The following is a 72089-nucleotide window of genomic DNA, read 5'->3' as shown; positions in this document are numbered from 1 at the left end:
TTAACAAAAGGAAGACAAACAATCTTATTTAAAAATGGCCAAAGGTTCTAAATAGACACTTCTCCAAAGAGGACATACAGATGGCCCAGAGAAAGACATATGAAAAATTGCTCAAATCATTAGAGACATGCAAGTTAAAACAATAATGAGGTATCACTTCACACCTGCCAGAATGGCTACCATCAACAAATCAACAAATGACAAGTGCTGGCTAGGATGTGGAGAAAAGGGAACCCTAGTACATTGCTGGTGGGAATGCAGACTGGTACAGCCACTATGGAAAATAATATGGAGTTTCCTCAAAAAATTAAAAATGGAACTGCCATTTGACCCAGTGATCCCACTTCTAGAAATATATCCTAAAAATCCTGAAACACCAATCAGATAGAATATATGCATTCCTATATTCATAGCAGTGTTATTTGCAATAGCTAAGATCTGGAAACAGCTCAAGAGCCCATCAGTAGATGAGTAGATAAGAATGATGTGGTACATTTATACAATGGAATACCCTCCAGCTTGAAGAAGGAGGAGGAGGAGGAGGAGGAGGAGGAGGAGGAGGAGGAGGAGGAGGAGGAGGAGGAGGAGGATCTTTTACCCTTTGAGACAGGATGGAGGGACCTGGAGAGTATTATGCTAAGTGAAATAACCTAGTCAGAGAAAGACAAGTATCACATAATCTCACTTACATGTGGAATCTAATGAACAAAATAAACTGACAAATAGATCAGAGACATGGAAGCATGCAACGGACTGACCAATCTCAGAGGGAAGAGAGGGAGGTTAGAAAGAAATTAACCAAAGAATTTATATGCATATATGCATAGCCCATAAACACAGACAATAGTGCAGTAGGCCTGAGGAGGGGGCAGGAGCAGGATGGAGAGGTTTAATGGGGGCAAAAGGGTACTTGCAGGTACCCAGGCTTAACAAACATGTTTTCTGTTTTGCTCTATTTCCCCTTTATTTCACCTACCCTTTCGTACCCACACAAGCTCCCATGTAGCAAAATTTGTCATCATTTCTGAGGCTCTTCTGAGTCACACGAGTGGAAGTTAATTTGTGAATTTCTAGGTGTGATGTACCTTGAGACATTGTGGCACTTTGGTGGAGTGTGAAATTTGTGAGTAGAAGATGCCAAAATCTACTCACTGGGTGGGGAATGAAGTGGAAGGAAACTGGTAAGAAGTGGAGATGACATTTTGAGAGGTTTAGACGAGGAGAAGGCAGTGATTAACAAAGTAATCCAAATGTCTGTCCTGCTTTAGTGTTCTGTGGCCAGTGATGGCAGAACCGAGAAGACCTTAAAGATTAATTCACCTTGGACACAGACAATAGGGTGGTGGAGGCCTGCAGTGGGGGGCAGGGACAGGCTATAAGGAGTCAGTGGGAGAAAAAAGGGGACATCTGTAATACTTTCAACAATAAAAAATTTTTTTAAAAAAGATTAACTCACCTCCTGAACCTCTATTTTCTTGTCTATAACAATAGGAATAACTGTACCCAGCAGTGTGCTGGTAAATATTAAACAATTAACTCTTTGAAGCAAAAGCCCTAATTTGTTAACATTTGCCAATTTCTGTGGTGTAAATAGACCTAAAACAGCCAATTTCAAGTTACCAATGTGACTTTATTGAATGCAGTGTTGAGAAGAGATGAGCCATAGAACAAAGTTATATAGCATTCCCACCATAACTAACAACATGGAAAGCATAGATAATCATAAAATGTGGTAAAAATAATTAGAAAGTAATGAGTGTGAATTTTCATTACCATTGTTTTTAATATAATTTATTTCAAGTTAAGTTTCTATAATTTAATTTTAATAATGTCTTTATTTTATAGCCTGCTTGCAAAATTTCTAAAAATGTAATAGTCAGCTCATTGTCGGATATGGACCAGCTCCAGCTCACCACTGATGATATTTACTTTAAAAGCTCTCTTATGAATTATTATGCCATATTTTTATTTAAATCTTAAAGAAACCATATTTAAAGCTATTACTTTATATCTTTCAAACTTAGCAATCCCAAATAGCCTTATCAGTAACTCTGAAAGTTGAAGAAATTGACACTACTCAGATGTTAACTGCATTGTTCCCATAGTTCAGTCTAGATGCCTGCTGTCTTACCCAAGGTAATAGTAGATGCTTTAACAACTGCAGCGCTGCCTAGAAACTGTGACAGTGATGGCATCAATAGTAGCAAGAGTACAGAGGAGGAATACATCACAATGGTCCACACTAAATTCCTTCTGCTGACATTCTGTCAGCCTTTGGTCCTCATGGGAAGCTAGAAAAGAAGGAGAATGAGCTGACAGTCCTGCTGATCAGACTGGTGAAAGAGAGCCATGAGATCCTCATGACTGATGTTTTTATATTTCGTCTAGAAAAGACTCCATAGTTCACTCTGGCAGGTGGGTTATTCAATGAAAAAGTAAAGTAAGAAATGGATCAGACAAATCTACACTAATAAAAGAAAAACATGCAAATTTAGCATACCTTTGCTATGCCTTAAGCCACGTCCACCAGCCAATCAGAGCTACTATATGCAAATTAACCCAACCAAGATGGCGGCCGGCAGCCACAGAGCTGGAGCAAGCAGGAGGCTTGGTTGCCCCAATGATGGAGGAAGCCAAGCTTCCCGGCTGGCTGCTGCCTCCTCTCAAGGCAACAAAGTTTCAATTATAGAAGGTAAATAAACCCCAGATACCTGCTTTCAGCTGGCCATGGCCACGGAGCTGGAGTGAGCAGGAGGTTTCCTTCCTGCCCACCCTGGCCAGCTCTGAGCTCCTCTCAAGGCTACAAAGTTTCAATTATAGAAAGTAAATAAGTCCCAGAATAAAAAAAAAAGGAAAAAAAGGAGAGGCTGGGAGCTTTCGTCACTGGGGGGCGTGACCAGCCTGAAAACAGCCATCAGCCCCTCACCCAGGCTGGCCAGGCACCCCAGTGGGGACCCCCACCCTGAAGAGGGTGTGACCAACTGCAAACAGCCATCAGCCCCTCACCCAGGCTGGACAGGCACCCAAGCGGGACCACTACCCTGAAGGGGGTGTGACCAGCCTGAAAACACCCCCTCACCCAGGCTGGCCAAGCACCCAAGCGGGACCTCCACCCTGATCTGGGACACCTTTCAGGGCAAACCAGCTGGCTCCCACCCATGCACCAGGCCTCTATCCTATACAATAAAAGGGTAATATGCAAACTGACCCTAACAGCAGAAAGACTGGGAATGACTGGTCACTATGACACACACTGACCACCATGGGGCAGATGCTAAATGCAGGAGCTTCCCTCTGGTGGTCAGTGTGCTCCCACAGGGAGAGCTCTGCTCAGCCACATGCCAGTACAGCAGTGGTGGTGGGAGCCTCTCCCGTCTCCTCAGCAGCTCTAAGGATGTCCCACTGCAGCTTAGGCCTGCTACCTGCTGGCAAGTGAACATCCCCCAAGGGCTGCTGGGCTGCCAGAGGGATATCTGACTGCCAGCTTGGGCCTGATCCCCCAGGGAGAGGGCCTAAGCCAGCAGGTGGACATCCTCCGAGGGGCCCCAGACTGCAAGAGGGCATAGGCCCGGCTGAGGGACCTCCCTGAGTGCACAAATTTTTGTGCACCGGGCCTCTAATAATTTGATAAGGAGGTAGGAGAGGGAGAGGGAGAGAGAGAGAGAGAGAGAGAGAGAGAGAGAGAGAGAGAGAGATCCATGCAGCTCCTATTCTGAGGCTAAAGTCTGGTAAAGTTTATTAAATGGAAGAGATTTTTCATAGAAATCATATTTTCAGGAAAATTCTTCACAGTTAAACTATATCCTACATAAGCAACATTTTTCTTACTAAATGAAAAAATAAACAATGAAGATCCAAAAATTGGAAACAGTGAAAGATCATTAGTAAATGTAAGAGATTCCTTTCATCCTACTATTAATACTAATAGAGATAGTCATTCCTTGGGCAAACAGAGCTAACATTTCAATATTTTTAAGAGATGGATTGAACTTCTTAAGACAAAAGTCAAAAGCTATGACAAATATTATAATCAAGTGTTTAACAAAGAGTATGTGTTGAGTGTTAATGTCAACTTACTTATTTTTATTACTATCCAGGCTTTCCCAAGTCTTAAAGAAAAAATCCCACAAGGTGATGGGGATTAAAATATCACCCAACTATGGTAACCTGGTAGGGCTATTTCATCCAGACAACTGGAAGGCAGATGGAGATGATTTTAAAGCTCAGTCACAGCACTCATGTTTTCCCAGAAGAAAATGTATACAATCAATTCTAACAGTCTAGACCAGCCGTGGGCAAACTACGGCCCGCGGGCCAGATCCGGCCCGTTTGAAATGAATAAAACTAAAAAAAAAAAAAAGACCATACCCTTTTATGTAATGATGTTTACTTTGAATTTATATTACTTCACACAAACATTTCATCCATGCTTTTGTTCCGGCCTTCCGGTCCAGTTTAAGAACCCATTGTGGCCCTCGAGTCAAAAAGTTTGCCCACCCCTGGTCTAGACACATCTGAAAGACAGGAAAGGATAGGAAAGAGTGAGAAATGGAAGGCCCACATGCCAAAGATGTAGAAATAGAAGGAAATTATGTTCTAGAATTAGGCCAAGGTGATTGCTCTTAATGGGTATGTGTGTGTGTGTGTGTGTGTGTGTGTGTGTGTGCCGACATGCACCCATTCCACACACTCAATATATAGTGGTTCAAGTCATCAATTAGGAGTGGACATTTTTTTTCTTTTAGGTAATAAAGACAGCAGGATTTCTTCATTTCTTTAAATAAAGAAAAGAGAAAACCTTTCAAGTTGCTCATGTGTCATTAGAATTTAAGTAGAATAACTCAACACAACTAATAAATATGGAAAAATGTGGTAGAAGTAGTTTGCTGTTATCATTAATTATTTCAAGATGTAGCTCTTAGAACATTCCTCTGCTTTTTAAAATCGGGTTTCTTTTGAAATATTAAAAAAATAAGTCATTCAATAACTAACCCTGTATACGTGCTGAGAATGATGGCAAGTCTATAACTACCAAAAGAATATGAGGGATAAAAGCATATGATAATGAAATAATGAAGAAATTATTCATTAAGCATGTTAAAGGTACAGTGTCTCCACCTACTGTAGAGCAGGAGTATGCAAACTTTCATTGTCTTGGTGTTTGTCTGTTTTCCCTGACCTTCATTTTCCTCCTTTCTCCAAGTTTATGCCTCAAAGGAAGGTGTACTTGTTTATGGTGCTGTGTGACCACTTGTTTTTCTTTCATTTGGGAACATATATCATCAATGAAGCAAGAGTCAGGTTATTTCCCTCCTCTCCCCACCTACACACACACACACACACACACACACACACACACACACACACACCAGCACCACCACCAGCAGCTAGTGTATTCCTAAAAAATCTTCCCCTCTCTTTCTTTTCCCCTTAAATTCTCCTGTTTTTGCTTTCTAGACACTTGTAATTTGGTCCCAGTTTTACTACTCTGGCAAATATCAGAACCTGGTGAAGATGAAGAATTCTTGATTTGCTGCCTGATTCTGGGTTTAACATATAATCTCTTCAAAGGGGAGATAGTAGAAGTGATGTGTTTCCTTTAGATTACAAGAAAACCAAACTTAGAAAATAATGTCTCCAAGTCTATTTGGTCAACTCTAAGTTGGACACACTAATTTCTGCCTCAGTTTGTTAATGCAAACAGTTAGATAAATGCTGCAGGGCAAGTCGTGTCTTCCAAAATAGGAGAGCTATTTATGCACTTACCAGAGTCTATATGACATTTTCTTTTAGCCCTGTCTTTTACTGAGCATACACAATGCATTAGCTGCTGTCCAGGCAAGAATGTAGTATGGTTCCAGCTTTGTGGGAATTTATTAGGGTCCCAAGGGTTAGCCTTACCAGACTTGAAACCTGAAAAGTACCTCAAAGGCAGATGCTCATCAAACTCTTCCTCCTGATTCTGACATGCCATCTTCCCTACAAAAACCCCACTCTCCAAAACTGCCATGCAAATAGTTTCAATATGCTAAGCAAATCTGACAGCTCCCATGAGCAAATCCCATTTGAGGCAGGGTGTTCTTTAACCATTCCTGTCTCAATGGGACACAATTTAGAGAAGAAGTCATTTCTAATAGCTTTCTGGATTGAGCTGGGGCATTGAGGGGATAAGTGAACTGAGAATAAATCAGAGTGATTTTGAAGAAGTGGGAGTTTTTAAAAGAACCAGGAGTGTGTAGTTGGCCAACCTTGGTTGGAACCACAATTCTGCCATTTGGATATTAACTCTATGACCTTGAGCAAATAACTTATTCTTTCCGAACCTCGGTTTTCTCTTACATAGAACAGGAATGGTGTTTCCTACCTCATAGTGTTATTTCAAGGGCTGAGATGAATGTGTGAAATAATTCATAATTTGCAAAGCATTTTCCACTCCCTTATTGCCATCAACAACATTTGAGGAAAAACTAGTATAGAATCCATGCCAAATTATTTCCTGATTTAAAGCAGTAAGGAGAACAACAAATTCCCAGATGACTGCAACATGTCTTTAAAAATACCTATCCTATCTAATAAAGAGGGAATATGCAAATTAACCATCACTCCACAACAAAGGTGGCAGCACCCACAGACAATAAGGAGGGAATATGCAAATTGATGCGACAAAGATGGCAGCAGCCAGGCCGGGATGCCTGCGTCTTCTCCATGGTGACAACACAGGCATTCCACCCTGTCCCGGCCACTCTGGGCCTTTGGGCAGTGTGCGCGCGCAGGTGCAGAGCTGCCGGGGCTGGGTGGGACACATGCTATGAAGGGAGGTGCCGGGGGTGAAGGGAGCTACAGGAGGGTGGGCCAGAGTGAAGGCAGAAGGCAGCTCCAGTGGAGCAAAGGCGGCGGCCAGAGCGAAGGCCCGGGTCCTGGGTGCTGGAGGGAAGCCGGTGCCAGCAGCTAGTGGAAGGAATTCCTATTCTTGCATGAATCTTCATGCATAGGGCCTCTAGTATACATATAAAAACCTAAGCAACCAGTCAACGAAATGACAGGTCAACCAGTCACTATAATGTGCACTGATCACCAGGGACAGATGCTCAATGCACAGGATTGGGCTCCCTCCTGTCTGCATTGGGCCTGTGGGGATCAGGCCCAAACTAGCTATCCAGCATCCCCTGAGGGGTCCCGGATTATGAGAGGGTGCAATCCAGGCTGAGGGACCCCACCAGTGCATGAATCCATGCACCAGGGCCCTAATATATATATAATCAGAATAGCCTGGGTAGTTTTCATGCCAGCAAAAAGAATAACTATTTTGCCTTCTTTATGCTTTACCTGATACCTGTGGTTTCACTATTACTTTTAGCAAAGATCAAATCCTTAGGCTAATGCTGTTATCCAAGAATGCTTATAGATTATTAATCATTTATACTTCAACTTGAGATGCTTTTAGCTCCTGTACCATAAGAAAGTGTGGCTGATAGAAGTGCAATTAGGTATTAAGGAGAAGAGCCCTACCTAAGGTGTAATAAGAAGAAAGTATCCACCAGACCCAAGGAAGTGTCTTTCTCAGACAGCCAAACTCTGGTCCCAGAGGATCACCTGAATAATGAAAACCTGCAGGACACAGGGGGTCTTGTTCATGGCCACCCACAAGTCCTACCAAAAAGAGATGGCCCTGCCACCTAGGACAGCTGAGAAAGCTCCTCTACAATGACCTTACTTTTTTGCCTTAATAGAATCAGGACATTCCTGACTGGCTAGTTGCTTTAACACACAGCCGGGCACTGTGCAGGTGTGAGGTAGAGTATGGAATGCTCAGTTAATTACAAGGTTGTCTCAGCAACAGGCTTAGTTCACACTACTGATCTTTTGAACCATGAGCTGTCTCCTCCAGTCTTGACACAGCTGCTGCATTATGCTGTCTTCTTCTTCCTCTAAAAGAAAGAGACATGGGGAGAGAAAGGTCTCCACCCACAGAACGGTATTGTCAGGGTCAGTGAAGAGCTAGTTATACTGAAACTGAAGGCAAAAGATAAAGCATTAACACTGAGCCTATCTTGGTTGAAAATTTTGATACTTGGTTCACCATGGATTTTCTTTTATATTAATTTTTATTTTTAAACTATAGCATTAAGATATTATTTGTCTTGATGACTGAATTTTTTGGCAGCCCCTTGTGAGTGCTTCATTCATCTCACCCTGGTCACAGCCCAGCCTCAGGGTCTCTGTCCTCAGAGGAGAAATTGGGTGATGAAATGCTGGCCTGGGTACCTGCCACAGCATCTCAGTCACTGTGTTGGTTCATTTCATGTGTCAACTTGACTGTGTCACAGCTGCCAGATAAAACATAATTTCTGGGCAGGATTAGCATTTGAATTGGTGGACTCAGTAAAGCAAGTCACCTTCCTCAATGTGGGCAAGCATCAGCCAACCCTATTGTTGGTCTGAGGAGAAAAAAAGCAGAAGAAGAAAGAATTCACACCTTTTTCTTCCTACCTGGATGCTCAAACTAGGGCATCCATCTTCTTCTGCCCTTGAACTGATGTTGACACCATTGCTGCCCTGGTTCTCAGGCCTTTGAGCTTGGACCGAAATTACAGCACTGGCTCTCCTGGGTCTCCAGGTTGCAGAGAGCAGAACATAGGACTTCTCAGCCCCCACAAATGCATAAGCCAATTCCTCATAATAAATCTCCATTTATATGTATTATATATAAAGTATGTACATATGTGTTATATATACTATTTTATTATTTATATATAAAATTATATATGTATATACACATGTATGTCTGTGTCTGAATACATGTGTGTGTACCTATTTTGTGTGTGTGTGTGTGTGTGTGTGTGTGTGTGTGTGAGTGTATCCTTCTGGTTCTGTTTCTCTGGAGAAGTCTGACAAATAGAATCACCTTCCAAGTGTGGGGGTGATGGGTCACCTCCCCAAAAGGCCAAGCCAGGTTAGTAGAGGTCTCCCTCTGGTAAGATGGTAAGAATGGTGCCATCTCTTGGGGGGTGGGGCGAGGATGACCGGTTAAACTCAGGCCAGACACAGGGCCAAGCGAGCAGCCTCAGGCCTTGGTTCCTCTCACGCCTGCTGGTTACTTGTCCCAACCTTGCCCGAGAGGGGCAGCCGAGTTATGGAGCTTGCTTTGTATAGGAATTAACGTACCATACCGCGGCCCCTCTCTTCTAATCACAATGAGGCAGCAAATTGTGAATTAAAAATGTTCCTTGCAAGTACACTTTATTTTAAAAACCTGTTAACAAACTCTAATCCCTTCTCACCCCATTGGGAGAAGGGGATCTGAGAATGCACGCACACCCACCTCTCTCACTGCCTTAGTTTCCTCCTTCCAGCAACAAGGAGGCAGGCTGCAACAAACCAGGTTTCCTCTGAAGGAGACTCCCAGCCCGTTCAGCTGTTAATACCATATTGTTAATGCATCAAAACGATGCAATTTTTTTTGTCAGACACATGGCGGGAGAGGAATGGGTGCAAGGGATAGAAACTGAGATTTTTATCTGGTCCCTTGTTCCAGGCCACTCTTCCTTGACTTTTTCCTCTCCCATTTTTTTTCTCCTCCTTTTATTTCTCTTCTTGCATCTCTGAGAGTCTAATTTGTGAAAAGGCAGAAAGTACACGCAGTACCAGTCTCGGGCACTTGAGCTGCCAGATCTGATTTTCCTGGTAGATGTGGTAGATTAAGGAAAGAACAACTATGGCTGAAGATTAGATTTATTTTTCTCTTCATGTTCCAACCCTTGACCCAGTCTGCAGCAATCTGCAGCTAACCCACTCACTGTCTACAGCAGAGCTGGGGGAGTTGTATTGGCCCCCAGAAGGGGGAGGCAGAATTTCTCAAGGTCAGGTCAGCTGCTCCCTGCTGGCTTGTCAGCCCTTTCAACATTTCAGGACAAGTCCTGCACATCCTTGAAGAAAATAGTACAAAGAGAGCAAGCAGTGGGGTATGTTCAGGAGGCAGAATGCTCTAGACAGGGCAGTAAAGACTACAACAAAGTGTTACATTGTTTTGCTCTATCTCCTGACTCCATCATCCTGGATTCTACTGCCCCAACTGTCTTAAGGGTGATTAAAACAGTTACCCTGCTCAATACACCTTTCCCAAAAGACCCTCCCCACTCTCCATCCTCAACACTTTGCTCTGTAAGAGTAATTATGTTTTTGGCAGTCATTAACACCTTAGTGTGAGATGCATTAAACATTTCTTTGGGGTTTGAAAGAATATAGGAAAGCAAGGGCACATTGTTTGCCAAGGAAAGTGGAAAGGAAGAGAGGGAATCCTCTGTTTCTCTTCACCCTATGCCAGCACTGCAATGGCGTAAGAGGCAAGAGGCAGCACACTACAAAATTTAAAATTTTATAAAAGGGTCCTTCCTCAATGAGAGACTGAATGTCAAACAGATCTTTTTAAAAAAGAAAAAGAAAAAATGAGGGCAGAAAAAAGCAATGGAAGTAAAATAAACCTGAGATGGTCTGTGCTTTATGGAGATAGTGTCGGGTTTCCTTTTATTTGCTTCTGCTCCCTGAGATGAGTTTTCTTGCTAAGACCATCCCATATTTTGGCTTATTTATCTTCAAATCTCATAACATCTTAGCTTTTTAGAAAAGTTGAATTGGGCCCAGGGGCTCCCTGCTCATTTCTGTTGGAGATACAGCCTGGCTCACAGAGAACCCCTTCAATGTCCACTCCTGCCTCTGAATTGGGAATAGCTTTGCCGCCTGCCAAGGTTAAATTGATTTTGGATCCAGATACTGTATCTAAGAATTCCACCTGAATACAACACCATGGCCCACCTTTATCGAATTCCATGAGGATCCAAAGGCTCAGGACCCAAGAAAAGGACACTGTCCAGCGCCTGTAACCAACTCCCATAGTCTAGGTGGACAAAATTGCATTGATTTCATTTTCTTACTTTATAAGAGGAAAATATTTTCCCAGAAGACTCAAGTCTTTTTATATACTTTTCCCATCATGTTATGCATCAGATTCTTCTGAAACCAATTGAGATGCCCAGTTTCCTATTTAGCTTCCATCTTTAAAAATCAAGTACCCATTGGAGAATTTCTTCCATTGCTCCCAGGAGACTGGAATGGAAATGAACAATGAACTTTTAAAGATACTAGTAACTGGCTTCCAAAATGCCCTCCTGTCCCCGCTTCTCTATTTCTTGAATTGCATAATAAAACAACTTGAGATTATTTGGGTGCCTGGTGTGTGGCAGAGAGCCAGTCCTTGGAAATGAATCTCTCCGGAATGGAGGTGTCCCGCCACTTGGTTGCTGCCTGCTGGTAGACACTTATTAACTCTTCTCAAAGGCCTGCTTCTGACCATATTCTACTGGCTGCCCCTCACCCATGTTTTGCTGCTGCTCATTCTTGCACCATTCAAAACATGTATTTTGAATCCTCACATCAAAAGGTCTTCCTGTCATTTATTTACCCTAGGACCCATTTTCCCACATGTTTCAATTTACGGTGGTGAAATGAATGGTGTACAATCTGTTTCAGAGAATCCTCAGGACACTTAACTCATTCACTTAAAAAACATTTGTTGATCGCCCACTATGGAGGCATGAGTCCAGTTGCTGAGGATAAAGTGAAAAAAAGCAAATAGCATCCTTGCCATGAAAGAGGCTGTGTTCTAGCAGAGGGAGTCAGCAAATAATCAAGGAAGCAAGCAATAACAATTTCAGATTACTCGAAGTGCCAGAAAAGAGAAGTGTTTGTTGTAAGAGGGAGTAACAGAGCGTTCCAATTTTAGACCTGGTAATGAAAGAGACCCCTCTGGAAAGGTAAGTTTTTAACTGAGATATAAAAAATATAAATCAATGAGTCATGCAAAGGCCAGGGGGAGAGGACTTTTTAGGCAAACAGTCCAGGAAGTACAAAGGACATGTGGATTGAGGTCAGAAAAATTACGAGTGTTGAGGCAGAAAGTAAGCTTCTCTGACTGGAACCCTGTGAGCCATAAGAATGGAGAGGTAGGCAGAGACTAGATCCGATAGGACTTTGTTTAACATAATGTGGAGTTATGATGTTATTCTAAATATAATAACGACATATTTTACCAGGTAAATAGCCACCAGCACACATCCATGATTAGCTAAAAACAATACCTCAACTATATGTTTCTATAGCCAGGCCTGGAGGAGCTCCCATCAGTTCTGGTTGTATATGCCCCTGAAGAGCTTCTACTGAAATTGCAAAAGAGGCATAAAAGGAGAAGGGTGTGTGAGATGTATGAATTAACATCTGTACCTGCATTGTTTTCCTTTCAGCCCATTCAATCAGCTCTTCCAAAATGGTCAAACATCTCTAAAACATCATCACTTTTTAGTGCTGAATATCATAGAATATCCCTTAACCTTGACCGATTTGAACTACTTTAGGGTATGTGCTATTGGATAATTGTGTCAATGGTAATAAAAAAGTTGTGTTTAATTAGTAGAAGGAAGCCAACCTTTTCAGTGAGATAATAAGGAATCCAGTACAAGTCCATGGTGACCACAATAAGAGCTGACCATTCCTGAGTGTTTCCCATTCTGAGTATTGCTACTAGCAGGCTGCCATGTGACTGCTGAGTGAGAGAAAACACACCTCTGCTGGACCCTTGGGAAAAGGGCCATCTGCAAAGGGGTGTGGAGCAAACTCACAGTAAGAGTACCTTAAACTTGTATTGTAATTTCTACCAGCAGATATGTCCCAGATAAAGAAGGTGAGTTGAGTTTGGGCTTTGGAGTCAGGAAGAACCAGGTTTAGACCTTCACTACCCCCACACTTGCCAGCAATGTGACCTTCTCACCTTACACTATTTCTCATCTCAGAAACTTGTATCTCCATATCACCATGTGAATGAAGTCATCCTTGATTCCTGTCTTTACAGGCCATGGCCAATCCGTCAGTCAATATTATTATTAGGCTGTGTATTCAAAATATATCCGAAACCCAACTATGTCCTACTACCTCCACTGCAGATACCCTAGTCCAAGCCTCCAGCACCTCTTACTAGATTTTTACAATAGTTTTCTAATTGATCTCCCTCCCAAGCTTTTTTCATCACCACAGCCAGAAAAACTGGTTTAAAAGGACTTCATGGAGCTGTAAATCAATTCCCCCTCCCCCTCTTTGAGTGTGGACTAGACTTAGTGACTCACTTCCAAAGAATAAAGTAGGGAAAGGGACAAGTCATAACTTTACAGTGAAGAAACCAAGCAGACACTATCTTAACTCAGTGATCAAGGCTCTTATCACCAGTAGTAAGTCATATGGATGTCACCTACTCACAGATATGTTGTGATGAGAAAAGGTCCTTCACCTATTTTCCAAAATAATGAGCCTGGAAAAATTATGAGAGGACATTGAATAATTCCAAATTAAGAGTCATTCTACAAAATACATGACAAGTACTCTTCAAAACTCTCACAGTCAGGAGAGACAAAACAAGACTGAGAAACTGTCATAGATTGGGGAAGGTGAAGGGGACACGAAGACTAAATGCAACAGAAAAAATAACGTTAGTGGGAAATTGATTAAATCTGATTAAAGCCTGTGGTATAGGAAATAGTAATGCACCAATGTTAGTGTCTTAGTCTTGACAGAGGTATTATTGTTATGTAAGATGTTAACATTAGAGAAAAGTAGGTGAATGATATATGGGAACACTGTGTACTATCTGTACAGCTTTTCTCTAAATTAAAAATTATTTCAGCCCAGTTGGCATGGCTCAGTGGTTGAGTGTCTACCTATGAACCAGGAGGTCATGGTTCAATTCCCAGTCAAGGCACATGCCCAGGTTGCTGGCTGGATCTCCAGTGTTGGCATGCAGGAGGCAGCCAATCAATGATTCTCTCTCATCATTGATGTTTCTCTCTCTCTCTCTCTCTCTCTCTCTCTCTCTCTCTCTCTCTCTCTCCCTCTCCCTCTCCCTCTCCCTCTCCCTCTCCCTCTCCCTCTCCCTCTCCCTCTCCCTCTCCCTCTCCCTTCCTCTCTGAAATCAATATATATATTTTTAAAAGAAAAAAATTATTCCAAAACTTTGAAAATATATTTTTAAAAAGTAAGGAAGATCATTTCATTTGTCTACTCAAAACTCACAAAAGTCTTCCTGTCTTACTGCATGATCTGCCCTCAGTCATCTGACTTCCTGAGTTCATTCCCATCACACTGGCCCCTACGTATTCCCAAAACACTTCTGACATACTCCCAAATTAGGGACTTTGCATTTGCTTTATCCACTTTCTGAAATGATCTTTCTCCAGATGTTTGTGCGGTTGGTTCCCTCAATTTCTTTAGGTCTCTATTCAAATGTCATCTTAGCTGGGCCATTCCTAACCACCCATCTTAAATTACTATCTCCCTCTACATTATTTTTGTCTTTCACATTTATTACTATCATACTAATTTTTAAATTTATTTTGCTTATTGTTTGCCTCTCCCACTAGAATGTGAGCTCCATGGGGCAGAGATTTCTAACTGCTATATTCACTGCTATGTATCCAATTCCTAGGACAGTACTGGTACTCCATAAATATTTTTCTAAGAATTAAAATAACCTGGGGTATTTACTTAATCTCTGAATCTGTTTTTACAGATTCAGATCCTCGTTAAGTAAAACAAGGATAATAAGATAATAATTACCCATATCATAGCTTTCTTACAGAGCTTTAATGTGACAAAGAATGGAAGTGTTTTGCATAGTGTTTAGCATGAAAAATATTTAAGAAATTATGTTATCAGTAATTACATTTTCATTACTCTCTTACTTCTATCACTAATTACTATTTCATTACTGATTATTCACAAGTGGCTATCGATTTTACATTGAATTCTAACTGAACTGGAAGATTTGTAATCTGTGTTTAACTCCTAATGCACACAGGTTCCTACCTTTGGGAGAAATCCATAGCTCCTTCTTCTCATTAGAATAAGTGATTTACTATTTACTTCTCTTCCAAAGAAATGTCCTTTTTTTCTGCTTGTTTGCTTGCTTGCTTGTTTGTTTTGAAATTTTTTAATGTTGAAGTAGAGAAGTGAGAAACATAAGTTTTAAATTGAAAACTGATTTTATTTCTAAGTCTGAAAAGAATTTGAGTCATTCTTCACAGTGTTTCCTCCCATAGGAGCTCCTTTCCAAAATGTCAAAAATACTACCCACTCTGATTTCTGAACATGGGCTCAAACTAGTTTTTGTCTTTTCATTCCTATTTCATGCATAATATAGTCACTCTCTGGCCTATAGCAGCTTATAATCTAGTTTAGGGGCATATATGGGTGAAAAAAAGAATAAATTTCATGTTATCGTACAAACAAGATATGACATGGACTATATGCCTTTGTCCTGAGAAAAGACAAAAGAAAAAAAAATATCACCATAAGAGTCAGAAAAACTTCATGTCTGTGATTTGCTTTTAGGTCCTTGAAAAAAACTCAAGTGTGTACTGACGCATTATGTCTCTTCTTGGCCCTTGATGATGATGACAATGATAAAAATGTTCCTTATTAATATTCTTATTATGAAAGGCCAGGGGTATAGATAAAATATATTATTACATTACATTCATTATTAGTCATAAAATTATTATTATATTATTATTATTTCATTATTAAAAACTATACACCAGACCCTATGCTAAGCATATTTCATACCATGCTTTCATTTAATACACACAACAATGTTGTGAGACAGGTACTATTTTTATCCTCATTTTTAAAATTGATTTCTAGAGAGAGAGGAAGGGAGAGAGAGAAACATTAATGTGAGAGTAAACTACCCATCAGCTACCACCTATACGACTCCTACTGGAGAACAAGCCCACAACCTGGACATGTGCCCTGATCAGGAATTGAACAAGCAACATTTGGGTACATGGGATGATGCCCAACCAACTGAGCCACACTGGCCAGGGCTATTCTCATTTTTAAAGTAAAGAAATTGAAGTTTAGCAAGGAGAAGTAGCATGTCCAGAGGCAACAACTAGGAGAAAAGAGAGATGAAACTCAAACCCAGATCTACTTGGCTCTAAAGCCTGCACTCTATCCTTGCCTGTGTTTGGAGGGTCTGAAGTTGAGCCCAGTGCTTGGAGCATGTTTATACACGCTAATTGGGATTAGGTTTACATTTATTCTGCTGAGGTCACAAATCTCATTGTCCAGGTACACATGTCAAGTCTGATTAAAAACAAAGAAAGCTTGGAATTGAATTTCTTTTGCTCTTTGCCCTCAGCAGCTTGCAGGTTAAAGCTAAGATGTATGTGCTATCCATCTCTGTGCTGGGCTCCACAAACATTTATTGGACCAAAAGTTAAATAGCTCAGGAGACATTCTTGTCCAAACTAGATTGTTTTGTCTTCTTTAGTCAGACTCATGGTGACATTCAGAGAAATGGTGCACCAGGCACGGTGAAGGTATATTTCCAGAGACCTCCTCTGAGAAGGAACAACAGGGTCCCTAGATGGAAGCATAATCTTATAGCTTTGGTAGTCCCTTTCCCTTTCTGAAGAAACTGAAATATAAGATGAAACTAATGTGTTGCTAGACATCCAACATACCAGATTTATGTTGTATAAATGAATATGGGTGTGGAGTACCCAGATCTCCCCAGCAGAAAGGGAATGTTGATCTGCTGCAAAAAGTGCTAGGTGATTGATAGCATGGACCAAAAGAGGCCTTGGCATGGTCAAGTGTGAGGTACAGCAATAGAGTTCTGTGCGTGTACTCAGCACAGATGATGATATCTCCATAAACCTCAGGCAACTCTGGCCCACATTTGCCCCCACATGTAAAAACTGATTTTATGCTGGTTGACTATCCTTGTTGATCTAAAGAGAGGACAAGAATGAAGAAGAAACCGTAACAACAAGAACCATAGAAATTACCAGGACATTCAGCACTATCGTATGCTGTAAGGATGGTAAAAGACGACAGAACTACTCCTAATTGACTTCTATCTTCTCTATCAAGGTTGTTTAAAAACAGTAAAAGGGGGAAAAAAACAAGATTGAGAAGGATTTACACCCCAAGGTAGAATAATGCCTCATAACCTAATCTAAGTTGATTTCCTGCCGAGCTTCCTGGGGTTTAGATGAAGACAGAAACATTGTTGAACGTGAACTATGGCAGCTCTTCTATGTTGTATGATTATTCACATAAGCTTTATCCCAATTCTCTTTATGGAGAATATGGAACCTAGAAATGTTCCTTTACTTCCCCATAAATAATGTGTCATGTATTAATGAACAAGTAAAGTGTGAGAATGAGGGTGCCTATGCTCTTCAGGAATTGTCACACTTTTGTTATAAACACAACCTGTCTATGTCTTTTGCATGGTTGTAATGGATCTATTAGAAAATGATGGTAGGAATGCTGTGTATGGATATGGTCCAACTGCTGAGATCGAGAGGCATGAAGTCTCTTGAAATGCTTTTGTGTAAAAGAAATAAAGTCATTTCTGAATGATAAATTGCAAAGTTAAATTTATTAGCAGATAAATGTCAGCCTGGAGGTGGGTTCCTGAACTGCCAAGATTCTGACCTTTGCCTTATTGGGTTCGATGTTTTTTTGTTTTGTACTCTTTGAAAAAAAAATCAATAGTTTTGAAAAAGGAATATTTTGTCTAATTTGTAGATGAGACAAAGTTGAAAGTCAAACTAATAAATAAAGTATTGAAAAACAGGATTCATACAAGTCTAACATGTTTATAAAGTAAAATCATGAATTAAAAAACAAACATTAAGCTAAGAAAAATATTTATGAGAAACACTATGGGAAAACAGATGATATTCTTACTACATAAAGTTTTCCCACATGTAAATAAAAAATACTGAAACTCCAACAGATATGAATGTATAATTCACAAAAGAAAAAGGTTCCTAAAATTTTTAAAGAAATATGTTTAGAAACACCAAAAAAATAGTGAAAACAACAACATACTATATTCACCTATTAAAATATCAAATAACAAAATAATTTTTATGTGAAATTTTAAGGATGAATTTACTATAAAGAAGTTAACAAGCCCTATCAGTACTCTTGAGGCACTTCACTCTTATCCTTGGAGTTTTTTCACTTCTAAAACTCTTTCCTAAAGATCTGAAAATTCAAGCCAAGATTTGCTTGCCAAGAGACTCATCTCAGAATTAAATGTATAAGCAAAGAGAAAAAGGCAGCGAAAGAGGGGGAATGGAGTTGGAGACAGAGAGTAAATGGAAGAGGATGTGGATGAAGAAAAGGGGAGAAAGAAGAGAAACAGAAAAGAGGATGAAGGAAAGAAGAAAATAACAACATATTCAAATTTAGGTGAATAGATCATTATTAGATATTCATTAAAAAGAACTTTACATATGATCACAAACCCAATGTTTCAAAATACGTTAAATGACACACAAAAATCCCCACTATGATAAAGTGTTATTTAAATCCTAGTGCCCAATTTCACATTAATCTCTATTAAACATCAACTGTACCAATATCAGTTAGAAAAGTTGTGATTTAACAAATATTTATTAAGTACCCCATGAGTAATTTATTCCCTCTACTAGACTGAACAACTTTCCAAGTTAATGCCACAACTTTCAGCACATTTTATGGAATACATGGAAAGCAATAGTAAATGTTTATAGAATAAATGACTACAGAATCAGTCTGTGGCTTAGAACAAGTTCCCTGAAGACAGAGCTCAAGACAAAAATGATATGCTACTGCTTTAAGGCAATACTAGACCAGCAAGACTGAAGAAAATGGAATGTGGAGCAGGAAAGGAGGGAAAGCAAAAAGGAAGTTATACATATCATGCAGCCCATAACTTCACAAGAAAGCTTTGTTCATTGTTCCTTCACACAGAATGTCTCTATGCAGTTTGGGCTGAATCCATTTGAAAACAATACATTAAAAGAAAGGCGGGGTGGGGGGGGGGGGATTACTGATTCCTTTCTACCTCTATTATTGGCCAAACTTTGTCCATGAGATGTTAATGATTTCATGTATCTATCTGTGTCACTTGGCCCTGTGAGTAGCTACTGGAGAAGTCATAGCTTATGCCCCATAGCACTTCATTTAAGTCCTGAAGAGTCGAGTGAGAGCCTCTGTTGCCCCAGTTGGGTCCACTCTTAAGTACTGGAGGGGCTAAGCCTTCTGCCCTAGTGGAAACAGTGGAGGCAGTCCTGGAGACGAGCCTTACCTGGGGGAGGTAGAGATATCTAGTAATGTCATAAGACGACTTGATTACATCAAGACTCAATAGAGCAAGCGGCAGAGGGACCAGGAAGCAGCTGAAGCCAAGCAAATTGGAAAGGTATATAACTTGGTTATGATATATTTTGATATCACAAACTTAATATATGTAATTGCACTAGTAGAAATTCTATGTCCCACACAAATCACATAATCATTCCTCTGTGACACACTTAAGTCACAGATGGAGCATCGTGCTCAGTTTTAATTGTCCTAATATGAGGAGAACAATGAGCACAAGACAAAGACAAGAACATAAAAAGATAAAGATATCCATATGAGGAAGAATTTGGAAAATATGCCATTTGAGGAACTGTTGAAGGCACTATAATTGTGAGCCAAAATGGAACAGAAGGAGGAAGAGGAAAATGAGGAGGAGAACTAATTATCTCTAAATTCTCTATTAGCTGTTTTATTACAAGGTTATTCAGACATTCAACTGAGAAATATAGAACTATGAACACAACAGTAATGCCTTAAGCAGATGAGATGGAATTTGGGGTGACACAAAAAGAGGAAGAATGATTCTGGAATATGGTGTTAGCGGAAAGACTGCATCCTCAAGAATGAGAAAACTACAGTAATTATTTGCTTTGTGTTTTCAGGCAGTGATATTTTTATCCTTGGGTTAGGTGTGAGAATCTCAAATCATCTATTTCCTATACTGTCCTCTCGGGCACTGTGTGCCCATATTGAACTCCAACTAGTCATTTGCTTCTAAGGGGCATCAGTCATTTCTTATGGGGCAATTTCTACAAAACCCCCTTTAGTATTTGAACTGAAAGTTCCTTCTCTTTCCATTAGGACATGTTGTCACCTGTGGGAACAAGGAGACCTAAATTCTAAACCTAACTTTGTCCACCAATCTTTCAGGTGAACTAGCTCAAGGCTCTTCATGTCCCTGAGGCTCAGGTGCTGGTCATCCTTCCACCCTAACTGTTTTTGTGGCCCTGTCAAGATTGGGTTGCTCCTCTTTTCTTGACTGATCTCTAGAGCTCTTAGTGTCTTATCCATCTCTTGCCTAATACTTTGGGAGCAATTTCTCCAAACCTACTTTACCCAAAATGCATGAGGTGTGATAATAAACAGCCTAGCCAAGTATCTTTTATTATTATTATCATCATCCTTTTTCTTCTTTTTCCTCTTGTTCTTTTAGTAATATATGGTTACAATGATGACTAGAGATTATTTAACCTACCATGTTTAAAATATTCTCGTATCACTACTCAGCGTGAAACCTCTTATGGAACCCTATTTCCCGCAGAATGACACCCTCAACCCTGAGCCTGGCAATCCAGGCCCTCCATGATTCAATCCCAGGATTCCTTACTTCTATGCCGGGGTTCTTGTTCCAGCATTAAGAAGGGTTCAGCAGTCTGGAGTAGGCTGTGCGTAGATTAAATAGGAGTCCAGAGATGAAACATAATTTTGAACGGCACTGGGGGTCAGAGGAGCCTAGCTGAAAGAGCTAAAATCTAACTTCTAAGGTCTAAGGTCTCAGATCTAAGATCTCCTCATCCCAGGACCCCATGCTTTTTATTAAAACAATTTGTCCTGAGGTGAGGCAGAGATATACACTTCAAAGGGTATACACAAGCATTATCAGAAAGGGGGAATTAGCCTATGACTGTTCAGGTGTTTGGCCAGTAGGAGGCAATAACATGTAGATTAAGATGCCTTTTAGCTGTCTGGCAGCCAAGAATCAATTTAATGTATCCTATTCAGGTTTGGAGAAATGCCTTTAGCCATTCCCAGATTCAGCCCTGCTGTCATGCTGGAATTGGTTTCTGGCACTTCTGCTACTTTATCTGTAGCTTTCACAACTGAATCTGTCCTTTAGAACTTCTATGTGCTTTTTATTTGTGCCCTTCTCTTTCTCATAATGCTGTCTTCTTCCCACCACTTTCTAAATCCTACCAATCCACCAAATATCACTGAGCCAAAACTCCTTCAGGCAGCCCTCCTTGATTCCTTTACCTCACAGTGATTACAGAGATATTACAACAATTATTTTGGGGGTCATTCATATATTGTAACTACCAAATTATTTTTTATTTTGCAAAGTAACTTTTCATATGCATGTGGTTTTTATTTTTGTTCACTATATTAATTAAATATTTCTGTATAATCACTAGAAAGCATAGAAAATTTAGAAATTACTCAGGTACTTTTTTTTTAAAACTAATTATGTCAAAGTTTAATTATTATATATACATATATAAATTATATTTAAGAGTGGAATAATACTAGTCTTTGGGAATGAGAGAAAAAACAATTCCTTACCTGAAAAAGTACTGATCTGAAAAAATTATTTACTGAATAAGCAAGATCTTAATTGCCTCAGCTATACCATATTATCTAATTTAACCCTCATCCTACCTTATGATATAAGTATTAACCTCTCCAAGACTCAGTGTCCTCATCAATGAAATAAAGCAATTTTCCTATCATTATACAACCAGTATTTAATGGGGCAAAGGTATAAACCAACTTTCATTTGAACCAAAAGTCCCTACTCTTATGACTATGCTATGCTGCCTCCTTTGGGAATTAAGAAACCTAAGTTTGGCCATCAATCTTCAGGGTGACCTGGGTCAAGGTATTTCATACCCCTGAGCCTCATTTCCTGAGTTCTAAAATAAGGGAGTCTAGACTAGATCAATTAATTTTTTTGAACAAGACCCACAGTAAGAAATAATAACTTTAAATAGCAATCCTATATATAGATATACCTATACATATACATGCATGTGCATAAATACTTATTTATACATATAGAATACAAATATTTTTATTAAGATTTACTGTATGGATGAAATATATTTTCTTTTCTAATGTATTTTATTTTACTTTTTTAAATGCTTAGCTGCAATCCACTAAGCTGTTTACAACCAGGCCAGAATCTGACCTTAGGAAGAGGACCTCTGAAATCCTTTTATTTTATATATAGTCTAAGGCTCTGACTCTCAGCTGGGTGAGAGCTTCAGGGCAGAATCCAAACTCATAGACTCAGTCTGCCTTCACCTACCAATACAAATACAGGTCAGCTAACTGGCAGGGCCTTGGGCTATGAGCTTTTATGCAAGTTCAACCACTGACATATCCCTGTGAAGTAGGGCATACCACCAGCATCTAAACCTTTATCTATAAATTGAGAAGAATGAAAACCCTCACTGACCTCACAGAATTGCCAGAGGGAAAACTCAGATTTTCTGCAAAGCCCTTTGGAAATGCCAGATGACCCTCTGGAAGTATCTCTTTCCATGCAGCAAGAAATGTTCTAAAGCAGATACCATTACAAGAATGATATAGAAAATACACTGTTTGTAGCTCATTACTTTATGAGTTCTGGTTCTTTAATAAAATCTGGGTAGATATTTTCACAGTGCACCTATCCTCAAAAATACATGATTCCTTTATAATAAATAGATGTGAAGAGATAAAGAGATGAAGAGAGGTGATCTCTATTTCAGAAACCATAAATTTCATAAAATACATATTGTTAAATCTTATTATGGAGTTTGAAGATCTTTTTAATATTTCACATAAAAAGAGAGTTCCAAAGAGGCAGAGTAATTTCTTTATTTAATTAAGTTTATTGGTTTCAGAGGAAGTGGGCAAAAATTAAAGGTAGAATTTCCTAATGCAGATGGTGCGCAAGCAAAGGGTGGGTAACCATTTCATAAACAGAGTAAAGAGCACTGAAGCATAAAATGGTGAAGGACTAGGTGTCCTTAAAAGTCACTGACTCACTTGGCAAAAATGTAGTTAGTAAAAGGACAGAGCAGGACTGATGGCTGTGTCCTTAACCCCTCTTCCAAGAAAAAGCCGCAGGGTGTATCAGTTACTCAGCCTGCCCTTATCTCGGCCAATGGGAAAGCAGGGGAAACTAGCCCAAGGCCAAAAGTATGCTGGCCACCCCCCCTGTCTTTGTGTAACCAGACCCTAGCTGCACCCTGCCTCAACCCCCGACCCCAAGCCCTATAAATTCTTTGTTCTCTTGGGACTCGGGGCTCTCTCTTGCACCCAGTAATGGAGGCAAGGGGGGGACCAAGCGAGCTTGTATAAGAGACCCTCTGCTTTTGCATCGGACTGGCTAGTTCCCTGGTGTGGTTTCCTTGGGGATCTTGAAATCTGGGCATAACAGTTAGGATCATCTATCTTATGCCAGTTACAAAGATGTGCCTTGACATATCTTCCCATCAGATAAAAGTTCTTCCTTCTTCCCATCTTCTTGAATTTGGACAGATCTTGTGACTTTGGCCCATAGGACACAACCTTGTTCCAGTTCTGAGCTTAAGCTGCAAGAAGTTTTGTTCTCTTACAACTCTGACCAGCTAGCTACCTTGAGAAAAACCCTAGGCCAACCTGATGGATGATGAATAATAACAACCCCACTCCCATTACATTAGGCAATTGTCACCCAACCACAAGATATGCAAGTGAGAGCAGCCAGCCAATCACCTTCTGACCACAGACACATGAACAAGACATCGTCAGAGCCTTACCTAGATCAGCAGAACTAACAGACCCATAGGCTCATGTACAATAATTAATGCTTACTGTTTTAAGGCATTGCGTTTGGGGGAGTTTTGATACACAGCAATAGTTATACAACAAGGCACTGGGCTAGGCAGCATTAAGCAAGATAAACAACGCTAAAAGTCTTTTCCTGCTATAAGAGTAAATAATTTTTAGAAAATCTCAGGATATATCACCTTCCTTGAGGAATTACCACCCAATGTGCGTACATTTATATCTTTATAAATTTTTAAATGAGTTTAAATGTTAACTGTAAACATGTGTTCTTCCTGCAGGCCAATGAGTATGAGCAAGTGCTGCAGAAACTACCACTCTAGATTGCTTCAGACCAGCCATGGGCAAACTACAGCCCGTGGGCCATATCTGGACCGTTTGAAATGAATAAAACTAAAAAAAAAAAAAAAAAAAAAGACTGTACCCTTTTATGTAATGATGTTTACTTTGAATTTATATTAGTTCACACGAACACTCCATCCATGCTTTTGTTCCGGCCCTCCAGTCCAGTTTAAGAGCCCATTGTGGCCCTTGAGTCAAAAAGTTTGCCTACCCCTGCTTCAGACCTTTTGTGTTTCCACAGGTAGCACAGTGATCCCAGCACCGAGTGTAGGATGGCTATCCTCCCTTCTCACTCCTCCCACTAGACATGCAACCTGGGGACCAGGTTTGTCATTACCAGATATTCCTTGCCTTCCATGGTGCTAGATTCTTCTGAGTTTTGCCTCCACTTAAAATGCATCATTGCATGTCCATGCTGCCCTGGAGGGAGACTGGGGCTTGGAGATGCGGGTGAGCTATGTATAGACTATGGCACTTACTAGTATATTTTGCTTGAGCCCAGAATGATGTACTCTTAGCTTTTGAATTGTATAATTAAGAGGATGGCTTAGAATGCTATGCCTCCTAAATCAAACTAGAAATTCCCTCCTTTTTAAATCTTTGTATTATTTTTTTCTATCTCCTGACCCAGCCAAAAACATTAGAGTATTCCTGAAACTGTGCTGTATGCTATGGCAACAGAGGCAGAACAGCCACTGGGAGTCAGAGATGGAGTTGATGACCTCTTGAGCTCTCCACTCCAGGCAAACTGAGACAGCTCTGGGGCTGCTCAGACATCCCTCCCCTCCTTGTTTCACTTGGTTCCTGGCCTACCATAATCATATCATCCTGACACTTTCCACATTGACTTTTCATGAAATGATGAGGAATTAGATCAATTCTCGCTTAGATTTAAAAACAGTATCCATCAGTGAGCCTCTCTGCTATGTCTAAATATGAAGAAACACTTACTATTTTCAGGCAGGGAGAAAGGAGAAGGAAATGGACTAATACATTTTGCAGTTTAAGTGAATTCAAATCCACTTGACATTTCTCATATGCCCTGCAAAAGACAGAGCTTATATAATAAACTTACCGGCCACCTTTCTGCCACTGCCTTTCGGGAGTTTGGAAATCAGTCTACAATGGTATTCTAAGTGTTGAAAAAGCAGTTTCATGTAATATTTTACATGTTAGATAGTTCTGAGCTCTTGAGTAAAGGAAGGAGTGAAAAACTATGGAAGAGACTATTTGTTCATTCATTCAACAGTTATTGAACATCAATCTCATACAAATACACCACTATAGGGGTTGTTCACTACAGAGAACAAAGATAGAAAGGACCCACTCATTCATTCTTTACTCTAGATCAGGGGTGGGCAAACTTTTTTACTTGAGGGCCACAATGGGTTCTTAAACTGGACCGGAGGGCCGGAACAAAAGCATGGATGGAGTGTTTGTGTGAACTAATATAAATTCAAAGTAAACATCATTACATAAAAGGGTATGGTCTTTTTTTTGAATAGTTTTATTCATTTCAAATGGGCCGGATCCGGCCCGCGGGCCGTAGTTTGCCCACGCCTGCTCTAGATCTTAGGAACAGGGCTCTTGGGCAAGAAATATTTTTGATATAACTCAATTCAGCAACAGGAACTATTTCCTTGGCTTAATAAAACCAGTGTCTTAGTTTTTAATTAAAAATATTGATAGTAGTCTCAATAAATATCTATGTTGTATAATTACATGACAGGCACTGCTCTTTAAAGCTATATTATTTTTATTAACTAGATATCAGACCTAGTTCTAAATGCATTTGATGGATCATTCATGTGATCATCACAATGAATGTACAAGGGAGGTTTTACTATCACACACATTATATACAGGAGAGAAAGGTGTGGAAAATCTAGTAAATTTCCTATGCTCACCTTTTTAGGCAAGGTCATAAAGGGGGGCCCAAGCAACCTGAGTCCAGAGATTTCACTCTACTCCAGGGGTGGGCAAACTTTTTGACTCGAGGGCCACAATGGGTTCTTAAACTGGACCGGAGGGCCGGAACAAAAGCATGGATGGAGTGTTTGTGTGAACTAATATAAATTCAAAGTAAACATCATTATATAAAAGGGTACAGTCTTTTTTTTTTTTTTAGTTTTATTCATTTCAAATGGGCCGGATCCGGCCCGCAGGCCATAGTTTGCCCACGGCTGCTCTACTCTCTAACTGTGACAACACACTGACCCCATTCGAGGTCTATCATATCAAAATAGAGTCCAAATATGGTAATAGGAGAGAGATTATTTTTTTTATTGATCATAAAGAGGGGGTTTCAGGAGGAAATTAATTATATTAATCTTCCTACTAGAAAGATGTGATAGATTTTAAAGAGTTTAGTGAAAAACTGGCAACAGCTGAGAGAAATGGACACTTTCGGCTCTTCACCCACTACCATATTCACAAAACCAGAGCTAAGTCCACAGCTTTACCTTCCCCCTTGTACACTTCAAAGAAACAGCTGCCAGGAAGTATGAGTAGAAACAGTCACTGTGAGAGAGTAAACTTCCCCACACCAACAAGAAATACTTGGGCACCATTAAGGTGTCTGAGAATACAACTCAGTTTTGATACATCTACCTGGAGAGGGAATCAGATTCCACTGGTCAAAGGCTTAGCCCACAAGATTCCACTCTGGATGCCAGTTACAAACCCAAGTTGCTACCTGTGATTCTGACCAACTGACTACAAATTGGAGATTCCAATGAACCTCTCCAGTGTAGGATGCCAATAGCAAGTCCAGGTTGTTACCTGCACTTAAGACTGACTGGATATAAATCAGAGGTTTCCACAGCCCTCTCTTTGGGTTTTATTGATTTGCTAGAAGGGTGCATGAAATTCAGGAAAACTCCTGAATATGGATGGTGGTCATTTAGGCTCTGTTTGGGCTGTACTCACTAAGATTTTTGCAGTAAGCTGACTTCTGACTGATCCAGGTTGGGCTGGGATGATTAATTGCCTCAGCTCTGCTCCATGGTCTCTCATCTTCCAGCAGGTATGTTCTCAAGGTGGTAGCAGAGACACTAGAACAAGAGGAAATGTCCAGAGCCTCTTGAGGGCCTAGGCTCAGAACTGTCACAACATTACTGCTGCCTCATTTTGAAATGAAGGAAAGAAACTGCATTTATAAGTATCCAACCAAATCAATCAGATCAGATTCAGGGCAGAAATTAGAGGGCCTGAGAATACTCTACCTCTTTAATGAAAGCAACAGCAAAGTCAATGGCAAAGAGCATGGACAAAGAGAGGAGTGAGATGCTGCAACTATCACTGCAATCTACCACAGGCTGGACTGAATGAAAATTACAGACAGACCTCAGGGGAATTGCAGTGAGAGTCAAGTGAGGCCTGGATAGCCAGAAGTACCCTTCCCCATGCACCCTGATCTAACCAAGCCATGAGTGACCAACCAGGCTGTGATTTATACCAGTCATGGACTCTGATCCTGAATCCCACAGGACAAACAACATCCAGCAGACAAGGAACATGCTTCTCCAGGACCCAAGCCTTTTAGTCTACTCCACGTTTGTGTAGCCATTTCTCCCCTATATTCTTAGGTTCCCTGTACCCCTCACTTCCTTACTGTGAGGGGTACAGGGAACTGAGAGATAAAATATTTATTTTCTAGAGAGAACTAGCATTACCTAATTGGAAGATTTAAATGATTAATGTAGACCAAGTGTTATACAGAATTGAACCAAAATTAATTCTTGTCATCATTCATCAAAAGTGTGGTACCAGCCCTAACCGGTTTGGTTCAGTGGTTAGAGCATTGGCCTGTGGACTGAAGGGTCCCAGGTTCGATTCCAGTCAAGGGCATATACCTGGGTTGCGGGCACATCCCTAGCAGGGAGTGTTTAGGAGGCAGCTTGTTGAGTGTTTCCTTCCCACGTCCTACGTGGATCAGGGTTCAGGAACTGGAAGCAGAGCTGCACACAAATGAAAATGAAAAGACAAGAGATAATTGGAAATATTGGGGGACCAGGCGAGCAAGTCCAACTCAAGGGGAAGGACTTCCTCCCGTGCTCAGGCCTCACCAAGCTTTTATTGATCTGGGATGCACCCATAGCATAGCCCTTAGGCAGGTGACCCCTGGCAACAGGCAGACTAGCCCATCAGCAAGGACTTAATAATAATAAATGGGGAAGTTGCTTCAGCTACCACTGTCTGGACAAACAGAGGTGGTGCCTAGCTCCGACCTTTGGTAGGGCTTCAAAGGCACCCAGCCTTGGCAGGGGGAGGGGGGGTCCTCTGTTTACGCTTATCAAATAGTGAAGGCAATAAACAGTTTCCCACAACAGCTGATCGATGTTTCTCTCTCATCGATGTTTCTAACTCTCTATCCCTCTCCCTTCCTCTCTGTAAAAAATCAATAAAATATATTAAAAAAAAAAAAAGTGTGGTACCAGGATAAGACCTGACTAGGCAAAAAAAAAAAAAGAAAAAAAAAAAGAAAGTACATTTTCTCTATACATTAGAATTCTATTATGTGTAAATTTGTGAATCTTTTGTTGATATAGTTAACACTAAAAATTGTGACCTTTCTCAAGAAATCTAAATTTTTGAAGACCTCATCGACAAGGTTCTCTATCACATTTTCCTCCATCTGTGGCCTAGAAGACAATATTAGAGAATGATGAACAACATTGTCTCCATCTGTCTGATTGGACATATTCTCCCTAATCTTTGGGGCCTGCCCTAATTTGTGGTGTTATCTCTGTTTTATTTTTCAAGTGAAATTACTTCATAAATACTTCACAGGCTATTGTGAGAATTAAATTATATAGCAGATGTGAAAGTGTTTTGCATAGTTCAAAATGTTAAAGAAATGTGAAGTTATTTGACATGCTGTTACAATAATAACAATCTAAATGTGCTAATAGGCACTGCTTTCTCATTATGGAGGCAGACTGGTGTGGGAGAAATAGCACTACATTCAGATAGGATTCTCATGTTCTAATTCCAGTTCAGTCCTTTTGAAATTGGTATAACCCTAGACAAAACCCATGCCCACTCCAGACCTTGATATTCTCATTAGTATAGTAAGAAGGCAGGTCTAGAGGAGTTTTAAGGTACTTTTAAGCTATAAATAACATTTCTTGTTGACACTTTTTCCAACAAAATTTTTCAATTATTTGAGAAAGAAGATCATATATATGGAAGCCCCTTTTCAGAAGTCTGCTTTTAAAACAATAATGAAATTATCTTTATCTTAGAGTTAACTTCATTCCAGTCACTTTGAATCTATTTGCAGTCATCTAGATATAGTTCTTTTAGTCTGTCTCCTGCAGCAATTACCCCTAACCTCCACCGTGGAGCCTTTCCTAATCTTGTTAATCCTTCTTTAGGGCTTCTTCCTCATGATCCTATAGCTCTTTGGCCAACCATCATCATTGCCTCATTTGCACAATAGCAATCATTAGTGGATCCATCCACTCTATACTATGCAACATGTTATAAAAACTAATGCAATATCTCTAAGATAGCCCAAGAACTCTGCATGACCTTGTTATTTCACACATTAAAAAACTGAGCTCCAGAGAGGCTAAATATTTTGCCCAAATTTACACAACTCTGAAAGAGATAAAACCAGATACCCCACTCACATCTGTCTAAATGCAAAGTCCTTGTTTCTCTTTAAGTCATAGTGCCTTTTGACCTCTACAAAACATGAAAATTTGTACTGTAAAAATGTATTTATTTGTCTCTCTTCTAGATTGTCAACTCCTTGGTAGCTAAGATTTTTTTTAGGTGTTCCTAGTATATAGCATAATACCCGTAGCATCGAAGGTGACAAATAAATGTTTGATTAAATAACATATACCAGCATGTGGCCACTTCTCTCAAATATTAAATTTAATATGTAGTATTATGATTCCCTATAATAACGCACCATTTTAGAGTGCATTTTTAACTCAAGTTCTTAGGCCTATGAATTAAGTAGAATGGAGTTTTTAAAGACTACAGATACTCTAAAAGCATTCTCAAATGTTTCAAAATAAATCATTTAAAATCTCAAAATCATTATAAACCCCTGATTATAAAGCAATCTCTTTAAATAATTATATTCATCACCATAATATTCTATGCACATAAAAAAATAACTGCAGTATAAAGAATTAACTTACATATGTCATGGGTCTTATGGCTCCCATCATCAAATTGCTTAATTAACAATCTAACCTCTTTCTCAAATTCTACTCATATTTTTCCAAGTGTCTTCTGGACATTTTTATTCAGTCATCCAAGAATTATTTCTAAATTTACATTTAAAAGTAAATCTTAACATCTGTCTACAAGAGTAGTTTGAAAATATATATTTTATGCTTCCATGGTGCTTGGCATAAAGGAGTTTAACATATATCTGGTATAATTAAATAACAAATAATAGTGCTGTTCCACCACTGATTTCTTCACCTTAATTAATCACTTTTAAATGAAGAATAATATGATTTGTACTTATGGGCTTCTTTCAGAACCTATCTAAGAAAACTTGAAAGGGCTGCATCGATATAGATGTTTTTACTCAGTTGCATTCTACACATAAATTGAGTATTTATTAAGTGCATTCTATGTGCTCAGCACTGCCAAATGCTGTGATAAATACAAAAGCAGAAGACATGGTCCCTGATCTTGAGGCTAGAGAGACAAGAGTTAAAAACAATTAAGAAGAATGCAAGGCAGAATATAGCCAAGTACTAACTTGTTGAGAACAGATAATTATCTGTAGCACTTCAAAAGAGAAAGACATTATTATGTTATCTCTATTAGAGCCCATAAACATATAGGAAAGCAATAAAGTGATTCTTAAGCTAAAGCTTCCTAGTGAAGGCCTCTTTGATAGTAAACTATTCTGAATCAATCCCTAGGCATAGCATCTGCTATTGTTGTTATTGGCTTTTGTTTGTTTTCATAGATACCTCTTTCTCCTTATATCTGCAAAATGAAGGCATTCCCAAGGTTTAGCTTCCAGAAGGTCATTTATTGTTATCCCACTCCCTTTAGGGAACTATTCCAGTCACAGGTGGATGAACTGTGCGCCAAATCCTTACCTACACATTCACAATAACCTCTTTCTCAATTCACAACTATCTTTTGGACATGTGCATTCACTCTTTCAAGAGTTATTTGTAAATTAATAGTATAAAATCAAACTTAATATCTTACTGCCTACAAGAATTCTCTTTTCCTCACCTTGACATTTCTATCAGCCAGGTAATAGAAGATATTTTTTTAGTCTCATTCCTACAACATTTAGCTATAGTTCTCATATATTTCACTTCCTTCCTCTTGTTTCGGCTATTACTGTCCTTATTAACTCAGAAATATCTACTAACTAGTCTCCTATTTTCTCCAGACTTTCTATCTCTCCCACCCATGCCTTTCCCCAGGCCTCAAACTTTCACCAGAAACTCATCGCCTGGGATATGCACAGAGGGAGAGCACATGTCGTGGCTTTGAAATTAGATAGAACTGGGTTCAAATCTCAGCCCCAACATCATTATATATTCTTTAAAATCTGAGATTCTCTGTTCTTTTCTGTAAACTCAAAATAATACTTCTTATTTAAAAATATTGTAAGGATTTAAATGAGATAATGCATAAAATGTCAGCATAAAATAAGAGGTAATACTTAGCAACTCTTACAAGAAATAGTATTATCAGATGAAGTATAATATTCCAAATCCTTCATAAAATAGATTTAATTTATATTTTTAAACTACTTCAATATAGAAACCAAGAATATTTCCATTTCTACTACTTACCATAAATGAGATCTCTTCCCCTCACGTCTTCCCAAAAGAACAAATGTGATTTATTCTTCAAGGATCTATTGTTGTCGATTATGCCCTCAATAAAGTTTCCATACCCACCCCAGTACAAAGTGAGCCTCTCGCCATATTATTGGATCATCTTGTATTTGTTTTCTATTCTAGCCTTTGAGTTTTAACACATCCAGACTTGTTACATATCACCTTTTTTACTGATATTAAATGAATCACACTATTTTGACTTCCTGATTAGAATACAAAGCCAAAATGAGTGCAGGGAATACTATTTGTGCTCAGAAACCCAGTGTTATTCTCAGAGTAGGCATGTGATAAATATTTGTTGAACTGATAAATAAATAAAGAACTACATTAATAAAATAGAGAAGCAAGGAGTGTAACACAAAACAATGAAAGTAAGAGTCATTTTGGTGGAAGCTGAATGCTAAAAAATAGTCAGTTGGCATGATTTAAGTAGAAAGTAGCGAAGTCTGATATATCAATGCTGGCTACTGTGGATTATGGCTCAGGAGTTAAGAAGCAGGAAGATTAACCAGGAATCAATGTTAAGAGGAGAAAAGAGCCTGGCTATCGTGGCTCAGTGGTTGAGCATTGACCTGTGAACCAGGAAGTCATGGTTCAATTTCAGCTCAGGGCACATGCCAGGGTTGTGGGCTCAATCCCCAGTGTAGGGCATGCAGGAGGCAGCTGATCAACAATTCTCTCTCATCACTGATGTTTCTATCTCTATCTTCCTCTTTGAAATCAATAAAAATATATTTAAAAAAATAAATTAGAGAAAAGAAAACAGTCTGGAATAACAAAAACATGATCATGAGACATATCAGTGTGTCTTTTAAGGAAAGAAATATAAGAGCAGGTAAATACATCTTAAAGTATAAGTAAAAATTAAAGTCCCTGCTTCAAGACTAAAGAAAGGTGACTGTGAAACAAAGAGGAACACTCTAAAGATACTCTGTAGAGAATGAGAACTCATTTTTGGATATGCTGAAGTTATTGTTCAACATGCAAATATGAATTTCAAATGGACAAACTTAGGGACCAAAATAAGAAAACTCCTTATAAACCGAGAATGAGAAAATCCCCAAAAGATAGAATACTGCTTTCTTTCTACTACTGCTTCAGAAATTGCATGGCCTTTACACTTACTCACTATGAGGAAAGAAAGAGCCTCATAATCTTGCTTATTGGTTTACCCAGTTCACACTTCTTCTATGTAAGTAGCTAGCCTAGAAAACTCTAGAGGACAGAGAATATGAATAAGAGAGCATTATTTGTAAAAGTAGTTCTCTCATTTTCTCTGACCTGTTGTACCAACATTATAACTTGTTGAGGGGAGTGAAGGAGGAGAAAATTACCTAGGCTTCTTCTTCTGACTAAAATGAAATGACAAGGATTTCTGCCTGAAATAACAACAATGTGTGTGTGTGTGTGTGTGTGTGTGTGTGTGTGTGATAATAGTTCTCTAGCTCTCAAATGCTAGACTTGAAGCAATATGGATAGTGATCTCCAAAAGAAGAGAAACTAATGGGGTGAGCTTCACAATTGCCCAAGCTCATTGCCTTAAAAATGTTTCCAGCCTGCAACACAGGTAAGGAGAACCAATGGAGGAGCCAGAATTGAGAGTCTGAGGACATCAAAGCATCTAGGAGGGAAGACAGCTACAACAAAGAGAATGTAAGAGATCTGCAGAGGTCAAACCTGACCAGTGCACATGTCTGAGTAAACTACCTAGGGCTGAGAAAAGAACCACCCAGAAGGATTTCAGGAAACAGAGCCTTGGCTCAAACTGGATCCAGGAATAGTGCCTGATACCACCATCCAAACTGGAAAACATTCTAATTTACAGTAAACTAAGTAGAATATGCAGAAAGGTCTGGCCCAGACAGTGAGGAATACACATTCCTAGGCCATGCACCCCTTAGGTCCCACCTAACAAATTTTAAAAGTCAGAATGGAAAGGATTGCATCATTTCCAGTAATTGAACTTAAACCAGAGCAAAGCTTAAAAGTACATGCAAAAATATAAAAATAGCCAGAAGCCTCCCCCTAAAAAAAAGAAATTTTATACAACATAGGACATGCAAAGAAGAGGGGGAAAAAAGTGATCTTGAACGAGGAGCAGAATTAATCAATCAAACCAATCCAGAATGGACACAGATGTTAGAATTATCAGCAACGACATTAAAAGAGCTATTAGAACTATGATCCATATGTTCAAATGTTAAGTAAAGACATAGAAGATATAAAAACCACTTGGATAGAATTTGCAAGGTGAACACTTCAATATGTGAGATGAAAACTGCCCTGGATGGGATTAATGGCAGTTTAGATATTACAGAAGAAAAGACTATTGCATTTGAAAACACTGCAATAGAATCTAAATAGAATGAGAAATGAGAAAAAAAATAATTCTAAAAATAATGAAAAAGTGTCAGTAAGCTCCTAAAAGGGAAGAAACAAATAGTATTTAAAGAAATAATGGTTAATAATTTTCCAAATTTGATGAAAAGTATAAATGCACAGTTCTTGAGGAAGATGAAACTCAAGAACAAGAAACATGAATAAAATCATGTAAAAGCACTTCATAGTTAAATTTCTAAAAACCAATAATAAAGAAAAAAATTGTAACAAAGTTCCAGCAAGATTATAATTGATATAGACTAGATATTTCAAAGTTTATATGGAAAGCAAAGGAATTACAATAGCTAAAACAGTTTGTAAAAGAAGCATAGTGGGCAAGATCAATCTATCCAATGTCAACACTGATATACCATTTCACTAATCAAGAATAGCACAAATATGCCCACCTGGTTTCTAGCACATGCCTCAAAAACAATTCAATGGAGGGAGAATGGTATTTTCAACAAATGGTGCTGGAACAATTGACATCCATTGACAAAAAGATGAATCTCAATCTGACCTCTCATCATGTACATTTTATTTGAAGTGGGTCATAGACTTAAATATAAAATGTAAAACTGTAAACTTTTAGGAGAAAACATAGGAGGAAGTCTTTGGAATATAGGACTAGGAAAATATTTTTAGACATAACACCAAAAGCATAATCCATAAAAGAAAAAAAAAGTGATAATCTGGACTTTATCAAAATTAAAACACTTTAATGTCATGAAAACTCCTATTAAGAGGATAAAAAGGCAAGCTACAGATTTAGAGAATATAATCACAAACCACATATCTGACAAAGTCTTATATCTAGATATACAATTTTAAAAATTCAATTATATAATAGGCATAAGACTTGTATATAAATCTTCATAATAGCTAGATTTGTGATACTCCCAAACTGAAAACAACCCAAATTCCCATCAAAAACTGTGTTATATCCATGCAATGGAATATTACTCAGCAACAAAAAGGGATGAACTATCCTATGTAATAAAGACAGAATATGCAAATTGACCATCACAGCGCCACAAAGATGGCGGGGCTGTCTCACCCCAGACCATCATGGTTGAGCTCTGGCAGGGGCAGCGAGTGCCCCCAGGATCACTGTCTGCCCCTGGGCTGCCTACAGACACTAGTAGAGCGGGCAGGTGTGGGTTGAACATTTTAATGAAAATGGGATGCCTGTGCTGCCACGCCCCAGTCCTTGGCCAGGAGAGGGCAGTGGGATCAGGGACACAGCCTCTGGACCCTGTTAGGAGGCACTGGGGCTCAGGAGGGGCTGGGAGCAGAGGGCCCGGGTTGCCAGGCTGACAGCAGGATGGACCCGAGGTGCCTCCTGTCACCATCACCCACCCATAATAGAATAATGCTTTATCCTTCACAAGCATTTCCCTGCCATAGGCCTTCACTCTGGAGCTCAGTCATAGGAGGTGCCGGCCCCAGGATGTTTTTCTGGCTGGAAGTACAGGAGGTAGTTAAATTAGAGTCATGATTGTAATTTACTTTCTCCAAATTCAGAGCTATTTTATTTCCAAATACATCAGGGGCCAGGAAACGTTCAAAGAACTGGGGAACCATTCCCAAATCAGGAAGGGAAGTCACAGGGTGTATACTATTGCTATGAATACAGTATTTCCTACTACTTACAACATATACAATGTAATGTATTAGATGCCTTCCTATCACATGAAGTAGGTATTCTCATAGAGTAATACTGGTAGATATGTTATAGTTATGGAGGTATGTCATATCCTATCTATACTAATAAAAGGGTAATATGCTAATTAGACTTGGAGACCTTCCAGACAAAGCCATGGTGGCGGGGTCAAGGCAGAGGCAGTTAGGGGTGATCAGGCCAGGAAGGGAGGGCAGTGGGGGTGATCAGGCTGGTTGGGGGGCAGTTGAGGGCAAGTGGGCTGTCAGGGCACAGAAGTTGGGGGCAATCAACCTGGCAAGGGGGTGCAGTTGGGGGCAAGAAGGCCAGTGGGGGGGGCAGTTGGGGGTGAGCAGGCTGGCAGGCAGGTGAGCAGTTAGGAGCCAGTGGTCCTGTATTGCGAGAGGGATGTCAGACATCCCCCAAGGGGTCCCAGATTGGAGAGGGCGCAGGCCAGGCTGAGGGACACCCCCTGCCCCCGTGCACGAATTTTGTGCACCAGGCCACTAGTTGATACATAAGATGATAGGAATGAATCCCAAAATAATTATGCTGAGTGAAAGAAGCCAAACCAAACAAAAAAAAAGAGAATATACTGCATAATTCTATTTATGTGCCTTTAATGAGACAAAGAAGATCAGTGGCTGCATGAGAATCAAAGTAGGTGGGGTAACGGAAATATAAAAGGGAATAAAGAGGCTTTTGGAGGTGCTAGATATGTCCATTTTATTGATTGTGATGGTGGCTTCACAAAGGTATACATTTGTCAAAACTTACTAAATTATACATGTATGTATGTGTGGCTCATTACATATCAACTATGCCTCAGAAAGCTATTTTAAAAACAATGTTAACTTATCTCTATGTAATATCATTATGTTGATGCCACACAAATTTCTGAAGCTAACTCATATCTGTTGCTTGAACTAAAGGGCCATATACTCATCTACATAACATCTACATGTGTATATCTAATTGATGCCTTAAAATTAAACTGTTCAAACTTAACTATCAATATCCCTTCTCCTCAAATATGTTTCATTCATAGTTATCCTATATTTGAATATTGGCAACTTCAATATTCAAACTGTTGGCCAAATCATCTTTTCCTCTTGTCTTTTCCTTATAGAAAACTAGGGGCCCAGTGCACGAAATTTGTGCACTGGGTGTGTGGGGGGGGGGAGTGTCCCTCAGCCCAGCCTGCCCCCTCTCACATACTGGGAGCCCTCAGGCGTTGACCCCCATCACCCTCCAATCGCAGGATCGGCCCCTTGCCCAGGCCTGATGCCTCGGCCAGAGGCGTAGAACCCCATCACCCTCCGATTGCCTGATCGGCCCTTTGCCCAGGCCTGACGCCTCCTCCAGAGGTGTCAGGCTTGGACAGGGGACCCCCATCTCTCTCCGATCACTGGCTCTGACCCCCGCCCAGGCCTGAGGCCTCTGGCCCAGGAATCATGCCTGGGCAGGGGACTCCCATCTCCCTCTGATCGCTTGCTCCAGCCCCCGCCCAAGCCTGACGCCTCTGACCCAGGCTTCAGGCCTGGGCAAGGGGACCATCATATCCCTCCAATCCCCGGCTCCGCCCCCCGCCCAGGCCTGATGCCTCGGCCAGAGGAGTTGACCCTCATCACCCTCCGATCACCAATCACCGGATCGGCCCCTTGTCCAGGCCTGAGGCCTCCAGCAGAAGTGTCATGCCTGGGCAGGGGATCCCCAGCTCCCCGCAGTTGCAGGCTCCGCCCCTGCCCAGGCCTAACGCCTCTGGCCGAGGCATTAGGCCTGGGCAGGGGACTCCCAGCTCCCCACGATCTCCCGCTCTGCCCCTGCCCAGGCCTAATGCCTCTGGCTGAGGTGTCCGGCCCGGGCAGTGGGGACCTACAGTGGCAGTGGTGGGCGCCGTGATCGGGTGGGCTCCGCCCCTGCCCCTGCAGGACGCCTCTGGCTGAGGCATCCGGCTCGGGCAGCGGGGACCCGCAGCTGCAGCGGCCCCGCAATCGTGGGCTCCGCTTTAGGCCCAGGCAAGGGACCCCTAGCTCCCGGGACTGCCAGCTTCGACCGTACCCAGCTCCCATCGCTGGCTCCACCCCTACTTCCTGCTATCACTGGCCAGGGCAGCAAAGGCGCCTGATTCTCTGATCATGGCTGGGGGGCAGGGCAAAGGCGATCATGGGGCCTCCTTTGCCCTGGGGCCGCCTTTGCCCTGCCCCCCACCTCTTAGCTCCCCCCTGGGTTTCCGATCACTGTCAGTGGCAGGGGGCTTCTTCCTGCTTTCCCTTTCGCCTCCCTGCATTGTGCCTACATATGCAAATTAGCCGCCATCTTTGTTGGCAGTTAACTGCCATCTTAGTTGGCAGTTAATTTGCATATAGCCCTGATTAGCCAATGAAAAGTGTAGCGCCGTACGCCAATTACCATTTTTCTCTTTTATTAGTGTAGATGTATATCCAATCCATCAGCAAATCTTACTCCACCTCCAAAACTCCACCCCAAGTCTGCCCTCTTATTACCACTGATATCATTCAGATCAAAGCCACCCTCAATGCTGCCGTTACTACCTAACTGGTGCCCTTGTCTTTGCCTTTGCCCTCCTATTCTTTGTTCTCATCATAGAAGTGAACTTTGAATCCACTGTGGAGTTTACCCTAGGCTGTGCTTCCCTTGGGTTGCTCCTCACCAACCAATGAACATAACAGTAGATGAGATATGGTCAATTCCTGCCTAATGTGAGAGTTCTCTGATGGGCAAATTTGGTTCAGGGTTCCTTACCAGTTTGGGTGACTTTGACAGAACGTTATAGTGTGGGGTTTTTACTCACTTTCCCCCTCGTATTTTCCTAGGTGCCTGTATTGTGGTCTGAGGGCTCTCCTTGGCTGCTCCTGTTCCTCCATCCTTTATCCTTCACAGGCATTTCCCAGAAGAAAGTTCATGTCCCTCTCATCCAGTTTCACACTGCTTCTTGGAAGACCTGAACTTACACACAGAGGTGCAATAAGTCTGTCTGCAGTGGGAAAGCATCACCCCTTTCGCACGGCTATCCTGAATGGAAGGCTCATCACATGACTTTGGACAGCAGGATTGTAAAAGTCAGGGACAGAGTTGTTTGTATTAAGAGATTTAGCAACTAACTAGAGCTCAGGTCTTCATTTACCTGAGGGGCTAGTTCCAAATGGGGTGTTCTTGCTTTCTGAGTTAGAATGCAGAGTGGTTTTCGTCCCATCTGTGGTATGTGATATGGTTATTCTTATTCCAATAGGCAAGGCATCAGTTTTGCTTTCTCCGAAGGTATAGGCAAGAAGTTCATTGCCCTGGGAATCTGCACTCTGGTCCCAACTCACTATTTACTTGATAATACAGTCTCAGTCAAGTCCACTAAACTCATTCCCTACTGTTAGAGATGAGATATCAAAGGACCTTCCCACTCTCTGATTCTGCAACCTACTGGGCAAAAGTAATTTAATCATCTGATGCTATCGAGACCTTGCCATTTTGTGCAGCATCCCAAAAGGATTAAAATAGAAAAGTGTTTTAAAGCAAATGGTTGCCATTGTAATTTCTATATTGTACTGTTCTGAAAGGTGTGCACTGGGGGTATGGGCACAGGCATTTCTCAATGCAGGTTCCTCTGTAATTCCTAGTGATGCTCATGTGTGTAGGCAACCAAGCAAGAAACCCCTGGATTCAACCTTCAAATATTCTGACCCCACAGCAGCAGATACATCATTCCATTAGGTCCAAACCAGCACTCAAGCTACATTTTCTCTTGAACACACGAGCAGAACTCAGTATGAGGCCTTCAGAACCATTGTATTCGAGCCTTTGTTTGAACAGGGTTGTCCTTTTTCCTCATTCCGTCTGCAGTACACTGTCCAAGTGAATCCTGCTGTTAGCTAGACAGGGGTCCCTAGAGAGGACAGGCTGGGTTCTGTACGTTTAACTTTTTATCCTTTGTGTCAACCAGTTATGCTTCTAAAACATTTTCAATCCCCTAGCTTCGGAGAAAACAAATAATTCTGCACAGCCCCCCTCTGCTTTCATTCCTCATAAATAACCACCAAGAAGGAGGACAGCCGCAGAGACAGGGCCTGAATGCTGACGAGACTGGTGCAGCCGGCTTCAGCTCTACCTCAGAGAATCATTTCACAGTTGGGCCACGAAGGCTAGAAATGAATCCCAAACTTCTCCAGTGTTATCAGAACTGAGTGCTGCCTGCCAGGCATGATTGACAGTTTCTTTCTCTCTCTCTCTCTCTCTCTCTCTCTCTCTCTCTCTCTCTCTCTCTCTCATTGATTTCAGAGATGAAGAGAGAGGGAAAGAGATTGAAACATCGATGATGAGAATCATTGATCGGCTGCTCCTGCATGCCCCCTACTGGGGATCAAGCCTGCAACCCAGGCATGTGCCCTTGACTGTAATGGAACCTGGGACCCTTCAGTCCTCAGGCCGACATTCTATCCACTGAGCCAAACCAACTAGGGCCGTGGTCGGCAAACTGCGGCTCGCGAGCCACATGCGGCTCTTTGGCCCCTTGAGTGTGGCTCTTCCTAAGCCTTAGGAGTACCCTAATTAAGTTAATAACAATGTACCTACCTATACAGTTTAAGTTTAAAAAATTTGGCTCTCAAAAGAAATTTCAATCATTGTACTGTTGATATTTGGCTCTGTTGACTAATGAGTTTGCCAACCACTGAAGGGCGATCCCCTTCAAGTCCAAGTCCTGAGTAGGTCATGGGAAGAGCTCAGGGCTGAGAGTTCTAGTCCCAACATGGTAAAGGACTTCAGGTATGATTGAGACAAGCTAAGGTGATTTCCTCTCCAGGCCTCAGTATCTTTGTTATGAATCGTGACTGTGTGGTGGTTAATTATGTGGCTTTGCAATCCAGATTGCTTAGTTCTGACTCTGAGCTTTGCTACTTTGTAACCATGTAACCTTAGATAAATTGAAGTTTCTGTATTAGGCAGCTTAGACTTGCTTATGCTGTATAACAAATGACTCTGCATCCACCTCCCCCCCACACAAAAAAAAATCTCAGTGGCTTACCACAATAAAGAGTTATTCCTTTGCCCTGACTGGTTTGGCTCAGTGGATGGAGCATTGGCCTGTGGACTGAAGGGTCCCAGGTTCGATTCCGGCCAAGGGCATGTACCTTGGTTGCGGGCACATACCCAAAAGGAGGTGTGCAGGAGGCAGCTGTTCGATGTTTCTAAGTCTCTATCCCTCTCCCTTCCTCTCTGTAAAAAATCAATAAAATATATATTTTTAAAAAGAGTTATTCCTCATTTGTTACATTATGGATCAACTTTAGCCCTAAGAACCTGTGGCTTCACTCCACATTGTCTTCCACTTCTTCACTGAGGTCTAAAGTCTGGAACAGAGGCTACATCTTGGCATCATAGCTAATTATTAAAAAAAGCAATGGCCAGCCATGCAGTGGCTCTTAAAGAAAATGAACTGAGACTTCCACTCATATATCATTGGTTTGAGTAATGATGTCAATGTGCAAAGCAGTCCTACCATAGGAAGGATAAGCAAGCATGATAGCAAAGGGCATGAAAGAGGCTAAATAATTATGTACAAAATATGATCTACCTTCTGCATCTCACTTACTTCATCTGTAAAATAACGCTGATAATTATAGTGCTCACTTCATAAGGTTGTAAGAAAGATTAAATGTTTTCATATGAAAACTATTTAAAATGGTATGTAGAATATAAGAAAACCTTATTAAATGTTAGTTATTACTATTTGTCTGTCTCATAGAAATCAAATAACTTTTTCCTACCTCGAAGAGATTTTTGAGGATCCCATTATTAATGTACTTGTTATAAATACTATGTGAGATGGAGTAAATCATATTAAGCATCATACAAAAGTCACAAATTTTATTACATCAATTCCAGGCAATAATGTAGACATGTGCCCTCCACTCATCTCCATGGAGATGTTCACTGAGAAGGTTTCAGAGGATCATTAACAGCACAATATCCTTGTAGACATGTTATCACCAATAGAAAAATATACTATTTATGGAGCCCCTATTATACATGAAGCATTATGCTCAGCATAAGAGAAGCAATGATGAATAAGATCTAGCCCTCCATATGCTTACAGCCCAGCTGGAGAGGCCTTGTTCATTTATGTACCTTAAGTACACTAGATCAGGGCTACCCAGATGGTGATGCAGGTCAGAGATGGTCCAGGAAGTCAGAGGGGAAATGGTACTTGAACCAGCCCTTTAAGAAAAGTTGGTTTTGGGTAACGAGACTAGACAAGGCTAGGAAAAGGAGGGGGAAGAAAACAGAAGGTAGAGACAGTTTTCTCATTTTCAGGAAAAACTGAAACCATGAAAATGTACAAAAGTTATTGTTAAATGAAATAGTGCAAAAAAGGGAAAAGGAAATAAAATCAGGGTTTCTGGTTCCTAGTCCTAGGCAGGATTCTCCCCTACATCTGTGATTTCTTTAGGAATGTTTCATCTTCTGCAAGTTTACTTGATCTCTTTCTCTGAAGACTCCATCTTTCTCGTTACCTCTGTCTTTTTATAAGATTATGTAGCATACAAAATACATGTTAATTCATATCACTTATCAACATCTATTATGTGCCTTTCATAAACACATAATAATCCTCATAACACCCAGTGAATTATTTAATATGATCTCCAAAGTCACCTACAAAGGGACCAAGCCAGTATTCAGACCCAGGCATTCAGCTGTGTTCCTTTTCACAATACTCTTCCCCATTGAAACGGAAGGCACTATGTGTGCACATATGTGTGCACATGTGTGTAGACATTTGAGCATGTGTTGGCACATGTGTACATGGATCTTCATATTCACCCATTTTGGTGTGGGCAGTGCAATGGGAAAATGCCTCCAGTTGATCACATAATACTTCCCACTTGGTAAATGTCAGCGTAACTGACCATAGTTCTTAATGCTGCTGATTGATTACAAGTCAGTTGCTGACTCTGAAAAATACAGGGAAGTGTGAGAGTAATTTCCTTGTTAGTTTATTTCAAAGCAACTGATGATTGTGCATCATGGTCACATTCAGAGGATAATGAGCCTAAGTGTCTAGGCAAAGGCAGTGGATGGCAGGGAGCCTGCTTAGAAGGCAGGGAGAATTGTTAAGCCTCAGGTGTCTCATCAGAGATAAGTGAATACCCCAATTCTATATGTGTCAGTGGTTCAATCTCTCTAGCGAGAGCAATTTAGCAACAGCCAAGTAATTCTTGCCATTACACAGCTGCCCTGTGATCATACCTGGACGTTTAATATGAACCCAAGATCAGATGGGAGAAGACCTGAAAGTGATATTTAATATACTCTTTTATTCCCCATCACCCTCACCAAGATCTCAGTACACAAGGGTGTGTGCTCATAGACACATGCATATACAAACAGTGTTCCATAGATTTCTTCATTGCACCAAGACCTCACAAGGTCATTAAAATTATGACTCATATTCCCCAGGTCTTATCATATATTGCCTGGCTTCTAATTAGGACTTACTGGAAATTTGTAGAGGAAAGAAAACAAAAGGGGGGGGGCGTAATTATAGATTTTGAGAAAAAAATTTTAGAACCCAGTGCCTGAGCCAAACCCCAATCCCCAGCAGGTGTCAGGGATAGCTCCTGTCCTGTGGGAAAGGGTTAGTTAAAATCTGGAGCAGTGGCTGAGGTCAATGTTGTAGTGGACACCAACGTTTCCAGTTCTGCTCCTCTGGGAGCACACCAGGGTCCTACCTCCTCACTAGACTTGAAGTTGTGCTGGCCAGGGCCTTGGTTTGGTTAATGAAACCAATGTGAACAGAAGAGATGTGTGACTTCCAAAATGAAGTCTTAAAATGTGAGTGCAGCCCTAGCTGGTTTGGCTCAGTGGATAAAGCGTCGGCCTGCGGACTCAGGGGTCCCGGGTTCGATTCCGGTCAAGGGCATGTACCTTGGTTGCGGGCACATCCCCGGTGGGGGGTGTGCAGGAGGCAGCTGGTCGATGTTTCTCTCTCATCGATGTTTCTACCTCTCTATCCCTCTCCCTTCCTCTCTGTAAAAAATCAATAAAATATATTTTTTTAAAAATGTCAGTGCATTGTTCCACATAGTTTTCCCTTTGTCATGGTGATGGTGATGTGCCAGGTGGTACAGACCTCTGTGGTATTCATTTCTGAATGAGAAAAAAGTGGAGCAGAACTCCAGAAACCTGAAATGGGTACTAATGAGAACAGAAAATACATGTTTATTAAACTTCTAAGTTTTAGGGGTTGTTACTTGAATATAGCCTAGTCCAGTGATGGCGAACCTATGACATACTGTCAGAGGTGACACAGGAACTCATTTTTTTTATTTTTCTTTGTTAAATGGCATTTAAATATATAAAATAAATATCAAAAATATAAATTGTTGTTTTACTATGGTTGCAAATATCAAAAAAATTTCTATATGTGACACGGCACCAGAGTTAAGTTAGGGTTTTTCAAAATGCTGACACGCCGAGCTCAAAAGGTTCGCCATCACTGGAGTCCATCCTGAGAGATAGAGACAATCAGAATATAGATCCATCCTGTCCAGAAAAGGGGAGGACAGTGAATTAGGGGAAGCCCAACACACCAGAATTTATTCCTGGGGACACCAGAAAGCTCATTTTCTTGGCAGCAACAAATTGTAACCTGGTCACTTGGCACAGGCCTTATTCTATGTTCCTGGATCTGTGTTGAGCAGGGACATGTGGAAAAGGTACCCCAGCTTACTGCCCTACTCCCTGCCTCTGGCTAACTGGTATGAAACCAGGGAAGGATTATAGTGTATAGGTATGGAAAAATCATAGATGCACTCATCAGAATTTTGGGAAAGCAGTAAAAAAATAAGGTGATGGCTTATATTTTTCCTTCCCTGAACTCGGTCACCCACCTGTTCTTAAGGTTTACTCTGACTCAGAAGTTGTTCTTTTCCACCTTTGGTTCCAATTTTCCATCTAGACCGCATCTCACTCCTGCCCCTGGGGCTTTGTTTCAGGTCAGTATTTGCCTGTCTGCTGTGTTCCTCAGGCCAACACCTTCCAAAGACCAGAAGGAAACCCCCTGTCCTCTCTTGCTTCAAAGATGACCTTTGTGAAACAGAGATGATGAAAATCAATGCTCCCATTGAAGAATCAAAGGTGTCACTCCTGCTCTGTTTACCACTTCCCAGCTCATTGTGAAAACTCACCCCACACAGTTATCTCTCTCCTTCCTTCTGACTACCATCGCCCTTCCACATCATGTTTCCTCACTGTTACAATATTAGAATTACATATACAAAACAACAGCGCTTCCCAGCTAATGGTAAAGAAGGGCATGATCTTCCAAGCCCAAGAAAGAAGTTATGGGTTGGATACCAAAGTATCTCTTCGGGGATTGGCCTTCCAAGAATCCTTTTGATTTTCCTGTTGCACAATGAATGAGCTTCAAAATCACAGTTTCAGTCCAGGAACCACAACCATAATAGGTTTATTTTATTACTCAATTTTTCTAAGCTTCCCAGCTCAAAACTTCCATCTTCATTTAAATCACAGCATGGCTCAGTGGGTAAGCATCAAAATATGAACCAGGAGGCCATAGTTTGATTCCCGGTCAGGGCACATGCCTGGGCTGTAGGCTCAATCCCCAGTGTGGGGCATGCAAGAGGCAGCCAATCAATGATACTCTCTCATCACTGATGTTTCTAACTCTCTCTCCCTCTTTCCTCTCTGAAATTAAAAAAAAAAAAATCAGACCTTTTGACCTTGCCTACTACATTGCATTACCTCTTCCAATGCCGAGCCCATGAGTACAACTGCCTTTTGATAGCAGCAAGGATAACTTTAGGCTTGAGAGGTTCTCTGAAGCATAACTGAAAGTTCACTTTTCTTGTAGTTTCTGCTATCGTTACACAAAAAAAGACAAGCTGCTCTTCAGATTTCAGTCTCCACATTGTGAAAGCCAATGGCTTCCCAATTTTGAGGTATGTCAGTCAGGGGTCACTTAGAAATCCAACTTAACAAGATTGCTTCCCGCATTGTGTGAGCTGTTTAATTCTGCTTTTAGCCCTGTTCTGCTGCTGCCTGATTGGAAGACACAATGGTTTCAAGGTTACTACTGAAGGCCTGTATGCACCCATGTGCAGAATGTCTTCTGAAAATCCCCTTCTACCAGAACATGGTTTAGGTCTTTATTTTTACCCAAGCAAATATGAAAAACACACATACCTATGTTCTTTCTTTTTAATTTGGCATCAAATGTTCTATGTATTCCATATTGCTATTAGTTATTTATCTCTGTCTTTTTCTGGTTCTTTTTCTCTAGTTCTACCTTAAATGTTGGAATTTTCCAAAGTTATATTTCTGTTTGCGTTTCTCTCTCCCTTGACACAGTCTCTGTAAGTTTCCATATACCCCCATTTCTTTAAGTACCACAATATCTGATGACTCGAAATCATGATCTCCCAGTGGATCTCTCTCCTGAGCTATAGAGCAGTACTAACCTTTGTACCTGAATGCTGCGTTTTATTGTGTCCCAACTAAACCTCAAACTCACCAAGTGCGGTGTACTCAACACCTTTGCACACTGCCGCACCACTCTGCACACCAACCTCTAAGATCTCTCCCATCACTGCTGTCACCTTCGGATCTACCTGCTTCTCCTATTCCTCCTATGGTGGTGCACATCACTCATGGTCACCAGTATCTATTGTCTTGTAGCTTCATACACATAAGAGATCACACTTGCCTACCCATTAAGGATGTGTTTTGAGTCTGGCCACTAATGACTTATGAGTAGATTAATATGTGTTCATCACCTCCATGCAAACACCTTCAAGAGCTGGTGCATAATTCTGCATGTTCTGTCCCTCTGACTTGGTATATGCAGGGAAATGTTGAAATAGTGGCATCATAGTCACCTCACTCAGCTGGGGTCCCTGAATGACTATGAGGCACAAACACCCAGCCAAAATGCCTGAACAAGAAACAGACATTTGCCAATTTAGGCCTCTGTGATTTGGGGCTTGTTTGCTAGCATTTCATGATCCATTCTTCTCTGACTAGTATACCTATTTTGCTTAATGAGACCACTCAGCTAAGCAATCAAGCATCACCAATGCTTTCCTTTCCTTGATTTTTTTTTTTAATATCCATTTGGTCAATAACCCTAATAGTTCTCCCCTTAAGTATCCCTTAAATTAGTTTCCTCCTTTCCATCCTAACTGCCATTATTCCTTTTATAATTACTCACGTTTTTACAAACTTCCTAAATGGGTTTCATGTGTCATCCAGCTCTACCTCTACACAAATACTCTTGGCTGCTGGAGTGTTTCGAAATAAAAATCTGATCTTTTTCCTTGTTCTGAATTCCTAGAAAATCTTTACTTAGGCTTTTTTTTTTTTTTAAAGGAGTAAGGCTTTGAGAATATCAGCAATATTTTGTGAACAGGACTTGGTGAACTTAAAAATCAAACATCTAAAAGTAGATCTAAAAGTCAAGAATTTCCATTGAAGAAGGAGGGTAGCCCTTTCCATAACAATATTTTGTGAGGTTGAACCAGCCATCCCTGGCATCAGTTCTGTCAAGAGAGAGACAAAGGTGGGAGGAGATGCAAAAGGGAAAGAAAGACCAGCAGGTGACAGAACAGAAAGCTACATGCGTCCTCACTCTTTCAGTGTCTAGAATTTATGACAACCTTATTTTCCAGAGTAAGTCTAAAAGCTAGTCCCTAGACCCAACCAGATGCTCATTCCCTCTATTTTTCTCATCACTCTTCCACCCCTGCAGTTAACCACTCACTGTGAAAGCAGCAAGCCAATGCTATTATCCCTGATTTTTTAGAAAAAGAAAAAGAAAAACGTTTTTTAAAAAATGAGACCGAGAATGACCATTTAACTAGACCAATTCTGCACATTTGTAGCCCAGCAGGACTGCTTCTCAGGGGTTCTGGTTAGTGGCTAATTTCTCCTTACAGGGGACTGACGCTTGCTTCTTGTCATTCGCCTGTGGTGTGGACCTGTGAGTTCAGAGAAAAATACTGCCAGAGAATAATATTACAAAACACTATTTTTATTAGTTCTCCTTTTATTTCTATGAGAGGTTTGTTACAGAGGGCCATGTTTTATTTGGAAAACAGTAATGTGGAATATGCAAAACAGGAATGTGAGTGGTGGTTGTACATTCTACTAGCTGCAAAGCCCCCAGGGTCTCACCTGGAGCTGTATTTAAACTCACATATTTAAAACAAGAGGATAATTTCTAATGTGCGGTCCCCTATGGGATCTACCAACTATTACTTCCACCTTAGATATAAATAACCCAGTGACAGGCAGAAGAAAAGAATGTAGTGCTGATTCAGTCTCTATAAAAACTCCAAAAATTGCTGATTGCTGAGATTATAGTTTCCTACGGGAAATTTTAGATAATAATCAAACAATATTAATAATTAGTTGATTATTGTTTTAAGGCAAATTCTCCAAAGATGTAAATGCACTCAGATGCCTTAGAATTGCTTTTTCATCCCTATAGTCTAATTAGTGGTTCAAAGGTTGACGCTCAACCACTGAGCTGCACCGGCAGAGCTATTGTCTAATTTTTGAATACTTATTTAATCATTTAAAATTTTTATGATTAGTAACATTAGAGACTAGATTTTAAAAATTAGTAACAGTAGAGATTATATAGATGGATTTTTTCGGAATTAGTATTGTCAAGGGCATAGATTTAAAACACAGAAGTCCCCTCTTCCTGTAAGCAGCCTGAGGTGACATCTGAAAATGGTTTGCTATTCACTTGACCCAGGAAACTCCACAAAATCATGCAAATCAAGAGGTTCAAATCTTTGTGTCTACTGTAAGAATACTCATGAAATTGCCCAGGCCATCAAGGGTATGTATATCTGGACAGTCACCAAGTATCTGAACGATGTCACTTTACAGAAGCAACGTGTCCCATTCCACCTTTACAATGGTGGAGTTGGTAAGTGTGCCCAGGAGAAACAGTGGGGCTGGGCGCAGGGTCAGTAGCTCAAAAATAATGTGGAATTTTTGCCACCCATGCTAAGCAATGCAGAGAGTGATGCTGAACTTAAGGGTGTAGATATAGATTCTCTGACCACTGGGCACGCCCAGGTGAACAGAGCTTCCAAGGTGCAGTGCAGAACCCACAGAGCTCATGGGTGGATGAACCCACATCTGAGCTCCCCCTGACACATGGGAAGGATTCTTACTGAAAAAGAGCAGCTTGTTCCTACACCAGAAGAGGAGGCTGCACAGAATGAAAGCGTGTCCCAGAAGAAACTAAAGAAACCAAAGCTATGGCCTGGGAGTAAATTCGGCATAAAATAAATACCAGGAAAAGTAAAAATTCAAATAAAATCAAACAAAACCTGGAAGTCCCCACTGAAAATTTCCTTAAGGAAAGGTTTTGTTTTCTCACTAGTTGCCCCTCCCTCAACGCCTCTCCACCTTCCCAACCAGTCCTCCCACAGAAGCTTATATCCTGGTAAGGGAGGAGGTAATTGGGGAAAGACTCCCAGAGGCGGGGTGGGGGCAAGACACGAAGAGATAATCGAAAAGATTAAGAGTACGTCCACCAGGAAAAAAAACAACAACAACAACTCTAGAAAGTCCTCTTCAGATGCACCTCTTTCCTCTGGGATAAGCAGAATTATTGAAGGAAACCAGAAAGTCCGCTACTGACGCCCTAGAGATGTGGCTGCCCAGGTCCCAAACTCTGGTGCACAGAATCAGAGGGCTCATGCCGGCAAGCACACCCCCACACAGGCCTCAGTGACACACAGTGCTGTAGAATCCTTTGTCATTTGCTTGTATGACAGACTACTGTCTGAGTGATGAATTGGGGACAAGCTTACATTACTGCTAGGAGAAGTAAAATCAAACTTGTGTCCTGTTAACGTGTCTCCCTCTCATTCATTTTTTGCCTTTGAGCACTTGGAAAGTGATCACAGGGCATTGGGGCCAACTTCCACGTGCTCCCAGACTCTGCACTCAGGCCCCACCCCCGCCCCGCCCCGCAGCCCAACCCACCTCTAAGTGCTCCTGTCTGAGCGGGCAAGTGCCATTTTGTGCTCAGCATCGGCTCTAGTTGCCACCTCAGTGTCATATTTTTATCATGATGTTTCAGCTGAGGCTGTTTTCTCATGTATATCTTTGGATAACTACTAAGGAGAAATAAGTGGAATCTGGTAGCAGACAGAAACTAGAGCTGTTGGAGACTCTGGGCATGAAGAAGAGAATGGAGCAGAGGTGAGAGATGCCCTGGAGAGAAGAGTGAATATCAAGGAACTTGGGAATCCCACAAGAGAAAATCTGAGTGTTGAATATGCTCCTGCTGCAACCCAAGCAGCCCAGTCTCTCCTTACCCCAGAGCCCACCCCAGCCTCTCCTCTGGTCATGCCAACCCTCCTATTTACTGGACTTGGGTCACACTGGAGTTCTCTTGTTTTTTTGAAGATATGCCAACTCAGTTTCACCTCAGTGTATTTGCTCACAGTGTTCTCTATAATTGAAATGTTTTTGTCCCCACACTTATCTCATTTCCACCAGTCTTTTGAGTCTCAAATTAAAACCACTTCATCTGAGAGGCCTTCCCGGATGTCCAAACTAAACAAGATACCCTCTTCAGATTCTCTCATGGGCCCTGAACATTTTTACACATATCACAGCTTATAATGATATGTGTATCCTTCACCCACAGCCACACAATTATGCATGTGATTTCTACCTCCTCGCCACCCTCTCAGCTTCGTGAGATGGAGGGTTTGACTAGGGCAGTGGTCGGCAAACTCATTAGTCAACAGAGCCAAATATCAACAGTACAACGACTGAAATTTCTTTTGAGAGCCAAATTTTTTAAACTTAAACTATATAGGTAGGTACATTGTTATTAACTTAATTAGGGTACTCCTAAGGCTTAGGAAGAGCCAAACTCAAGGGGCCAAAGAGCTGCATGTGGCTCGCGAGCTACAGTTTGCTGACCACTGGACTAGGGCTCTGTAAAAGCACAGTGCTCGGCACACATTCAGGGGAGTCATGGTTCTTGAATGCAGAAGGATGAGCACTCAAGTAAGGAACTAACAAACCAGTAAAACAACAAAGGAGATTGTACTAAAGAGAAGGAGTGAGTAGGCAAAGATTATTTTTGGTGACAGCTATAATAATAATCTTAGTTTTGTGTTTTTTCCTTCATACTGCTCAACAAATTTAACTTGCTTTATTTCATGAGGGCCTCTGTGAGAAGAGAAGCAAAGTGGATGAAGGCACGAGAGGCAGCATGTTGACCCAGCTTTACAGATGCTTGCTTGCGTTTATGGTTAGAAGTTATTTTTAGCAACAGAAACTTGCATTTTTATCTCTTTCAGGTTTTCCACCTTGCTTTTCTATGACCTTTTCTGGCATGCTTCCACCTGAGACAGGTCCTATACTGGTTGCAGCTGGATTTTTCAATGTTTTAGCGATAAGATTTGCAGACTCTTCCAAGGTTAATATCCATTAGACACCAAAATCCTGTCTGCATGTTAGCTGGATCACTCAAATGTAGTCATTTTTGATCTATGGATACTTAAAAGTATAACCTTGAAATGATAAAAACAAACACATTAAAAAGAAGCAAAAAGTGGACATGTGCGTACCTTAGTACACTAACATAAAACAGATTTGATGCTGCTGGAATTCCCAATGTTGTCTCCTTAAGGGGCTGCTGAAGCTTAGTCTTGGTCATGGTCCTATATGGCATCTACCTAGACTAAGATTCTACAAATACATGCACCTGATTTTCTTTTTTTACTCAGCTCTAATCCTTCTGGAACCCTATCCAAAAGGTTGGTGCAGACTACCCCTGCCTTTAAGTGCATTTCACAATATATCAGACTTTCTACTTTAACTGCTGCTGCTATTGCTGCTACTATTACTCTTTTCCTTTTCATCCATCTCTGTCCCTTTGCTCTTGCATAGGCATGCATTGTATTGCTTCGTTGCAGAGAAGAGTAGGCTGTCTGGTCTGGAAAACTGCCACACTAATTTTTATCTGATGGGCTGTGAGCACTTAGTACCAAGCATTTTTCTGGGCTGGGCTCAGTGTTCTGGCACTGCAGTAACTACAGAAGTATTCCAGGATGGAACCAAGATGGTGGCATAGGTTAATGCCGGAGTTTGCTGCCTTGAACAACTACTTCAAAAGTGAAACTAAAAACCTGAACGGACATCACCCAGAACCACAGGAACGCTGGCTGAGTGGAAGTCCTACAACTAGGAGGAAAGAGAAATGCATACGGACACTCAGAGGAGGCGCAGTGCTGAAGTCAAATTCTGAGGTGCGGAGTGCGCGGAGCGGGCTGGCGGCGGAGGGCGCAGTTGGCGTTTTCAATCGGGAGGGAGTCGCAGACTCTGAGCTCCAGATACAGGCGAGTCTTTAGGGACCCAGACTCAAACGGGAGAAGCGGGACTGTCTGGCTTCGGTCAGAGCGAGTGCAGCTTTCTCTCCGAGGTTTGCAGCGGGTGCTGGGACTCAGAGAGGCAGAGCCCCTGGGGACAGGACTGAGAGCCGCCATAACTGCTCTCTCCGGCCCACCCTGTTGATCCTGTGAGACCCGCCCCGCCCAAGCCCTGCACAGAGGCATTTGCCGGATAGCCTCAGGCAAAGGCTAGATTAGCACCTCCCTAGAGGACAGAAGTTCTCTCACTGCAGACACAGCTGATTCTCATAGCCACTTGGCCTGGAGGTCAAACCCTCCCTGGTATTAGCTACAACAATCAAGGTTTAACTATAAGACTGCGCACAAAGACCACTAGGGGGTGCACCAAGGAAGCATAACAAAATGCGGAGACAAAGAAACAGGACAAAATTGTCAATGGAAGATACAGAGTTCAGAACCACACTTTTAAGGTCTCTCAAGAACTGTTTAGAAGCCGCCGATAAACTTAATGAGATCTACAAGAAAACTAATGAGACCCTCGATGTTATATTGGGGAACCAACTAGAAATTAAGCATACACGGACTGAAATAACGAATAATATACAGACTCCCGACAGCAGACCAGAGGAGTGCAAGAATCAAGTCAATGATTTGAAATGCGAGGAAGCAAAAAACACCCAACCGGAAAAGCAAAATGGAAAAAGAATCCAAAAATGCGAGGATAGTGTAAGGAGCCTCTGGGACAGCTTCAAGCGTACCAACATCAGAATTATAGGGGTTTCAGAAGATGAGAGCGAGCAAGATATTGAAAACCTATTTAAAGAAATAATGACAGAAAACTTCCCTCACCTGGTGAAAGAAATGGACTTACAGGTCCAAGAAGCGCGGAGAACCCAAACAAAAGGAATCCAAAGAGGACCACACCAAGACACATCATAATTAAAATGCCAAGAGCAAAAGATAAAGAGAGAATCTTAAAAACAGCAAGAGAAAGAAACTCAGTTACCTACAAGGGAATACCCATACGACTGTCAGCTGATTTCTCAACAGAAACTTTGCAGGCCAGAAGGGAGTGGCAAGAAATATTCAAAGTGATGAATACCAAGAACCTACAACCAAGATTACTTTATCCAGCAAAGCTATCATTCAGAATTGAAGGTCAGATAAAGAGCTTCACAGATAAGGAAAAGCTAAAGGAGTTCATCACCACCAAACCAGGATTATATGAAATGCTGAAAGGTATCCTTTAAGAAGAGGAAGAGGAAGAAAAAGGTAAAGATACAAATTATGAACAACAAATATGCATCTATCAACAAGTGAATCTAAGAATCAAGTGAATAAATAATCTGATGAACAGAAAAAAAAAGTATTCCAACCTGTGCTTCCTTCAGGGTGCTCATTGAAGCCTTCAGAAGCACATGATCCTCTGCAGTCGTACTGGCCAACATGGCTGACTGGCCAGTATGTACAGCTGTACTGTCTGACCTGGGTTCACACTGTCACTCTCTCTCGTCTAGAGAGTCTTGGGTTTCTATGATCACTCTGGTTTGGTTGGTTCCTGGGTCCCAAAGATTTTTATGATCTGATTGAGGGTAGAAAGGAACAACTCATGGCAGAAGCACATTGAGAAGACTACTATATTCTCAGAGGGGGAAAAAGTGACCTTTTGTGTGTGGTGTATATGCCTTTTGTCAATATATAAAAACTCTGGATTATGCTCAAATTGTTGTTTCATAGGAGAAAAAAGTCCTTAATTATTTCTTTTCATTTTTACACTGTCCTGAAATCACCTATAATTACATTAACTATATTAACATTTTTTCTGGTTATTCCCATTCTATGTATTAAGCAGGGCAAGCACTGTTATTTTCCTTTTTTGAGTAAGGATAAGGATATTGAAAAGATATCTAACTTGCCAGTGGTCGCACAGCTAGTCAATAGAACCGAGAAAATACAATTCATTCCTGATTCTTAGCTCAGCTCTTTTTGACAACATTGTGTTATATAATTACTAATGCTAAAAATAAAAGTATTTCCTTATCAATGCTCTTCTATGCATTTCTTCATGTACCCATACATTTTTTAAGTTTGGGGGCCATGGCTGGGTATGCGTGGGTGGGAAGAAACTGAGAGGAGCAAATAGTGAAATATCGGTAAAAAGATAAGAGAAGCAAATGGAAGGATAATGGTCCAAAAACTTTAGCACAGACTTAGAATTGGAGAAGTGGTTTTAGAGCTTCAAAGAGAAAATAAAAAGAATGGATTGCTCTTTCCTCTTGAATACATACAGCACACACACTTATTCCAATGGCACAAGCATTTTACTGGTAGAAACTTCCTGATGTCTCAAGAACTGATGAAGCTGGAATGTACTAATGAGCCAAATGGCACTCCTGGGCTTGAGTCCTTCCTCCATCACTAGACACATCTCTCCATTCTAAGGTTGTCTATTTATAACAAAAGAAAGGAAAGGTATTTTGTTCCTCCTCAGGAAATTTAGACATTAACAAAATGTTTGAGCAAAGCTAGCATGTCTTTCACATCCCTGTTATATCAATGACTTACAGCTAAGTCCAACAGCCATGAAACCATAAAATTATTCAACCTATCTTGTGTTCATCTCAAGATGAAATATCACACACAAAGCCAGTGTTATTGAGGAGCTTTTCTGTTGAAGTGAGTTGCCCAATTATCTACTTTTCTCTTTCATGGCAATTTCTTAGTAAGAGAAAAAGAATGGCAGTGGGAAATGGTTGCATTTGTTTGTTAGGTTTTTTAATGTACTTTTTTCATTATTAAAGTGATGCTATCACTAAAAAAATGTGAGTGATATATAGATTAGGGGGGAAGTAAATAAAAAACTAACATAAGACTATTTGAAACTTCAGTCATCTTCGTTAAAACAATTCTCAAGAACCCTCAAGAGGAAAACTGATCAAGTATTAGCAAAGATCAAAGAGAGCCGTCATCTTTCCTCTCATGAACTCTTTAAAAATGATCTTGCAGTGTGTCACAAAAGTCACTGAACAGGGATTTGCAAATAGGAGCAACACCATCAATATTTCTGATTCTTCAGACTTGGGCTGAGGTACAGGTCGGCAGGCAGTTCTGGGGCAGATGGTCAGAGCAAGACACTGGAAAAAAATCACCCTGGACATATAGTTTCTTTTGACGAGTTTTGCTTTAGAGTTTCTATTGTTCTGTGTTTCTGTATTGGCTATGGGTTTGGTGGTGCTATTGTCAATTTGGTGTGTAAGTCTAAGCAAACTAAGAGCCACTTGGGATTTATTAATGCTGATTTCATGTTGGGTGAGAAAGAGCCAAGAGGAGGTGTCAACTAATGTTTGTGTCTGTTCCATGACTGGATAAATGTATGTTACTTTCTATTTACAGAAAGTGGCACTTGTCCTGCTCTTGTGGTGCTAACATGGATAAGGATGAACAGTGCAGACAGTTCTGTCAACTGTACTTTAGGCTGTCCAAATGGTTTCTACAAATTCCCATGCACAATGGACAAAGTCAAAAGCATTGAGGAGGTGTCACGTAATTAAGGCCGAAATGCACCTAGCTTCAGGCCCCAAAAAACTATCGCCAACGCTAAAATTAGTTCTATAGATGACTGAATATTCCTTTCCATCTCACATTTGGTTTCATTAAGCGCAGAAGACAATTAATAAAGGAAGAAAAATTAGTCTAACCAAATTAATTGAGCTCTATAGAAGGGAAGGAGAATATTACCATTCTACCTATTTCTGAAAGAACAATGGGGCTTTTACTGCCCATAATGCTTAGTGTCTGTATTCATATTTAATTCTTTCTTAGGCTTCAGGTGCACTATAATACCAGGAAAGGAAGTTCAGAAGTGTCTCCACTTTAGTTACTTCAAGAGAAAAGAGAGCTAAATATACCCAAACAAAATAAAATCAACACACACAAAAAAAATCAATTGCACGAATAGAACCAAGGTAACTAATAGTTCGTGAAATGATATTAGTGAACCTTGCCTGGCACCTTTTTCTGTATTTTCCATAACCTTATTTTCAATAGTTAAGTAGGCATAAGAATCATCTAAGATCTTTGAAATATCTTTGATAAAATCTTTAAAAAAGATTCCAATGGTGATGAAAGGAGACTTGACTTTGAGTGGTGAAAACACAATACAATATGCAGATGATGTATTATAGAATTGTTCACCTGAAACCTATATAATTTTATTAAGCAATGTCACCCAAATAAATTCAATAAAACATTCTTTAAAACACTGTAGGGGCTCATCCCAAGATATTCTGCTATAACAAATGATATCAAAAATAATCCATCTTATATGCATGCATATAAGCATAACCAATGGATGCAGGACACTGGGGGGAGGGGGAGGGCATGTGCCGGGGGGTAGGGGAGGCCGGGGGAAGGTCAATGGGGGGAAGAAAAGGAGACATATGTACTACTATTTGTAATACTTTAAACAATAAAATAATTTTTTTAAATAATAATCCAGCTTTAAAATCCATTTTTAATAAACCCGTGGATTATGCTAGCATAATAATAGACCATGGAACCCATTTTGAGAAACTGTTCTACATGACTGATTGACTACAGTATTGATGAATGATTTGAAGATTCTGAGATTCTGTCATTTTTTTTTTTTTTTTTTTTTTAAATATATTTTATTGATTTTCTACAGAGAGGAAGGGAGAGAGATAGAGAGTTAGAAACATCGATGAGAGAGAAACATCGACCAGCTGCCTCCTGCACATCTCCCACTGGGGATGTGCCCGCAACCCAGGTACATGCCCTTGACCGGAATCGAACCTGGGACCCTTCAGTCCGCAGGCCGACGCTCTATCCACTGAGCCAAACCGGCTTCGGCAGATTCTGTCATTTTATGAAAGGCAATTAAATAACTTCTCTCTGATTTCACCTCACTACCTAAATAGAAGTAATTTTTATCTTCTCAATGAAACCTAGAATTAGAAAGATTTCAAAGGACTATGGTTCTCATTTGCTTACTTCCAGATTCTTTACCATTGACTCGTACCTAATTTTTTTCAAGACCACTTTCTGGGGTGCTAATAGGAAATTTAGGGAAGATCAAAATATAAACACACCTGAAGCCACAATTTTACTCTATCAGTCTCTATTTCAACTCCTTCAGTTAACTCAACTTTGCATACAAACAGTAAGTTCATGGTTCTGTGGCAGATTCCAGGAGGGCTACTTAGAGATGTGAAAAGCAGTCACATGTGTAGCTTCATAAGACACCTGTATCTCTTATGACACTGAACTTTGTGATGGAGCAAAAACAGCAGTATAAATATGTGGAAATTCAGAGAGGAAAGAATGCTCTCAGCTCAGGGACACACTGCAAGGCATGAAACAGACAGAGTGTCTGAGCTTGGCACAAGTCAGGAAGGGCAAAGGGGAAGTAGCATTTATTGAATGTGTACAGTGTACCACATATTTCATTTACATAGTAGAGAAAGAGAAACAAAGATGGCAGCACCATTCCTCTGAGAAGAAAGAATAGATCTTGTTTAGCAACATTATATAATGGATAGACAATTTAGATACTATGAAAATAGTCCATTTGTGAAAGGTCAAGGTTAGCTAAAAGTGAGCTGTCTGGAAAAACTATAAAATATTTTGAAATGAGGGGAAAATGACTGTGTCCTGTGTAGCTCATCCTCCTAAGTTATCCCCTCCTTTTATGGTCTTTGAATTTTTTTTAAAACTCTGTAATTTACAATTTATTAAAACTCTGTAAATAAAAACTCAGTAATGCCAATGGTTGTTCCCATAGACATAGGGGAACACAGTATTAGAGTCAGGAAGTCATGACAGTATGGGGAGGAGGGACCAGTGAACTGACCCAATGGCAGATGTAACCCATGGACTTTCAGAATGGGAGAGCTAACATTTTTATTGGCTATGCTTCACCTCAACCCTATACACTCATTACTTTGAAGCCTTTAACACATTTTCTTACTCTCACAGCATGTGTACTGGTCAGTGCAATATCATAAGGAACAGAGCAGGCAGATAAAGAGGGCAAAGCTGAGGTTGGCAATGCAAGGTTAAAGCCAGGAGAGCCCAGTTAAGACAGGAGAATGCTCTGAATCCTGCCAGATATCTGGAGGGATGCTGGACTATCCAATGAATGAGTGATCCAACTAATATTTAACAATTTTTTAGTTAATAAATTTATTTTTTAAAGAAATCTTAGGCTCACAGCAAAATTGAGCAGAGAGTACAGAGATTCTCCATATACCCCCTGTCCACAACACACACATACACACACACACACACACACACACACACACTCTCTCTCTCTTCCCCATCATGGACATCCTGCACCAGAGGGGTGCAACTGTTACAATCGATGATGAATGGACATATTGTTATCACCCTAACCAGTGGTTCTCAACCTTCCTAATGGTGCGACCCTTTAATACAGTTCCTGTTGTGGTGACCCCCAACCATTAAATTATTTTCGTTGCTACTTCATAACTGTAATTTTGCTACTGTTATGAATTGTAATGTAAATATCTGATATGCACGATGTATTTAGGCAACTCCTGTGAAAGGGTCGCTCAACCCCCAAAGGGGTCGTGACCCACAGGTTGAGAACTGCTGCTAAGCCATAGTGTACATTAAGGTCTATTCTTGGTGTTTACACTCTATAGGTTTTGACAAATGTAGAATGATGTGTATCCACCATTGTAGCATTTGATGTTAAAATTTTAAAGGATGAATGATTTAGACATAGCCCAGTACCTGACACCCAGGTACAACATTCCAAATCTTCTTTCAAGCCACCAGACAAGGTAAGTCTTTATTTTGTTCAAGAGGAGAATGAGATTCAAGGAAGTACATTGACCTCTTCAAGTTTAAACAGATAGTAAGTGATGGGGCTATATAAATTGATCTGACTCCAACATCCCCATTCTTGCCATTATTTCATGCCACCTCTTAAAATATTTGTACTTGTGGGAATATTACCAGATGAAATATTTTGTTTGACTTTGTAGAGGCACTAAGCTAGTAAAGCTCTACCCAAAACATTAACAGCATCAAGAGGACCAGAGAGAAAACATACCGCAAATAGATTAAACTTCAGTCAGCAGAGTTGAGCCTACAGTGACATTAAAGGCAGATACACAGGCATATTTTAAGTACTTTTGGAGCCTCTCAAGATAAAGAAATGGGTTTATAATTGCAGTGCTCAGGCTCTGAGCTCCTTCAATGCAAAGGATTAAATCCGCACACCTTTCAGGATGAGTGATAATTGAGCAGTAAAGAGAGACATATGAGACCTGTCATAGGCAGATTTTGTAAGAATCAGGGCTACACTTGCAAGAGAAGCAAGGTTTCACCGTGTCAGTTTCAGCTTTTCTAGTTAAATTAACTTCTTCCCAATAAGACAACCTTCTGGGGAAAAAATGAAGGAAGGTTAGGGAAAGGAGAGATTCCGATGAAAGAAATATGCTACTAACCTTATCTGGTTTTATTTGTTATGAGTTAGAGAAAAAAACTAAGATCAAAACACATCTGCACCTATTTGAGAATCCAAGCTCTTCTCTGTATTTCCTGTATAAATTGTTGCCACTCTGTCTACCTCTGTCATGCATTAACACAGCCCTGGAACTGTCACCCTTCACTCTCTCCCTCCTGCCTCTTCTTCCTCTTCCCTGCCCCCAGAGTATCTGCTCCAACAGCAGCTGCCACATCCTCAAAGAAATCTTTCCTAATCACCCTAGCTTAACCTTGACCCACACTTTGTCCTCTCAGCTATTTCTACCAGTTGTGCTCTGACTTCATCCTTCCCCTTTTTCATTTTCCTTCAAAGTATTTATTGCTAACTCAAATTATATTACACCTTGATATGTCTGTTTATTGTCTATCTCCTGCCCACCCAGCCATAAAAATGGAAGTGCCATGCGCACAGGGACATGTTCTAAATTTCTCACTGATATTTTCCTAGCATCCAGAATAGTTTCTGGGACACAGATAATGCTCCATAAATATTTGTTGAATTAATCAATAAATAGAATATATAAGGCAATGGCTATGGAAGGAAGGAACCACATGCAGAGCTTTCTCCAATTTTTTTCCTGTTTCCCCAACTAGTTATCACCCTTGACTAAGAAGCCAGTCTCAGGCCTGCCATCACCACTCCAGTCCTTAGAGGGACACATAAATGTGTGTGTTTGTAATGTTCTAGTATGCTGACTGAAGCTTGGCAAGTCTGTTTCTTTACCCTTTGGCAAACCCACAAGCTACTTGTACATCTGGTTGGATAATTTTGTTTTGAAATCTGGCTAATAAAGAAAACAGAATGGTACCCCCTAAAGGTGGGAGAAATGGATGGATTTACAAGCAAGGGAAAATGATTTTAGCTACAAATTTTATGAAATATAATTCAGAATTACAAAATTGAATTCAGATCATTCAGAATTGATCTGCCCACAATCTGTCTTATCTGAGGTATGTTTGTGTTTCCAACCCTTCAAGATTCAGAGGACTTTCTCTCCCTCCCCAAACTGGTGTCTGGCCTTCAGGCTGCCTGTGGTGTCCTGATTAGTCCTGTGCCACCGCTGGACAATGTTGTTTGTTGCACTTTTGAGGGTTATTGTTATGGCCTTTACAGATTTACAGTGTCTTGAAAGCTTAAAAAGGGAGAAGTGGGATGGGGCCTATCTGCAGATCTTGGAGAAACCACCTTGACCCTTCTCATAGACCTCTCTTGGCCAAGTCATCCATCACATTATTTTTCTTTCAGGCCTATGTCCAAAGCATACAAGCAGGTAAAGGAAGCTGAATTACAGAGTGGAAAGTTCATGGACTTTACAATTAGAGACTAGAGATTACATCATGACTTTGGAACTTTCTAGATATGTAGCTTTGAGAAAATTAAATTTTTCAAGTTTTAGGAAATTAATCTCCAATGTTGAAGTAATAACAATAATATTACAAGATTGTGAAAATACAATGATATATAAAACATAGCAAATTATTCATAGTAACAAATAAATACTAAAACTATTTTATAACTCCTTTCCCCAGGTGGATGAAGTTTTATGTGCCCACTTATGAAACCCCATCCCCACCATCACTATTGTTTTTAAGCATCTTGGCTTCCTCTTTCCATGTGTTCTCTCTTTGGTAGGTGCCACCTTCCCTAAAGTCAGTGGATGCAAATGGAGTTTTCTGGCCCCAGTTCACCACTCTACTCACCCCCAATAGCAGTTTACTTACCAGGTCATGTACAAACTCTGCATCATGCATAAATATCTCTGTCTCTCAACTACTTTCCTAATCATTAAAATTTCCTATGGCAAATAAATGTTCAAGTACATAAATCTGAAACTAAAATCTGAAGTCAGACTGCAGATACCTTATAGAACTATAAGTTTTACTATAAAATAACATGTCCCTTTAAGCTCTATTGGAAAGATTTTAAATAATTATAATGATTATAGCATTCTAGCATAATAGCCAATATATTACTCCCAGTGTTTCCAAACTAATGTGATAACATGTCATACATGTGACATAAGAGATAATTAATTTTAAAAATGAGAGCTGCAAAAACCTCCTTTTAATATTGGAGAGAAAAGACGTATTTCTCAATTGTGATGCATGCTTTTTTTACTTATCATTGATGGTTTGTAGAAAGAATAACATCAAGATTTCCCAAAAGCATTCTAGGCAGAGCAAGGAACCATATATTTGGCAAAGTCAATCTTTAAGGAAAGGGGCAATAAGAATCAGGAGGAAATTTAGGATATTAATACTGAATGATGGAAATCCTTATGGAAATTAATTTTTTTAACTTAGATGCTATATAATCATAGAGAAGTGAATGTTCCTGTTTTGTCCTCCAGTTTTCTATGAATAAAATGGAGATGATCTTCCAAATCATTCAACAAGCTTAAATGTTACCATCCATATCACAAGCCTTAATCTCTCTCATGAGCTCCAGAATACATTCCTTATGCATTTCCAAATCTCTGCTTTAGTGAACCTAAAGTCTCCATCATCCCTCTGCTGTAACATGCTTCTCTGCTGAGCTTCTCTGGCTTGATTAATAATGCCATTGTATCCAAATCACACCTGAAAATTCTGGAGTTATCTTCATCAACTTTTTCTTCCTCATCCACTGCACACAGGTACCCAAGAAATCCTAACAATCTTATTCTTTGCAACACCTTCTGCTCTTGACTGTATTATTGTTTTTGTTTCAGCCTAGACCAGTGGTCGGCAAACTCATCAGTCAACAGAGCCAAATATCAACAGTACAACGATTGAAATTTCTTTTGAGAGCCAAGTTTTTTAAACTTAAACTATATAGGTAGGTACATTGTTATTAACTTAATTAGGGTACTCCTAAGGCTTAGGAAGAGCCACACTCAAGGGGCCAAAGAGCCGAATGTGGCTCGCGAGCCGCAGTTTGCCGACCATGGGCCTAGATGAATCCAACAGCTTCCAAATTAGCCTCACAAATTCTAAACACTTGCCTCTCTTGTACATCACATTCCCACCTTTTATCAACCAAACATATAAATCAGGTTAGTTCATTTCCCTCCTCAAAAACTGTGTGACTTCCTCATTGCCTCTGGAATAAAACCCCAAATTCTTATGGATTTTTAAATTGCAAATTACCATTCTACTTGTGCTCCTCTCTGCATAATGTTGGGTGTCTGATGTCTTAATCAATTTCAAAACACATCCTGAACTGTATGTCTTGATGTTTTGGTTCCTGATGCTCCCTCAATTTTCAAGTTTTTATTAAAATCATTCTCATCCTTCAAGATCCAATTCAGTTTCTACTATTGCTTTGGATTATCTAATGCCAAGACAGAAAAAAAAAATTCATCTTTGTTTGGATCCCTATAGTTTATTTGAACATTTACTTAGCCCTTATTGCATTCTCCTCCCATGTTACCATAAGAGGCACCAGAAGGAAATTTAAAAGAGAATATGTTAATAACATTAGGAAGACCTGGGTTACAATGGCAGCTTTGTGCCTTACTGGCTGGGTGACCTTGGGCAACATACTTAGTTTAAATTATCTCACCCCTTTTTATTATCTCAAAAATGTGGATAATGATAGCTACTCCACATAATTATTATGAGGATTAAAGAAATCTATATACTTCTACATATCTTCTGTAATTTAAATAATAGATGTCAGAAAGAAATATTTTCTCTAGATAACTTTCATTAAATAAACTCCTCTGATAGTTTCCCTTGAGATAAAAAGCAGCAATGTAGAAAATCTGAGATAACAATGGCACAACTGTCTGAATTTTGTAGATGAATTATATAAAAACCACAGATTTTTTTTTTTATCCTTCATATGCCCAGAAGGACACCAGAAATACCCTCAGGATACAGAGGAGGACATGCAGTGTATCTTCTAGCAGAGACTGATATAATTATCACACTAGCTGCTGATATGTCTGTTTACGCATCCCCGTCCCTGCCCTCTAGATGGTAAGCTCCTTGAGGATATAAATCTCATCATACTCATTCCTGAATAACCTTAGTACCTCAGTGGAGCGTATTGAAGTTAATAATGTTGAATTGAGTTGAATTACATTTAATTGACTTGACACTAATCAAATCTATGCTAACTAAACGTGTGCATCAAAAAGAGAGAGAAATATGCTATTTGGTATTCATTTTCTTCCTGCTCTGTCCTGCCTCCTTGACCTGCTGTTCTTTGTTTATATTAGCGTGAGAAGCATCTCACAGCCTCCCTTTCCTTCCATTAGCTGCCATCTGTTGCTTCCGCTGTATTATATCCTTCCTGGGAAGAGTGGCTTTCCCTAATTATTGCACTTCGGTTTATGCGCCCCTTTCATGATGGACATGTTATTTGTGCGATCGGTAGTGTTTCATTAGTGAAGATGTGTACACTAGGAAGAGGGCGTGTTTATTATTCATAGTTGTCATTACTCTGGGGCTGCAATCGCTTTTCTCGTTTCAGCTCTCCTGCGCCTCCTCAATTTGTCTTCCTTCTGCTCATCTTCCTTCAAAAGCGGCCTGACTTAGTTATAATTGTTTGGATTTGTAACAGATTAGTCGGGCCTTCTGATGTCTGTGTGACTTCACAAGATAGGGAAAATATGCATGGAGGCCTCTCAGCCAGTGGACTTGGAATTGTTTCCTCTGCTCCCATCACTAGACAACACCAGGCATCTCCCAAAATGAGTGCACAGCATGTTTGCTGACCTGTTACCCGTCTTCTGAAAGCAATCATTGAACTCATCCATCTGCTCTGGCAGTGCACAGTCCTCTCTTTCCCCCAGTGAAATTAAGATGGAAACCAAGGGTAATTGTAATCTTGTTATCAATAACAGCTCTTTCATAACATATTAGAGTCAAAGTATTATTTCTATCAGCTTGAAAGTTGGTGGTTAATAGCAGGATCTTTGCTTAATCCTTTCACTTACATCAGTGTCTAAGAACTACCTGCAACATCTAATAAGCCCACAGAATTCTGATTTTCACTCCCAGAAATGCAGGTTCAGTGGGTCTGAAATGAAGGCAGGAATCTGCATTTTTTTTAATTCTCCAGATGATCCTTAGGCAGATATTCTGAATTTAATATGTTGGGTACATTTAGAAGTGCAGTGCATTTTCACCAGATGTCCAAACAACCATAAAATTTAGAGGGAGAAAAAAGAAAAGAAATTTATCCAAATGGTCATTATGGAATAAGACAGTAAAATGACTGGGTTTTCAGCTAGCTCATGATTAGATTATGAAGACTAGAGTCAGAGTAAAGTTCAAGATTGTAAGTGTCTGAGACAAACCTTCATTTCTGTATTTTGACGCTTCAACCACAACCAGTAATAAACAATGGTTCTAGTATGAGTACCTATTGCTAGGTAACAAATTAACCCAAAATTTTGTGGCTTCAACTAACATTTATCATTTCATATTTTCTATCGGTCAGGAATTTAAGAAAGATGAAGATGACAAACCATTCTGGTTTGCCTGGAACTCAGTATTCTTGGGACATGGGACTTTCAATGCTTAAACCAAGAAAGTTCTAGGCAAACCAGGATGACTTGATTACCTTGGACTTAACTGGGTGGTTCTGGCCTAAGGTATCTCAGGTAGTTATACTCAGGATGTCAGTAGGGTCTACTGTCACCTGATGGCTTGACTAGGGCTGAAGGATCTGCTTCCAAGATGTCACACTTACATGGCTATTGGCCAGAGGCCTTCATTCATTGCTAGCTTCGCAGGGAAATTCAGTTCCTCCCAACACCATTCTCTCCATCAGTGGACACCAGTGTATCCTCACGATATGGGAGCTAACTTCACCCAGATTGAACAATACAAGAGAGGGATCATGGAGAAAGCCGCAGTGCTTTTTATAACTTCGTCTCCAAAGCTACTCCTCTGCCTTCTTTTATTTGTTAGAACGTAATCACAATTAGGCTCCCCCTCTCAAAGGAAAAAAAATGTCAAAGAATTTGTGGATACATTTGAACTACCACAGCTTCCAATGGTTTCTTCAAATTCAAAACCTTCCTAAGAAATGATTTAGCAGCTACTCAGACCCTCTAACTAACACTGAAAGAACTTCAAGTTAGAAAAATATAATCTCTTCTTGACATTTCTTTGGGTAGTTGCACTATAGCTGACCTCTCTGACTTTTAGAAATAATGTTCTTGTTGCTTTAATAAAAAAGAATAAACTTTAATGCTATTTTGCTCAAAGAAAGCTCATATTTCTAAGGTAAATGCCAGTAGACTTCCTTCATAGTAGTAGGTAAGGTAAAAACTTGGCAAGTTCATAATTAACCGGATCAATGTATTCAGTCAAAAATGTTGAGAAAATAGCTGCCAAATTCATTTTATTTTCATTTTATTTTTCTATTGAAATAGTAGCTAAGCAGAGATTGAAAAGCAGACTTTAGCAAATCATCTATATGACCATAGGCAAGTGCATTTCCTGACTACTTTCTATAAATAGAAAATAAAGAAATTTGTCTCAAAGTTCTTTAAGATCTTTTCTATTTGTAATAGGGAAAGATTGTCTGAATCAGTAGGAAATTTGCTAGATCTTAAGAGAGAATGGATAGAGGGTATTTCCTTTAATCTTGATGAATCTGAAAGAGTGTAGCATATATTGGTGCACCAGTCCATTCCATTGATATGTCAGTATAATACTCATATCAGTCCTTAAGAGTAATACAATTATCTGAGAGACAATGCAATATCTGATGATCTGGATGAGTAACATAGCATCAAAACATGTGGCTCGATGGCATATCACTTTAAAAAAGCAGGATACCTATGAAAGCAAAAGGTTCCTGAGAAGTGTGACACTTTCACATGTGTCAGAAATCTTCCTGCCACCTAAATCCTGGAGGCTAGAGAAAAGCATGTAATGTGTGGTCCCTTTTGTTTGTTATCCATTTTCCATGCCACATGTTACAAACTGACATGTCATTGTCATACATGGCAACTCAATTCCTTAATTGAATTCCCCTTGCATCATTCAAGAGAGTCATAATCTTAACAGTAAGCACTAACAGCACTAACTTAAATATTACTCAACTTTCTTCTTTCCTATGATTTTCCTTCTCCTTTGTGTTGATAAAATTTAATTAATTTAGGATAGCCTAATACCATTAGTTGGGTCTCTTTTTTTCCCTTCAGATGTTTCCTCTAAAAATGCAATGACTTGTTTTCTCTAACACAAAAAAATAACTTTTAATATATAGAGGCATCGATAAATAGTTCAAAATAATCTCTTACAATCATACAATAAAAATTCAAATATTTATGACAGGAAATCATTATGTTTTAGGAACTTCACTTATTTCACAAAACGCTTTTCTGGATATTGTTTTACTTAATCCTTACCGCAAATCTGAAACTGAGGAGGCAAGTTTCCTTAATCCCCATTAACAAATAAAGAAATTGAGGCTGCAAGAATCTCTGGTGTCTCCAAGGTCACACTATCTAGAGTTAAGAAAACATGGGCACTTTTCCTACACCACACTCGAATATGCAGCTCTTCTTTATCTTGAGTTTCTTACAGTATTTATATCTCATACTCAAACACAATTCTTCATAAAAACAGGGGAATATAATTCTCTCACCACAGATAAAGAACAAACAACTTTGAGAGAGCTGTTACTAGGCAGAGTCACATGAGTCAACAGTTAATCACAGAACACGACATATTCTTTTACCTAATACACAACAAAGGATGTTCAGACGATTCTAATGTGAGAGCTGTCCAAGTTGTGAAATGTTCCTAGGTTCGAATCCCGCCCCACTCACTGTGTGACATCCTTGGCAGCACACAGTGCCTTGAGCACAGCTGAACTCAACAAACTAATATCAGTTATCTTCAGCATGTGGCACACATATCGGTGCTATGTGGCAGAGGTACAATGCAATGACATTTAACTTTTGCAAATTCAAATGTGAAAGGTCAGATAAAAATATCTTCCTCGCTGGTGGGTTTCGCTCAGTGGTTAGAGTGTCAGCCTGCTGACTGAAGGGTCCTGGGTTTAATTCCTGGTCAAGGGCATGTACCTCAGTTGTAGGCTCGATCACCGGCCCCAGTGGGGGATGGTGCTGGAGGCAATCAATCAATGTGTTTCTTCTCACATCAATGTCTCCCTCTCTCTCTCTCTCCTCCTTCTCTCTCCCTCCACTCTCTCTAAAAAAATCAATGGGAAAAAAATATTCTTGGCTGAGGATAAAAAAATATTTTTTAAAATAAACAGGTTTAGATCATATAGTTCCAAGCACACGCGAACCACTTAAACTGGCATAAAAGCCAACAAAACAGAAACTTCTTTCAATGCTGAAGGGATAAACTGGCTGTGCAGCATCATAAACTCATAGAGTATGTTCTTCATGGGAAATTTGAAGGATTCTTCTAGAGTAATTGTGGCTACGTGCAAGGTTTGTCATAAATCATGACTTTGGAGCCTAACTCCAGAGGACGAGAACAGGTGGAGGGTAAGAGGATAGGCAAAAAGTAGTCAAGGACAGTGTCTGTCTTCCTATGCTTGAGTCTAAGAAGCAAATCTAACCTGGCCTCTTAAACAGGTAATTGTGTCCTTCATCCCAGTTGAAAGACCTGACCCTCCCTAATCCACACAGTCACACATGGCTGTGTCTTTTGACACTGAGGGAAAACTATAGTCACCTAGCTTCCTCTTTCTTGGATAAAGTATGGGAAAGGAACATTGTCAGTTACACGGGAGGGCTCCCAAAACACCCCAAAGATCAAGGAGTCATGTTTTCAAAGAGTTTCCAATAAGAAATCTTGCAGCTTCTCCTCTTCCCTGCACCCCCACCTCCATCCTAGTCCCTTCCACTTGCTTGAAAAGACAATCATCGCATTAAGTGATTAAATGCTTCCTTTCTTCTGACTCATAGTTCATAAGGCTGTAGCATGAATTTCAATTAGCTTTCCTTCCTGTGTGAAGGGAAAAACATTAAAAAAAAAAAAATCAGGCCTTGGAGAACAGGGTTGTCAATGCCAACATGCCATTTTTTTTTTTTTCAGTAGGGAAAAACTATAAGACAGCAAATGGACCCACGATTCAAATGCTCCTTAAATGAGCAGTTGCTATATTAATTCCCTGTTTGACATCTACTGTCCAACTGGATAAACATGCTATATGGAAAGATTCTTGTCAGAATATTTTATACGCGCCCGCTCCTTCTCTGTCTCCAAACCTCTCCTGTGTGTGGGGTCTCTCTCAGGTTTAAAGTAACTTTTCACGGAGAAACTAAGATGGCGGCATAGATAAACACCGGGAAATTGCCGCCTCCCACAACAATTGAAAAATACCGCAAAGACAGAGCAGACATCATCCAGAACAACAGGAAGCCTGGCTGAGTGTAAATTCTACAACTAGAAGGAAAGAAAAGCACACTGAGAGCCAGAGGAGCTGCGGAGGTGAAGTGCAGAGGTACAGCGGCGGCTCGCGCGCGCGGAAAGGGGGTGGCACCTGAAGACGCGGCTGTTTTTTTTGAATCACAAGCTCCCAACTGCTCTGAACTCCGGTTCCGGGAAGTCTCTGGGGACCCAGGACTCATACGGAGAGAAGCTGGACTGTCGGGCAGCAGGCGAACTTGAGTGTGGCTTTCCCTCAGAGGTGCTTGCAGCAATTATCGGGTCACTGAGACGCGCGACTCCTTAGGAGAATCAGCCATAGCTGCTTTCTCCGCCCTTTGACTCCCTGAGACCCCGCCCCACCCAGGCTGCGACAGAGGCTTTTGCATGTGAATGTACCTAACTGCAGCCGAGCCAGGCAGACCCGGACCTTCCAAGAGAAGGCCCAAGGCCCCGCAGTGGCTTGCATTGCTTCACAGCTGAGCCTCTTCATGGCTCCTGCTGTGTGGCCTCAGGAAGAGGCTGAATTAGCACCTCCTTAGATTCAGGAGCCACTGTACCCAGTGGTCAGAGGGGGACCATCCAGATTGCAACTCCTCAGATCCATAAGGGACACACTCAGGGAGCAGACTCAGTGAGCACCAAAGCCCCACTGAAGCAAGTCTTGCCCCAGAAGGGTGTCTTCAGCACAGAAGTTCTCCCACTTCAGACACAGCTGATTCTCACAGCCAATTGGCCTGGAGGTCAATTCCTCCCAGTGATCCTACAAAAACCAAGGCACCAAGAGTGTCCACCCCAGGTAACTGGGGAGGCTGAGCCACTGGGCCCTACAGGACACCTGGAGCGCAGGGCCACTCTATCAACACAAGGAAGCAGCCAAAATGCGGAGACAAAGAAACAGGTCACAAATGGCAGAAATGGAGGAAAGCAAACGACTGGATATAGAGTTCAAGGCCACGTTTATAAGGTTTGTCAAGAATTTTATGGAAACCACCGATAAATTTAATGAATCCCTCAATAAGTACTGTGAGACCATGGAGGACATGAAAAAGGACCAACTAGAAATTAAGCATACACTGACTGAAATAAAGAATAATTTACAGAGATCCAACAGCAGACAAGAGGATCCTAAGAATCAAGTCAAAGATTTGAAATACAAAGAAACAAAAAATACCCAACCGAAAAAGAAAAAAGAAAAGAGATTCAAAAAATATGAAGATAGTGTAAGGAACCTCTGGGACAACTTCAAGCGTACCAACATCAGAATTATAGGGGTACCAGAAGGAGAGAGAGGGCAAGATATTGAAAACCTTTTTGAAGAAATAATGACAGAAAACTTCCCCTACCTGGTGAAAGAAATGGACTTACAAGTCCAGGAAGCGCAGAGAACCCCAAACAAAAGGAATCCAAAGAGGACCACACCAAGACACATCATAATTAAAATGCCAAGAGCAAAAGATAAAGAGAGAATCTTAAAAGCAGCAAGAGGAAAACAGTCAGTTACCTACAAGGGAGTACCCATACGACTGTCAGCTGATTTCTCAACAGAAACCATGCAGGCCAGAAGAGAGTGGCAAGAAATATTCAATGTGATGAATAGCAAGAACCTGCAACCAAGATTACTTTATCCAGCAAAGCTATCATTCAGAATAGAAGGTCAGATAAAGAGCTTCACGGATAAGAAAAAGTTAAAGGAGTTCATCACCACCAAACCAGCATTATATGAAATGCTGAAAGGTATTCTTTAAGAAGAGGAAGAAGAAAAAGGAACTCTTACCATTTGCCACAGCATGGATGGAACTGGAGAGCAGATAAATACCACAGGATCTCACTCATTTGTGGAATATAATGAACAACATAAACTGATGAACAAGGACTGATCCAGAGACGGAGAGGCATTGATTGGACTGTCGGGCCTTGGAGGGAAGGCAGGGGAGGGTAGGGCTAAGGGGGAAAGATCAACCAAAGGACTTATATGCAAGCATATAGGCCTAACCAATGGACACGGACAACGGGGGGGTGGGGGGGTGAGGGCATGAGTGGGGGGGGGTAGAAGGTAACATGGGGACAAGGACACATATGTAATATCTTAATCAATAAAAAATATATTTTTAAAAAAAAAAGATTCTTTGTAGTTACACGGAAAGCTCCAAACATAAATAGAACTAGAGCACAGCCTAGTTCCCAGTTAGAAATCTTAATTCCAGGTTCCAGCTGGGTGGCTACTTACTAGTTGTGAACCTTTAGGTACATTTCAAAATTTTTCTAAAGCCCTATAAAAATGGAAAAATATTAATACCTGCAACACAAGCTGGCTATTAAGATTAAATTGTCTATGTATGAAACTGCTTAACTATAAAACACGATGATGAAAGGCAATAATGCCCAGTGGTAAAGACTGGTGAGAAATGTGCTTCCACTCCTTCCTAGCTGTGTGACTTAGAAATTCGCAACCTCTTGAAGCCTCAGTTTCCCTCTGAAAAATGCAGATGGCATGATGCTGTGATAATTCACCAAGCATTTAGACCAGGGCCTGGCCCATTAACTGTCAGCTATTATTGCTATGCAACTGTTATTGATGTTTTTGTTGAGCAATAATAACAGCAATATGAATAAAGGGAGATAAGCGATAAAAAGAAAATGATGGTCCAATCCAAAATAAAGTTTCTCTTGTGAAAGGAAATAAAATATTGTGGGTAAACAATCCTGTAGACTCCGAATTTAAAATGAAGGCCCAATTATTTATAAGAACTGCTTTGTAAGAAG

The sequence above is a fragment of the Myotis nattereri genome, assembly GCF_964212035.1.
Source record: "Myotis nattereri genome assembly, chromosome: 2".
NCBI lineage: Eukaryota > Metazoa > Chordata > Mammalia > Chiroptera > Vespertilionidae > Myotis > Myotis nattereri.
Note: the sequence above shows the minus strand (reverse complement) of the source record.